The following is a 60948-nucleotide window of genomic DNA, read 5'->3' as shown; positions in this document are numbered from 1 at the left end:
TGTACACGGCCGAGCCGCGGATTTCGGGCCCGCGCTGTGACGTCACCGGGCTGGCGTCAGACTCCGCTGGTTGGCTGGGGCGCATGACGTCACGGGTAGGGGGCGGTGCCGGGCTCCGGAGGACTCCGGGATGCTCCGCGTTGGCTTGTAAAAAAAGAAAAAGGAAAAAAAAGTGGTGGGGGCGTACCGAGGAGTCCGCCCCGCCCCGCCCGCCGCAAGCCGCGCCGGCCGAGAGGGGCGGGCGGGGAGGCGGGGCGGGGCGGAGCCGGGCGCGGCGGCGCGCCGTCCAGGCCGCCGCCCACCCCGTACACACAGCATGTAAACAGTCCCCGCCGGGAGGAGCCCCGGGACCGGAGGGAGCCGCGCCGCCCGGCCCCGCCGCCTGCCCGAGAGCCCGCGGAGCCGCGCGCTGCCCGCCCGGGAGGAGGGCGCCCGAGGAGAGAGGAGGGCGGGCGGGCGGCGGAGGGAGCGGGAGGCGGGCGGCGCGCGAGGAGGCTGAGCGAGCGGCGGGCGCGGCGGGCCAGGATGGATTTCCAGCAGCTGGCTGACGTTGCGGAGAAATGGTGCTCCAACACGCCCTTCGAGCTCATCGCCACCGAAGAGACCGAGCGCAGGATGGATTTCTACGCCGACCCCGGCGTCTCCTTCTACGTGCTGTGTCCGGACAACGGCTGCGGGGACAATTTTGTGAGTGCCGGGGGGGAGGGACGGCTGCAGCTCGCGGGAGTGGACGCGCGGCCGCCTCCCTGCGCCCGAGCTCCCGCACGCCCGGGAGGCTGTGGGCGCGGGGTGGGGGCGTAACCCGCCCGGCTCGGCCGTGTCAGCGTTGGCGGGGGCGGGGGGCGGGGAGCGGCGGGCAGGGGCGCCCTTAGGACCGGGAAGCCGGGCTGGGGCGGGCTGTTTCGAGGACGCGACCCTGCGGCCCGCGCGCTGTGCTCGGCTGGGAGCTTCTGGCGAGGGTCCCCGCCGCTCGCCCGCCCGGGCCGGGGAGCACGGACCGTCCCGCAGGGCCCGGAGTCCCGAGCTTCCTACGGCCGGGCGTCCCGTCGGGGCGAGGAATCCCGTCCCCCTCCCGATGCGCAGACGCAACTCCTCCAGTCGTCCCCGCCCGGGAGATTCCCCCGCCCCCGTGCTATCCTCTGCGCCGCGGGTTTGGACACAAAGCCTCTGTCCACACTAGCGATGCCCCATCTCCAGGACCTTCTTTGCGGAATTACACCTCGGATCTTAGAAAACGCACACGCGCGTGCGCGGGCACACACACACACACGCACACACACACACGCTCGCGGGCACGCCTATCCCCCTCTCCTCCTGTGCGTCCATTGCTCCTCTGTGAGCTTCCAGCGAGGTGTGCGGGGCCCGAGCTGGTTCCGTCCGGCGGAGGCGGCGGCTGCGGCCCCGGCGAAGGCCCCCGGTTTTGCCAGACGGGAGGAATCCCCCCTCCCCCACCCCACTCGGGTCCTGTGCTAGCAGGGACCGGGACCTGGAACTGTGATGTCCAGATCTTCGACTTTGTATCCTGCGCCCACTTGGGATCTTGGCGCTGGCAGTTTAGGAAGGGGATGCGGCGGGCAGAGGAGTTGGGGTGGGAGGTGCGGGGAACGGGCGAGGATGGCGCTCCTTTAACGGTTTGTAAGGACGGGGAAAAAAATAATGGTCCCCAAATGTAAGATGGAGGCGGCCGTGGGCTCGGGTTACCGTGTGGTCGCCGGCTGGAGCCTAGAGCTGGCGCTGCTGCCGCCCCTGCGGACCGAGGTGGGGCGGCGCCGAGGCGCGGCCTGGCGCCGGCTCCTCAGGTGGGGTGAGACAAAGCGGGGCCCAGGCCCCGGCGGCCGCGCGCCCCTGCCACCCACGGGAAGTTCGCGAAGGAGTTAGAGAGACAGCGAGACCGCCTTCCTCGGCCCCCAGAGAGGTGAGGGCTTGTGTACGACATGACAGTAAGACACGCCCTTCCCACCACCGGCACCCAACCCCGCGGGACGAGAAGCCACCTGGGCCCCAAAAGTGCGACACTAGAAGAGAGATGGCCTTGGGTGACAGCCAGATTTGAGTTCCCTGCCTGTGTGACCGGTCAGATGCCTTTCCCCCAGCTCAGTGTACACATCAAAACAATGGGCATGATACCAGCACCCGGGTGATGATCCGACAGATGAAACACGTAACCATCTCCTAAGATCTGGGCTTCCCCAGAGTTCAGAGCTTGTCTCTTTTTTTTAAAGCCTCAGTTTTCTCGCCTGTAACATGAGGTTCATCGGAACACCTGCATCACCGTTACTTGTGAAGAACAAGTAAGCTATAAATATAGGCAAGAACACGGTTAACTGTAGTTAAAAAAAGTGTTACTTGTTATTGAGAAACATGGGAGATCATTCGAAAGGGATTTACTCCGTTGCGAACGTGTGAGAAAGCGCCAGGGATACGCTGGAAAGGGCACCAGTGACCAACTAGCTACCATGTTAGGGTTTGATTAGGAGTTCCTTCTAAGCCTAGTCTGCCAGTGGTCTCCCCCCCCTTACTGTGTGAGACAGAGCAAGAATCACTCAAGGTTCTGGATTTTATAGGGGAGAGTTCCACATGGCCTTCCTGCTGGAACTGCAGTAGACCTACCCAAAGAAATTACTCCAAAGAGAACCATCATCGCAAAACATTATGCATATCACACCTTTCTCAAGGCCACTCATAATATATTTTAAATGTTTTCTCACCTGTATGAGTAAAATGCTTGAACATCTTCATTTGCTTCTTCATAATTAAATGAAATAGATAAGAAAGAAGATAGGAGGAAAAAGTAATACCTTGGGTAGACTGGAACATTCTTTTTTTTTCTTTTTTGCGGGGTGGAGGAGAGAGAGAATACGTGATGTGCAAGTGGGGGAGGGGCAGAGGAGGAAGGAGAGAGAGAACCTCAAACCAGCTCCGTGCCCAGCACCGAGCCTGACTCCGGGCTCAGTCTCATGACTGTGAGATCATGACCTGAGCAGAAAAGAATTGGATGCTTAACTGACTGAGCCACCCAGGCACCTCAATACTGGAACATTCGTAAAGTTTCTGGAGGCCATAACAGACAGGGTGCCAACCACCAGATTTTTCTTAGCCCAGATCTCTCCTCACATTTGCCCCAGACCAGGTTGGTCAAGCTGCTGTTTGCCCCTAGTTAAAGGGACTGAGGCATGAAGTAAATGTCCTACCTCTGTCCTTTTCCTTTTCCCAGGAAAATCTGATAAGCATTAGAAGAAATTTGAGATAAATGGAACTCCTCTAATCCAAAAGATTAACATTAAGAATATTTACATAGCATTTCTCAATTTACAAGTGTTTTCACATGATTCATTCATTCGTTCATTCATCAAACATTTATCGAGGGCTCACTTTGCTCACCAGGCCAGGGCCTCCTAGAATAGGATGTCTGCCCTCACTTTCCTGGGGCCATTGTACCCATCTGAGAAGCAGTGTAGCACAGTGGTCAGGGGTGCAAAGGTCTCGGGTCAGGCTACTTGGGTTCGCACCCCAGCCCCCCATGTCTAACTGTGTGCATTGGGGAAAGTTATTTAATCCCTCTATGCCATGATTTCCACATCTGGAAATGAGGGATGATAACGTTAGTACCTTCCCAGTGCCTAAAATAGGGGTGGTGATATTAATACCTCTTTGGGCAGTCTCCACACAGCAATCACTCTGGATTTCAAATATAATCCAGGTCATGATCTATGACTCCCCACCTCACCTAAACTGACTTCCTATAACTTTCACGGTAAAAGTTGAGCCTTGCCCTGGCTTCAAGTGCCTACGTGATGTGTCTCCTGCCACCCCTCTGACCTCCTCTTGGACCACTCTTCCTCCTTGATGACTGTGTTCCTGCCACAATGGCTTTTCTGGTCCTCAGACATGCCAAGCTCATTTCTGCCTCAGGGCCTTTGCATTTGCTGTCCCCTCTGCCTAGAACATTCTGCCCCCACCTCTTTACGTGGGTAGCTCCTTTATGCTGTTCAGGCCTGAGAGACAACTTCCTGGCCACACGTTCCTTCACCTCACCCTCTTTTATTCAAATCGTAGCATTCATTAGTACTTGATACCCTCTTGTGTATTTTCTGCCCGCCCCCCATGAGGAGGGAGAAAATAAGCTTCAGAAGAGCAGTGGCATTTTCTGTCTTTAGCACTGTGTCCCAGAACTTGGAGCAGCGTCGGTTATGTGGCAGGTGCTCAGTCCACGTTCGTAAGAATGAATGAGTGAATGATATTGAAGAAGACAGGTGTTAAACTTCAAGAATGACAGCTTCAAAGAACAGTAACTGCCATGTGTGTAATTTACTATATAGCAGACCCAGTTCTGTGTACTTTGTGTGTGTGTACTTAGTTAATCTTGGTAATTTCACGAGGCCCTCGCTGTAATTTTCTCCATCTTGCAGATGGAGAAACTGATACCCAGCAAGGTGTACTAACTTTTCCACTGAATAATAACTAATAAATGGTAGAGCAACTTGAATCCACGGCCCTGTCCTGAAGACACAGCATCCCAGGAGTGACATTCAGACTGTGGGTTCAAGGGCAGCTTCCTACTGGGCCTCACAAAAAGTCTCTGACTTAGGTATTATCCCCATTTTATAGGCTGGGAAACCGAGGCTCCGTTTAAGGAATGTGTCCAGGACTATAGCACTAAGAAGCGACAGGCAGGACTGAAGCTCAAGTCCAGAGGCTTGTCATTTGCACCATGAGGCATGTCCCACAGGCAGGATCAAGCCAGGATCTCCAGAGGCCTTGGGAACAAGGACTTCCTTTTGTTCTCCCTCCACTTTGGCAGCTCCTGGGTCCCTTGTGCACTGTTCCCTCTTCTCAGCTCACAGGCCATTCTGTTCACACTGTCCCTTTCCAAACTGCTGCCCTGATTCAGGCTTCTCTCTGTGGACAGCACACAAGGTCAGATCCTGGGATAAAATGCAGCTGCCTTTGCCCTCTGTGTTGGGCCTTCAGGGACAGAGCCAACCCTGCCTGGCTCTACAGGTGTGACAGGGAGGGGGCCGAGAGCGTGGTGTGCTACCTTCTGCCAACCCAGAAGGACCTGAGGGCTTCGGCGGGTTCGAGGAGTGGGGTGTTGGCAGCCGCTCACATAGCAGCCGGACAGAGGGACGTGTGTGCACTCTCTCCTGGCCCTGGCAGCCCCAGCGGCTCTCCCCCCTTGTCCTAGGCCAGGAGCAAGAACTCTAAACAAAGCACAGCCCTGCCCCTCCCCGGTGCCTGGAGAACGGATGAGCTGCCTTATCGTCCTGGTTTTTTTTCTGCCAACCCATCAAAAACCTGTTTGGATTTAAAATCTTGTATAGTTTAATCTCTCCTCAGGATAAAAACAAAGACAGCGGTTGTCATTCTATTAAAGAAGAGAAGCTTTATTTATAGAAGGACCACGAGATGTAATTTTATACGTATGTCTATGCTTGTTATTTATATATATTCCTCCCCGATTTTTGTCCTGGGCCTGTCCGTCTCCTTACCTGTGTGACCAAAGAACAACCTTTTCACTTTGGAGCAAAAAAATATAACTTTTCTAAATGAGATTGCATCGTTTCATAAGGGGGGAAAAAAGCACCTTCATGTCTAAGTTAGACTCACCCTCCGTTTCCTCCTGTGTCAAATGGGGATAATCCTATGTGTATCACATTATTGTGAGGAGCCAATGAGGAAGGGTGGTAACCAACTGTAAAGCCTTCCACAGTGGCTGTGCATTATTCACATAGAGGGATTTTTTTTTCAGGGAAAAAGTATGCATGTCCTTAGTATATTCATGGAGCGGTAATCCTGAGGAGGGTAAAGTCACGCTCCCGTGAGTTTAAACAGATGGGAATAAGCACTGTGGACTCCTGCTAAATGAGAGGCAGTCTACGGGGGATCTGCTGTCATCTTTATGACTATCCTGTGAGGAGTGGTATTTTCTGTGACTTACAAAGGAGGGAGCTGAGGCTCAGGTTGAAGGCGTGCCCACTGCTGTTGACGTCTTGGCTTTGCCCCTTGCTCCCCATGTGACCACAGACACGTTGCTTAACCTCTCTGAGCCTCAGTTTCCTCCCCAGCGACACATCTCGGTGCTTGGCACACGGAGCAGGTCGTAGGCCTGGCCGCACACTCTTCTTACCCTGGGCAGAATCCTATCGGGGGCATGAGACAGCTTGTACCTCCTCTCTCCCACCATCTCTTTGATGGACAGCGTGGAGTTTTGGGTTAGGACGCCCCAACTCAGAATGGACTCCCTGGTCCTAATGATGGCGGAAAACCCACGCAGCAAGAGTGAGGCCCTTCGGCCCTCAAATGGCCCTTTGACTCAGATAACTGAGTCCAGGGAGGAGAAACAGGTGCGTTCTTTGCCCGCCCCCCCCCCCCCCGGGATCCCCCACTGTGCCGCAGCCCCAGGAAGCCACATGCCATGTCCCCAGGTGTTAGAACAATAGGAGCACAGGCTGTGCCCCAAAAGATACCTGTCGGATTGAATTGCCGAAGTGATCGGATACCATTTTTGGATGAGCTGGATATTCTCATCTACACTATAGAACACAGAAGGTGCTCGGACCCCTTTGTGCAGATGGCCTGGTTGTATTGTCTTACGCTGGGCAAGCTTTGATGATAACCTCTGGTCCAACTTAATGACAGAAAGAAGGGCCACGGATGGCTTGTTTTAAAATCAAAGTTCTCACCAGGGATTTCCACCTTTGCCCCTCTATCCCCAAATGTGATGAGTCAGAGTTCTGGTTCTCAAAGTGTGTTCTCAGAACCGGCAGTATGAGCTTCACCTGGGAACTTGCTGGAACTGCAGGTTCTTGGTGCCACCCCCCCCCGCCCCCACACTTGTGTTTTAATAAGTCGCGGGGTGCGGGTGGGGGGGGGGTGTCGTGATACTTGGCTGAAGCCACAGGACCACCGCTGGCCTCTCTTTTGGAAGCCTTCTCTTGGCATTCCTCCTATTCTTAACAGGCACCCTGGCTCTCACTACACGGTTAGAAAGTCAGTACATTCTGTATCCAGATTCATATCTGCCAGGGAGTTATATTGTTCAAAGCCACAGGTTCTCTGACCCCTGCTATGGTTTTTTTCATGGCCAAAGTGGCCGTTTGGTTCAATATCCAAGTTGAAGTCATTGTTGGTCACGCCCTGGGGTGCGGGATTCCGGGTCTCCAGCCATCCACTTGTCTTTGTTTAAGACTAGACCCCAGAATCTGTTTTCAGGAGCGTCTGCCCAGCCACCAGTCTCTCTGCTGTCTCCTGGTTTTAGAACGGGCCCTTCTCTTCTTCCTGGGAGATTACCATCGTTGCCTGATAGCTCTGAAGAGCACATCTATTTTATCTGGGGACACTGCCGTGGGACACTGATCACACAGGCCTGTAGTAAGCTACAGCGACAACTGTGTCCCATCCGCAACAGGTGGCCAGGTCCGTTGACCTGGCCCTGTTTGTCCTAATCTCACTTGGTTTTATATACTTTTCCTCCCGTCGTTTTCCCAACTACGGACTCATTTTTTAGTTCATCTTACCTTGTTTTTTATGGCTCTTTGAGAACTGGCTTGATTAAATGTGGAAGGAAACAGTTGCAATAAATACAACAATACTTTTTGTTACGAGATACCATGGATCTGAACCAATTAGCATTTAATAAACGATGTCCTCTGAGCACCCATGTACACGTGGGTCTATCCGATTTCAAACCCCGTCCAGCCTCACGTTATCGTATGGGCGGAGATTCGGTTAAAACTTGTTTAAGCCCCCAAAACCAGCATGACTGAGAATGCAGGGTGAATTAGACAGCCAAATGAAGTAAATGTAGGCCGCCTGGACAGAAGGCTCTTCCGGCAGGTGTTAGGTCTTCCTTCCCCAAAATATACTCATAAGTCAATAGCTCCAAAAGCGGAGTCATGAAAATTGTGGCACGGACACTCTCCTCACGAGGTTAGAAATGCCCTAGAAACACTCAGGGGCGCCTGGGTGGCTCAGTCAGTTAAGTGTCCGACTTCAGCTCAGGTCACGATCTCACAGTTCATGAGTTCGAGCCTCGCATGGGGCTCTGTGCTAGTAGCCCAGACAGCTTCAGATCCTCTGTCCCCATCTCTCCCTGCCCCTCCCCCATTCGTAAGCACATAAGCTCTCTCTCTCTCAAAAATAAATAAACGTTATATGTTAAAAAATGTCCTAGAGGGGCGCCTGGGTGGCGCAGTCGGTTAAGCGTCCGACTTCAGCCAGGTCACGATCTCGCGGTCCGTGAGTTCGAGCCCCGCGTCAGGCTCTGGGCTGATGGCTCAGAGCCTGGAGCCTGTTTCCGATTCTGTGTCTCCCTCTCTCTCTGCCCCTCCCCCATTCATGCTCTGTCTCTCTCTGTCCCAAAAATAAAAATAAACGTTGAAAAAAAAAAATTAAAAAAAAAAAAATGCCCTAGAAACACTTACAGAATCTGTCTGATTTCCAAGCAGTAGTGGATACGGTGCGATTCTGTTGCTTGAGTGATCCCACTTTCCTTAGTTTACTTTGTAATTTAAGGTCCAAATGTATTTTAGAAAATAGGTATACAAGGTTTTCATAGATACACTATTTCTGAATTAACAATAACCCAGGTTGCTTTGGGGAGTGTTCTCAGTGAGGTCACACCGGGTGTCTCATTTGCGCAGTGGGGGCCCTTAGACTTGGGGCACATGGAAAGCCCAGCCCTACCCCTGTCTCCCCATTCTCCTGCCGACACAGAAGGGGAAAGAGGACACTCCCAGCCACCATTTATTGAACGCCCACTGCATGCCAGCCAGGGACTTAAGAAACTTCTTACGTTTTTTTCTAATCTTCACCTAGATGTTAATCCCATCTTTAACTTGGATAGGAATTTTAAATATGCTGGAACTTTTAAAAATGTGAGTATGAAAATGGGTGCTGAGCAGAACTTACATTAAAGTAGGACTTTATTGTTCTTGCTGAATCCCTACTGATTAAGAATCAAGTGTGATAATGGCTATAAAAGCACTTTGTACTCATCTTTTCCTACAATGTAAGAAACTACCATTACATAAATGGCATTTCAGCTGCTCAGCAACTCTTAAGGGTCTCTCATTCATAGGGACTCATGTTTGAGTTAGAGAAGCCAGAAGTTGTCTTCGCTAGGTTGAGCCAGAAGCTCCTCGAGAAGTCTGCTGGAATTCAAGCAGCATGTGTCAGAAATGGACCTTTCCATCTATGAAACACAGATAATTGGAGTGGAAAGGGCACATTAGCGTCTAGTTAGTCTCTTGGATCTGAGCAGTTAAGTCTATAGGTCCAGTCCTTAGAAATGCGCCAATGAGAAGGAAGGAGGTAAAATGTTTCTTGAGTGATTGACATGGAACTCTCTGGGGTGATGCCCTAATCATTATATTAATGGAAGGGAGCCAGTGTGTGCTAGACGTGGACCATTTCTCCAAATGGATCTTGTCTCCTGCTGCCTCGTTTCTGCTTCTTGCTTTAACTTCTGGATGTCTTCCTCTCTCCCATGCCTCTGCACTGTCATTGATCGGGCCCCTCTAAACAGTGACTCTTGGTTAGACACCCTGATGTTACCCTAGTAGCCCAGTGCCTCTCCCCAGCTCAGATGTGCAGAGCAGGGGGGCTTCTGCCCCCAGATCTCTCAGCCTGTTTCTTGGGCTCATTCCAGATCCCTGAACATTTATGGGAGAGACTTATCTCGTCTTAAAGAGGTGCTAAAACAAGTGTCCTCACATGGGAAAACAAACAAACAAAACCAATATACCGTGTCTAGCCTTAAGAAAAAGTAAAACCTAAAACCAGGTCCTTGGTGCATGTTGACGTTGTGAAGCAATGCCGCCTTAATGCATCCTAAGAGAAGGTGAGCTTTCCGAAAGCCTTTGCTTCCCAGTGATGGAGTGGTGGCTTTTCTGTGTGTTCTTTTAATTTTTTTTTTTTTAATGTTTGTTTATTTTTGAGAGAGACAGAGACAGAGCGTGAGCAGGGGAGGGGCAGAGAGAGAGGGAGACACAGAATTCGAAGCAGGCTCCAGGCTCCGAGCTGTCAGCACAGAGCCTGACGCGGGGCTCGAACTCACGAACCATGAGATCGTGCCCTGAGCCGGAGCGGGACGCTCAACTGACTGAGCCACCCAGGCGCCCCTGTGTGTGTTCTTTTTAAGTCATTTTGTTTCATTCTGTTTTGTTGTTGTTGATTTTAAATTCATTTCATTTTGAAGTAAATTTACCATCACCCCCGCTCTGCAGGCTGCTCTGGGTGAAGAATGTTTCATTGCAAGTCAATGGTTACAGATTATGCTTAATTAATCCTTCAGCCACAGCTGAAGGCAAAGCCAAGGATCCTGCAAACCCTTGGTTTCTCCTCCCTGCTGCTTTAAAACCCTCCTTACCCAGCCCGAGAAGGGCTATGGAAATGGTTGGGTGGGGCAGGGGTGGGGGAGCGGATATGGATCCCACTGCTTTTTTTTGCTTCGCCCCAGCGGATCTGATGGCGAATTGAGCAGGTGAGACTATGGACTGAAAGCATGGAGGTTTCCCGTAGGGTAGGCACTTTCTCGTCCCCTTCAATGCGAGCAAATCGAGAACGAATGTGGGAATTTTACCCTGGAACAGAGGCCTTCCAATTTATGGAATGCAAAAAAAAAAAAAAATCTTTTTGGCTGTCTGTATTTCACACCGAGTGTAATAATGACTGTGTGTCTTTGTTCTCTCCTCTCCCTCGCCTGTGGGCGCGCAGCACGTGTGGAGTGAGAGCGAGGACTGCCTGCCCTTCTTGCAGCTAGCACAAGACTACATCTCCTCCTGCGGCAAGAAGACGCTCCACGAAGTCTTGGAAAAAGTCTTCAAGTCTTTCAGACCTGTAGGTGCCTGCTTGGCCTCCAGAGCCGGCTTCTTTTCTGCAGTGATTGTGCTGGGAATCACACGGGTGGTGGGGAAAGTGGGCAAGGCCTGGGGGTGACTAATTGTTTTTCTCTTGTCTGCTTTGTGGCTTAAAGATAGCAGCTCGGGGAGGGAGGGTGAGGGCGGAGAGGGAGGGGGGAACGGGATGTGACACAGCTGTTGGTTGCAGGAATGATGGTTATTTCTAGCATCACTTGAGTGAAGAGTCTCTGATAGGGTGGGAAGCAGACAGAGCCTCTATGAGACTTCTGAGTATTCCTGCTCTTGTCCAGTAGACTTAAGGTCACAATTTGTGGAAGCTATGGAGGTTCTCGTCCGTGGTGGGGGTATTTGCTCTGGATTTTTTTTTTTTTCCAGTTCTTTTAAAATAGTGTCTACTCCTCGGCTGCAGTTTTCAAGCTTGCCCTTCGGTTCCCTGAACGTAGCAGGCCCGATCGCATGGCTGCGTCATAGACCACGTCTGACATTCCAGCATCTCAAGGCTTGTGAGTCGGTTTGGCCATCTTTGGTCAACTGGCTGTCACCCTTGGTATCTGGTTTCCTCGTGTTGGATTCTCTCTGTGTGCTGGTTATCGTATTTGAAAACTTGTATATAGGAATACATTGAGGCCTGGGGCGCCTGGGTGGCTCAGTCGGTTGAGCGTCCGCCTTCCGCTCAGGTCGTGATCTCACGGTCCGTGGGTTCGAGCCCCGCGTCGGGCTCTGTGCGGACCGCTCAGAGCCTGGAGCCTGCTTCGGATTCTGTGTCTCCCTCTCTCTCTGCCCCTCCCCTGCTCATGCTCTGTCTCTGTCTCTGAACAATAAATAAATGTTAGGGGAAAAAAAAAAAAAAGGAACACATTGAGGCCTGAGGTGATGGCACCTTCCTCCAGAGAGGATTTTGATCTGTTTCTGCCAGGGCTTGGGGGTCCTATCACATGAGACCACCTTCAAGCAATGTGAGATTTGTAGTTCTTGGAACTCTCCAGGTGATGAAAGGCCAGCAACTCTGGTTGTTTCTAGTTCTAGTAGACCGCGGTAACAAAATACCGGAACCTGGGTGGCTTGTAGACAACAGACATGTATTTCTCACAGGTGTGGAGGCCTGGAAGTCCAAGGTCAAGGTGCCAGCAGACTTGGTGTCTGGTAAGGGCCCACTTCCTAGACAGACAGCTGCTTTTGGCTGTAACCTCACACGGTGGAAGGAGAGGGAGATCTCTCTAGGGCCTATTTATCAGGGCACTGATCCCATTCACGAGGGCTCCGCACTCATGACCTCGTCACCTCCCAAAGTTCCCACCTCCTAATCTGTCACCTCAAGGGTTAGGATTTCAACACCTGACCTTTGCAGGGACACAGGCATTCTGACCATAACAGGTCTTTGAGACCTCAGCTTAAAGTGGGGATGGTTCGTCATAGCCTGCTCCTTTGGAAGACCCAGGGTTTGACTTCGGCCTCCCTAGCTGTTATAGCAGGCCAGGAATGCAGTAAAGTTGCTAGCTGTTTCTTACAGATCCACAGATGCTCTCGGGACAAAAGCAGCTTTTATGTTTGTCTCTCTAGGTTCTAATTCTTCCGTGTATTTAAGAAGGCATTTTTCGTCTTTATTCCAGCTTTTTTCTCTGAGGAAGAGTTGGGCCCCAACCACTCATCCACCATTACAAGAACTAGAATTTCAGTGGCTTCGGTCACTGTGTCTGATTTGTACCATTTGCCCAGGCAGTCCATTTTTTGGTTCTTCATTTTCTAAGCCTGTTTGGCTCGCTCAGGATAGACGCGTGACTGAAAAGTACTGATGTAGCCCTCAGTCATGCAGTATATATTTACTGAGTACCTGACTGCTCTGTTCCTAACACTCGACTCAAACAGATGAAAATCTTATCCTTATATTCTAGCAGCGGTGGGGGGAAAGATAAAGAAGTCCAGCACATAACGTATTAGTGAGAAGTGCCAAGGAGAAAAAGTAGGTAAGTCAGGGAAAGGAGGTCAGAAGTGTCAGAGGTACTCGGATTTTTTTTTTTTTTTTTTTTTTAAATCAGGGGAGCAGGGGAGGCTTTGCAAAGACGTTCACATTTGAGTAAAACTTGAAGTGTGAACAGGAGGAAATCCAGAGGAAAGCTTTCCAGGTAGACAGAACAGCAAGCACGAAGGCCGGGAGGCCGTGGTGGATGGGGTGAATATCAGTGTTCGGGGGACAAGGAGAGGGGGAGGTGGTGTGGCCCACGTGGGAAGGGTGGGGAGGAGTCGGAGAGGAGCCTGAGGAATGTCAGGGGTTTGCAGGTCACAGAGGGTTCGGGTTTTACTCCAGTGTCGTGGGGAGCCATTGGAGGAGTTTGAGCGCAAGAGGGACCCGACTTTGCATTTTGAAAAGCCCCCTCTGCCCCTCTGACCAGCTGAGAATAGGCTGCAAGGGGCCGGTGGGAACAGGGGGGACGGGCGAGGAGGCCATTGCTGTCGTGCGGTGACAGGATGAGGGGTTGGACCCGGGTGATCACAGCAAAGGCGGAATGAAGGGCCCAGACTCTAGAGCTAGTGACCTTGAAAGTAGACCCGATGGGACTTGCTGGCGGAACAGAAGTGGGTGTGGGAAAAAGAGAGGGCCAGGGTGACCCACAGGTCCTTGCCCGCGCAGGGAAGGGAGCGGCGCTGTCATTTACTGAGATTGGGGAGGATGCAGAAGGGAAGGCTGGGGGGCCATGCGACCAGGAGCTCAATTTGGGGCATAGCAGTATTTGAACATGCCTGTTCGGCATCTAAGCAGAGGTATCAACGTAGGCAAAATTTTTGTAAAACTTGACCCCCCTCCCCCCCCCCCCGCCCCAAGTCTTAACCAGAAAACAACAACAACAACAACAACATCTATTAGCAAATGATACTCACTTTGCGGCTAGTTTCCTCACAGGGGTTCCATTCATTAGCCTTCCACCTGCTTTTCTTTCTGTGCGTGTTCTCTTTGATGGCGAGCACAATACGGGCAGAATTGGCCTAACTGTTCGAGAAGGTGGTCTCTCCCGCCAGGACTTGTTTTGCTGTTTTTCTCTACCAAGAAGCCAGGGCTGGATTTTGGCAACCAGGCAGCCACATGTAAACGGGGTGGGGGGCGGTGGGGGGGATCGCAGTCCAGAAAAATCCAGACGCATAGCTGAAGACAACTGGATTGTTTGAACATTTTCTTTCAGAGTTAGCTGCTGCTTGTCACAGAGACACGCAGACTTGATCTGCCGTCACCGTTGGATCTGCAGGGTTCCTTTCTAGAGCACAGCCTACATCTTAGGCAGGGATGTGCTCCCAAGGAGAGGAGGCCTGGACTAGTAGGGCACCGGCTGGTGGGGAGGTTTCTGTGTGGGTCTCTTTGACCCTGGGGAGAGGCGGGTGGGAGGCACCTTGTCAGGGTTAGTGAAGGTGAAGAGCACGCGGTTGCCTTTCCCTCAGCCCCGACGTGCCCCAAGTTCGATGAGTCCAGGACTGTTCCAGACCACAACGAAGGACTGTGGACTTCAGTGGGAAAGTTCCACCCTCTCCTCCTCCACTCAAGAGTGCGGTTCCTCCCACTGCTGCTATATATCTGTCAGCTTTACGTAAGGGACCTTTGCGTTTAGAAGTAAGACACAGGAAAAGGCCTCATTGCTCATGGAAGTACTGGTCGAAGTAACACGTACCCAGAGGCCACAGGGTCGTCAAGTAGGTAAACTTCCACGTCATCTCCCTGAAAACAGGTGGTAATCTGATCAACTCCTGCAGCCGCTTTCTGTTTGTAGTCGGGAAAACCACGGGGGAGTCTTTCCGCCTTCATCTTAGAACAGCCTCATCCGTGGCTTTGAGTCGTTTCCCCTTGGCCAACCTATCACCAGCCCCTGCCCTGTCGTCTCTCGGGAAAGACGAGCACCAAGAGATGAGCAGCCTTCTGCCGCCCTTTGGGGCTTTACTTGAGCACAGTCTGTTTGACTGTCCGTGGACACCCCTGAACGCACGGTCCAAAGGAGCGGGGTCATCTGGTCCTTCCTCAGCCGTCCTGCCCAAAAGGCTAAACGTGCCCCTTGGCACCCTGGACCTTCCTGCCTAACAACTTTGTAGACTCTGCTTGTCCCCCTCCCCCTCTCTTTTTTGCCTCCCCCGCCCCCCACACTGAAGGAGGCAATATCATAATGAAAGTTTCCCCCACCCCCACAGCGAAGAAACCTGTTGTTGATAGCCAAACTATGGAGAGAGCCCGAATGTCCGTCGACTAATGAATGGATAAAGAAGATGTGGTTTATATGTATGTACACACACACACACACATTGGACTATTACTCAGCCATCAACGAGAATGAAGTCTCGCCATTTGCAACCACGTGGATGGAACTGGAATGTTTTTATGCTAAGTGAAAAAGAGAAAGACAAATACTGTAAGATTTCACTCATGTGGAATTTAAGAAACAGATGGACATACAGGAAGGGGGAAGAAAAAGAAGAGAGGGAAACAAACCACAAGAGACTTTTTTTTCAATGTTTTATTTTTGAGAGGGAGAGAGAGAGAAACAGAGCACGAGCAGGGAAGGGGCAGAGAGAGAGGGAGACACAGAGTCCGAAGCAGGCTCCAGGCTCTGAGCGGTCAGCACAGAGCCCGATGTGGGGCTTGAACTCACGGACCGCGAGATTGAGACCTGAGCTGAAGTCGGACGCTCAACCAACTGAGCCACCCAGGCGCCCCTAAACCACAAGAGACTCTTAATGATAGAGAACAAATGGGCTGATGGAGGGAGGTGGGTGGGAGATGGGCTAGATGGGTGGTGGGTACTAAGGAGGGCACTTGTGACGAGCTCTGGGTGTTGTATGTGATGAATCGCTGAATTCTACTCCTGAAACCAATATTGCAGTGTATGCTACTAACTAGAATTTAAATTTTAAAACAACGAGAGAAGGGGTGCCTGGCTGGCTCAGTCGGTTCGGTGTCCAACTTCAGCTCAGGTCATGATCTTACAGTTTGTGAGTTCGATTCCCACATCGGGCTTTGCGCTGACAATAGGGAGCCTGCTTGGGGTTCGCTGTCCCTCCTCTACTTGCACTGTCTCTCTCAGAGTGAATAAATAAACTTAAAATGGGGGGGGGGGGGGAAGAAAAGAACCTGTTGTCGGACTTGAAAAGCAAAAAAGTGTTTCTCTCTATCTCACTCGTCCTCTTTTTTCCCACATTTCTTCACCACATTTTCAACAAAGCGTGTTGATTGTTTGCTGTTTGCCAAAGCACTGCTTTCGAGAGCAAGGGGCAGGACATAGTGCCCGGTTCTTGCCCTCAAGGAGCTTTCTGATGGGAGAGGCAGCCCCGAAAACGTGCAGAGAAATCCATGTTACAAGGCAGAACATTTCTTTTGGTCCGGCCACCCTCCCAGATACCGTATAGAATGAGCAGTGGAATCTCATTGATTCTGCTGAAGAATCTGCTGTTCTTACATTGCTTTGCTGTTCTCTGGGGAAGTATTTCCTGGGAGGACATTAGTTAGGCTGTTTGTGGTCTCTTTACCCAGTTATGTGGACTCAGGATACTACATGTTGAGGAACCCAGGCTTTGTGGGCAGGCTGCCTGTATTCACATCCCAGCTCTGGCACTTCGTGGCTGTGTGACATTAGCCAAGTTACTTGACCTCTCAGTGTCTCCATTTGTAAAATTAGGAAACAACTGATGATAGCTACCTTAGGCATCTGTAAAGATTAAATGATGCAATTCTCACTGGGAACTGGGTCCGACACATCACGCGTGATAAGCACGGAATAAATGCTGGCGGTGATACGGCCCGGCTGAGCACACGCGGCGAAATACTGTTGAGAAGGGAGTAGGACTCCGTGAGACCTTCTGTGGGACTCTTAGATTTTGGGTGGAGAGAGAAAACAGGTGCTAAGTGATTTCAACACATTGCTTAACAGAAGCATCCAGCTAAGGTAAGGGATTTTTTTAAGAAGTGCTGTTGGGGTATTCTAGTCAGAAGTTTACCCACATAAACATAATGAGTTTACCACAAAAAAACATAACGAGAGACGATGTTGTATGTTTTTTTTCCAAACCTGTATTGCCTGTAGTGTGTGAGGAGGGCTGGGAATTCCAGGTATGAGTGGGCTCACTGAGGAATCAAGTGCCAGGCGGTGACTTCCTTGGAAGTTGAGACCTGAAGACGTGGCGGGATCCAGATGGGCTCGGAGCGAGGGAGAGCTGGCCGAGAAGGAGGGCCCATTGTGGCCTTTCGGCTCAGAGTCTCAGAGATGCCCCGTGGGTGGGGGAAGGTGGCTCGGCTCAGCCCTGCCTTGGCTCCCTGTCTGGCTCCCATGCCGTCATGGCCTCCAGCAGGTCACTGGACCTCAGTGTCCCCCTCTTTAAAATGGGCGTCGTACATGTTTTGAGGTCTTGTGGATCCATGGGGAGCTTCAAAATCAGACTAAGAGCACAGAGGACCGTCAAAGCCCTTCCACACTGTTGAGGTCCGTCTCAGTTTCTGGTCCGTTGGGTAGATCCAGGCTGGATGCAAGGGCAGCGTCCCTCCCAGAGGGACACGCGTTCGGCTCCCCTTCGGGGGCCTCCTAGCTTGGACCCAGTGTTTTTTCCCTTCCTGGCTGAACGACATATCCAAATGGTACGTATGTGCAGATGACCGTGCCGAGCGGGCCGTCATTGCCGTCTGGGGAGCAGGCAGGTTTATCCCTGTCGTGCAACCCGTCACGGCTTCGGAGACACCCATCAATAGCCTTGATAAATGTGAATTGGAGAATCGTCGGAGTCTTAACACGTTTCTTGTTTAAGTGGCCCTCGGTTGACGGTTGCTGGTCATCACCTGATTGAGCTAGATAATAAAATAGCGGTTATAGATCTAAATAACGGTGATCGCGCCATTTATTTTTTTCCTCGGTGTTTTCGTAGCTTTTATTTAGTGCCAGCCGACAGGCTTCCCCTGGTTAAAAAACAGTTCACAAGAGAAGAGCTTATGGTTTCCAATTTAGCTGCAAAATCAAACCTTATCTTTGCCCTTTCAATTTCGCTCAAAGCTGTATTTTATTTTATTTTATTTTATCCTGGACCATTACTCCTCCTTCTCTTCTAGCACTGTGGACATTAGGGTCATGGGGCATCTGTTGTTATGACAACTTTGTGTGCTGTTTGGCTGATGTTGCTTTGATAGCCCTACCTGGAGTTATAGCCTGTGGTTCCCCATGTTTTCTTGCTGTCTTTGACCCTGGTCCCCCGCTCTGGGGTTACTGTTCTGACTCCATGTTTTTTTCTGTCAAGAAGCAGACACTTCTAGCAGAAAAATCCCCCTCGTTCTAGCTTGCTGGCCCAAGAAAGATTAATATTTTCAGTTTGCCACTAAGAGCTGAGGAGCCGGGAATTAAACCCCACGGGAAGACCTTTTGTGACCCAGAAAAAGTCCAATTCTTGCTTCTCCTATAGTCTGGTTAAGAGCCAGGGAGAAGAGAAAGAATCCACCCCCCAGTAGGTCGGAAAGTCTGGTAAGAGAAGACTATGCACTCCTGTGGGTTTCACTAAAAGACATTGAATGTTGATAATTTAAGTTTATCATAGCTTTTGTTTTTTGCTCAGGTATGAGCTTTCAAACCCGTGTATTTTTTTAGGAAATATCATGGCCCCTGAAAGTGAGAAAGTACCTACCAGTCTTGCCCGTTTGGGTCTTCTATCCACCTTGTCACCTGCCCCTTTTTTTCTCCTAGTATCAAGAACACAGACTGACCGGGGTGCCTGGGTGGCTCAGTCGGTTAAGCGTCCGACTTCAGCTCAGGTCACGATCTCGCGGTCCGTGAGTTCGAGCCTCGCGTCGGGCTCTGGGCTGACCGCTCAGAGCCTGGAGCCTGTTTCAGATTCTGTGTCTCCCTCTCTCTCTGCCCCTCCCCCATTCATGCTCTGTCTCTCTCTGTCTCAAAAATAAATAAACGTTACAAAAAAAAAAATTAAAAAAAAAAAAAAAAGAACACAGACTGACCAGGATCTCATTGTAGGTTTCTTGGTACCAGTGGCATCATTGATCATTGAGATAAATAGTGACAAATTCCCCAAAGCTTTAGAGTAATGCTTAATGCTCAGAGTGTGGTTTTTGGACCGGTCGTATCCCTATCACCTGGGAGCTTGTTAGAAATACAGAATCCCAGATTTCACCTGAGACCAGCTGAGTCAGAATCTACATTCTAAGGGCATCTCTTGGTGAATCGTATACACAGTAAAGCGCTTCAAGGCGTCCTCTGGAAAGAGCTCACAGGGACCTCTGAAGCCACAAGACACTTACTGAAAGCTGCCTCGCTAATTGGCTGTGCTCTCCAAGGCATAGACATCCGTCTCCCTTTCTTCCATAAAGACACTGTAGGCCACTATGCTAAGTGAGGGCCACCTTTGGAGACAGCAGATGCTAAGTGCCAGCTAAATGTGTCCTCAACTAATTTACGTAACTTTCTAAAAGACCTGGAGTTAGTCCTACAGATAACTGATCCTCTTCTGGGTCTAAAGAACTTGAATTCTTAAGGGTTGGCATTTCTACCTTTCAAGTACAACCCTGTGTGGGTGGGTGGGCCCCAGAGTTTTTGTTTTTTTTTTTTAATTTTTTTTAATGTTCATTTGTTTTTGAGACGGAGAGTGGGGGAGGGGCCGAGAGTGAGGGAGACACAGAATCCGAAGCAGGCTCCCGGCTCTGAGCTGCCAGCACAGAGCCCGACGTGGGGCTCGAACCCACCAACCGTGAGATCATGACCTGAGCCAAAGTCAGATGCCTAACCGACTGAGCCACCCAGGCGCCCCTGGGCCCCAGAGGTTTTTATGTAAGATCATATGTTGCCCAAAGGAAGCTTTGTGCACAGCAAAACTCTAGAAATGCCAACACCACTGTCCAGAGTGAGCATAAAGATTTTTTTTCCCAGTCCGTTGAAAAAATTCCGCTCAACAGACTTAATGATTATACCTATCAGAAGTAGTTGAAACATACCAGATAGGATTTCTGGGTCTGTCTCCTTTTCTTAAGAAGAACAAGCAGATACAGTATAAGCAAGGAGCCCAGGATTCTTACCAGTCTGTCTGTATTCCTGTCTCTGACATGTCTTCCTGACTTAAAAATTTGGATCCAGAAGTTAAATGTAGATGTACCTGCTGTAGATGGGAGTAGAGGCAGAGGTGGGAATGCTAGGTTATTGCATGTCTGTATGGTATTCTTTGCAGTCCCAGGCAAATTATAGTTCTGGTGCTTTTTCTGCTCTGCTCTGTGTGTTTCCCAATCGTACGTACTCATAAGTGTAGACATTACCATTGCACATCGAATGCTTTAAAAGGTGTATTACTCAGTAGAAAACATTGAGGCCTCCAGCTGAAGGAACAGCATCGCCAGCTGGAAGGGAACCTCCTGGGTACCTGGTGGTCAGGTTGTAGTCTGCAGTCTGATGGCCTGGGTTTGAATTCTGGCTCTGACACTAACTGGGTAACTCCGTGCCTTGAGTGACTCAACCTCTCTAGGTCTTATCTGTAATAGGGTGATAATCATAGGGTCTAGGGCTATTCCGAGGAACCAATGGAATTAATATTTGTAAAGCTGCTTAACTCCCATGCCTAGAAGATAGTAACATGACCAGTATTGACTATTATTATTATTACATCTGAAGTGTGATCAGATTGGTGGGTTGGATGGAAGGCTGTGACTCTAAGTCTGAGAATCAGACGAAGAGGCTAACAGAATTGAGTTTCTTCCTTCCTTCTCTTTATACTTCTTAGAGTACTGATTACCAGTGAGGTGACCCAGAAGCGAGCACAGCCGAGGGGCAAGGGAGGAGCGGGGGCTGGAGGCCGTCCAGATGCAGCCGGCACTCCCCCTTGAATAACTGAACTGCTGTGCTTTATTATTATTTTTTTAAAGTGTGTTTGTGTGTGTGTTTAGAGAAAGCACATGCGTGGTGCGTGCGTGTGAGCAGGGGAGGGGGAGAGAGAGAGAGAGAGAGGGAGACGGAGACTCCCAAGCAGGCTCTGCGCTGTCAGCGCAGAGTCCCACGCGGGGCTCCATCTCACGAACCGTGAGATCATGACCTGAGCCGAAATCAAGAGTCAGATGCTTAGCCGACTGAGCCACCCAGGCGACCTGCACTGCTGTGCCTCACAACGAGAAGCCACTGAATAATTCACACGGGGCTCTACGGTTTGCTGACCGTGGCCACACTCACTTTCTCGTTTAATCTCCAGAGTTTCTCTGGATGCAGTGCAGGTGTCATGGTTCCCACTTTCCAGAGAAGCACGCCGAGGCTCAACCAGGGTGGTGGCGTGGCAGAGGTCCCCAGGTAGAGCCGTACCTTCTGGATGCCAGGTCCAGTGCCTTTTTCACACGGCCTCTCGTGAATCTGCAGACGCTGCACTAAAGTTGCCTGGGAAGTCGGGAAGGTCCGCTGAGAACTGCTTCTGTTCTTTCTCCCTCCTCTCAGGGCAGGGGGTGAGCAGTTCTAGATGTAGCATGCACGTATTTCCCACGGAAGGGAAGGGCCTCACGTGTGGCTGATGCTCTAGACCTAAAACTATGTCCTTTGGATTCACCTAAAGGTAAGATAGGGAGCTAGGAAGAGGAGAGAGGGGAAGGCTTGTGGTAATGGTTTCATGGCTCACTGGGACCTCTTCTACAAACCACTCTAAGCTGAGGAGAAGAAGGGTGTTGAGGGCTACCTATGGTTTGGGTCTTTTTGAATTACCTACGCGTGTCGTGAGAAAGAATAATGGTGGGCACGTGTCTTCAGGACAAGATGGCAAACGTGTAGATGCATACCTCCATCACACCCTCTTTACCCATGGCCGCCATTGCTAATGGACCACCATCTTTCCCACTGAGCCCCTTGGAATCCTCAACCCAGGGCTCCAGGCAGCCACTACCAGTCAGATTCTTTAAGTGAGAGAGAACTCCTTGGCCACTCCTCTTTTAAGGGCGTATCCCTTCGGGGCAGTGAGGAGTCACATTTATTGCCGAATTAACGCATCTGCAGTTGGCATTTTGGCGATGCTGGGGTTCTCCGTAGGGGCAACAATACTTCTGTTTTACCAGTGACCTACATTATCACCACTCATTTGATGCTTTCACATTTTGCCGTGTCACCAAGCATCTCTTCAAATAAAAATTGAACATCAAAATACTCGTCATCTGTGTCCATTGTGGCCATCTTTTCCCTCTCTTTAGGGGAAAAGATGATCCTTTGCTCACTCTCCTAAGATGTGAGAGGGAGACAGCAGTGGGAGAAAGGGGCTTCTTGCTTCCCCCAAGCATACGCGAGATCGCTCCACACTGTCCAGGCCAGCGGGGATGCACTCCTCCTGCCTCACCCCTCCAAGCCAACAGTGGCTCTTTGAGACATCCGCAGCACTCTGGGCTCTGAGGGGAAAGCGTGTGGCTGCAGCTGGCCATGCCTGCCTCACCAGGCCACATGTATAACATGACCCAGGGCCTGGCAGATGATCTGGTCCTGAGTGTGTTCGTAGGGTTCTGTGAGACCGGCGAGGGTTGCCGTTGGAGAACTTCAGGGTAAAGGCATCCTTTTTTTTTTTTTTTTTTTTTTTGGGACAGAGAGAGACAGAGCATGAACGGGGGAGGGGCAGAGAGAGAGGGAGACACAGAATCAGAAACAGGCTCCAGGCTCTGAGCCATCAGCCCAGAGCCTGATGTGGGGCTCGAACTCCCGGACTGCGAGATCGTGACCTGGCTGAAGTCGGACGCTTAACTGACTGCGCCACCCAGGCGCCCCTAAAAGCATCCTTTTGATTGAGATTCTGCTTGTCCTTGACTCGTTTAAGCATTTGGGGAGAGGCTGGGAAGACAGGGGAAGGGAGCACGGGTTGCAGGGCACTGGGGGGTCATGCAAAGTAAACAGAATGATCTAACTTATTCGAGTGGCTTAAGGCAGTTAGTTTGGCTCATAGGGCCATTCAGTGAAGTTGCCTGAAAGTATTCAGCCAAGAGGGCCACCACGTGAGAAAGTCAGGGCAGTCGCATGCAGTGACCGTAAGTCTCACCGAGAAGCTGTGGGATTGGAAGCACCGTGATCACGGTCGGGGCCCAGGAGGACCCAAGGCCATGGCTTCTTGCCGGCACCAGAGTTTTTCGTTCATACTGATCAGACCCGGCAAATGGCACTCAAGCTTCTAACCGAAGACCAGTCAGTGCTTTAAGAAAACGTTTACTGTGTATTTATTGTGAATTTCCCTGATGGTAATTACAGAGCCTCTGGAAAATACAAAAAGATAAAAAGGAAATAAAAACGTACCCATTACCTCATTGTCTAAAAACAACACTTCTGAAATGTGGATGTATTTTGTCAAAGTCTTTTTTTCTAGGCATTTGTGTATAAATTTGAAGAAAATCTGTATTGCACTGAAAATGCAATTTTTATCATGTCTTTTTACACTTAGGAGCATATTCTTGTATCGTTAAGTTACCCAGAATACTCTTTCAAGTGGGTATATGAGATCCCATCTTACAGATCCACTGTGATTTGTTAAATATTTTGTTAAATAGATTTTGTTATTTTGCTACATCTTTTAGTGGTTTTCACGTTTTTCTGTGTGTGACAAATGCTGGCAGCACCTGTTTTTAGGTTGGAAAATAGAGGGGGATAGATTTTGGTCGTCTTGATGGAACCGTCAGCACTGTCCGTTGTACTTCTGCTGACATCTGACATCCCAGATGTGTGTGTGTGTGTGCACAGACACTCTATTATTGTACATGGGGGTGTGGTGCGATGCTTTGATACTTAAAAGTAGAGAAATCTCCAGGCTCCCCAAGAAAACTTAGCCTTTTGGGCACCAGCCCGTTAAAGCTTTGACATTTCCACCCAATACGGTTATAAAAATAATCGTGGGCACAGTTCACACCAGAGGGGAATCCATCGGTGCTGTGCTAAGTCCTGTCAGGTGCTGTTGAATTGGGATCAGACGTCTTTGATTACCTTCCCGCCCGCGGGCCACTTGGTACTCACGGCTGGTTCTCTTCTCTCTCCTGTAGTTACTGGGGCTTCCGGATGCAGACGATGATGCATTTGAAGAGTACAGTGCAGACGTGGAAGAGGAGGAGCCAGAGGCGGACCACCCCCAAATGGGGGTCAGTCAGCAGTAAACTTCCGAGGGCTCCCACCGAGGAGAGTAAACCCCCGGTACCTGAGGTGGGGTTGCGTGCTCCTGGGTTAGCATTTTGCGTTAGCACTTCGAAACAGGACGTCTGGCTCCCAGCATCCAAATTCAAACCAAGTACCTTTTTATTGACCACAAAATTTCTGGAATGAGCTTTGCTCAGAAGTGACCTGAAGTTTACTTCCGTTTCCGTGGGTTTCTATGGAGTTGTCTCGGTAGCCTTTGCCATTTTGAAGTTAGAGTCCATTTTGTGGCTGACCGTTCTCTCCTGAGTTTGTGTTGAAGAACTCACTTTCACTGACTCGAACGTAGAGAACTCGGAATGTATTAAGGATTATGTTTTGAGTCCTCACAGGTGACATTATTGAGGGGAAAAGCATGGCAGAGAAGAAATGCAGTCTGCACTTTTTACGTACTTTTTAAGTGTCCATGAGTGAAGGAATTTGCTTATAAGGCATGAGTTTTAATACCTAGTCATTAAACTGCACAAGTGCAAATACAAGGGCAGAAAAGGATAATCACTTAGCTTTGGATGAAGAGGGTAAGAGAGGCAAAGAAGCCTTTGCTTAAGTGTTCCGCCATCACTAAGTTACCTGGATAGATTGCAGCTGGTTCATGGTTAGGTGCAAACATGACTTGCATGTTCAATTATTTCAAAACATGCTAATTCCAAAGCCACTTTTAAAATCTAATAGCGGAAAATATAGATGGGGTGACATAAACTATTGATTTCTTTAAAATGTTTATAAACCGTCCCACATATGAAATGAAACATTTACGTTCTCTCTTTATAACCAGATGGCAACTTGTTAAATCATGAAAACATTCAGAATCCAAGTGCCACTTAAACTTTGAAGCCATAGATAGATTTAACGGGGAAATAAACCAGGATAATTTTTTTTTTTAATGTGATGGAATCCTTCTTTACTTTCTTAATTTGTCTTTTATTCTTTAAAAAAGAAAAGTCAAGAAAAGGATCCCACTGTATAATTTATTAAAAAAAACAAATGTCATCAGGTGCTTCGAGGAACCTAACTGCCGTGACTTTTTAAAGCGATAGGAACATGAGAATCTTTCAGTCGTGGGTTAGCTTGGTTCAAAGGGGGGAAGTTCTAATGATCAAACTACTAAGACAACTCACAGAAACAACTACTTAATAATTGGAAACACTGCTGTCAGTATTCAGCCAACAAATACGTTTCCAAGGGAAATCCTTTGGAACGCTAAGGTGGAGTTATGTAAAGTAATTCATTTTTTTGGACCTCTCTGCATCTCTCGTGCCGATAACTTAGGACGCAGAATGCCTCTTCCACAACCCTTAACTAAACGTAGCATCTGGGGTGGGAATTTTAACATGCACACACATGCCTGCGAGGTGGTCATAGTTTGGGATTAGAAATAAAAGCAGCAGCAGCGGAGAGCACAGAGCTTAGGGGAGTCTTGTGTATCTTCCAGGCATGTCAGTGTCAACCTGCTTAGCTAACATTTTCTGTTTAATTGATTGGTGCCGTGACGAGCACGGCTGCTTGTGGCAGAACCGCGCGCTGCGGTTTTAAGTCATCGGGTAAAACAATGTGGTGGTTTCCATCCGTGCTTTGGTACCCGCGTGTTTTTCCTTGCTTGGAAAAACCATATCGAAGGTTAGCCTCCAGTGGAATGATGTCCCTCTGAGTCGCCTGTTCACACGACACACCTTGGTGTTTCATCCAGCGGGGTGAGCGTATCCCGTGCTTTGCTCCCCGTGTTCCGACCGGCCCTGTACCCGAGCACGGGTGATTGTGTTCTGTAGATGCCACTCAAGTGTGGTGGCCTCTGTGTTGACACCGTGTTGACTCCACGGGCTGAAAGAGTAAGAATGACTTCTGCCACTGAAATGAAGAAGGTTGACGAGGGACACTGGAATTTTATACGGAGAGGCTCAAAATCTGAGTTTCCATATGTTCGAACATGGACGTTAATAGAAAAATGTATTTTATGAGAAAGCGTTTAGGCTTTGACCAAATGCGCTCTGGTATTATTATGTTAATGTCTCTGTTTATAAAAAACGGCCCCGAGGTCAGCTCAGCCGGTCACTGGGCTGAGGAGAAATCTCGTCTTTGTTCTGCCCCCGGGGTTGAGGATGCCATTGCTGCATGTTACTTATTTCCAAGGCCAGACCACTGAAGGCATCAGCACATCGGACTCTTTCCTCTCCAACTTCCTTTCCTCTGATTGTGCACACCCGCGCCCGTGCACACGCTCACGCCCACCTGGCTGTGCGTTGTGTGTGCGGGTCGCGTGCGGTGTCAGAGCTCGCCTGGTGCAGAGCTCCACCCGGATGGGTCAGCGAGGCAGGCCGCCTGCGGTGGTTGTCACGGAAGAGGTTCCATAGTTAGACACATTCCTGACTTTCCCGAACATAGAACACTTACGAAGAGGCAGTGTGGTGCAGCGGAAGGAGCGCCGGCCCAGGAGTTAGGACAGAGACCTGGGTTCTAGTCCTGGCTCTGCCGGTGACCATGTGACCTTGGGCAAATCACCTAACTTGCCTGAAACAAGGGTGTTTTCCCTTCCTGCTTCCACCACGGTCGCCCCATAACTGCCTTATGACGTGTGTGTGTGTGGAGAGCAACCGTCAAGGAAAGCTTTAGGGAAATGAGAAAGAAATACATTTTGAATCACGCCTAGATGCTAACCTGAGGATCCTGGCCACAGGACCACCTTGGAGTATGTTTCTGTTGGTCTGTGAATGTTGAAACCCCCTCAAGCGTGATCCCGAGGGGCTGATGACTTCCTGTCCCTTACACGAGAGGATAAAGTAAGGCTTCTGAAGATCTAGAAACACACTTGTCCCGGATAGGCAGGCTTCGTCATTGGAAGGCATAGCTTTTCCTTGTGCCCTGATAGACGGTGGCTTCGGAAGTGGAATAAGTTCCCTGAAGAGTAGCTGGAAGAGAGTGGAAGAGGAATACTTTTGCTTTTTTGCCGTGTCATCCAGTAGAAAGAAAAGCGCGAGAGAGAATGTGTGTGAGTGCGTGTAGATGTGCGAATGGTGGTGGCACATGTGTGGGGGGGTGGCGATGGGTGGCTTGTTGGTCATTGTGGGCCAGCTGTGAAGTCAGGCCTCTGGCGACGTGAAAAAACCTTGATCCTGGGTTTGAGAGACATTTTCCGTATGGCAACCGGTCCCTGTCTCTGCCTGATGGTCCTACTGAGCGCACTTCGGGGAACCGGAGAATGAGTTAGGGAGCCAGGGAGGGAGGTGGGACCCCACGCGATGCCTGCCAGCACCCCGGATTCAAGTACACGGAGACGTCCCCTCAAGTCTCCCAGGCTCATAGCAGCACGTAGGACTTTTTTTTTTTTTTATGTGACTAGAACATGAAAAGTCTTTGATTTAGGAATTCTCCTTGTGTCCTGGTTGCCAGAACCAGGTTTCGTGTCCTTCAGTGAACAATCTCTCTCCTCTCGTAGCTACTGTCATTTTTCACATACAAACGGAAACCTTTCCTCCAGCACAACTACGTCTCTAACTGTTGTGTCTGTCTCCTAAGAGCACAAAGCGGATGGACCTGGGGGGGGCTGTGCTTGCAGAGCATCGTCGGAACTCATATTTTAGAAATCTACCTTGCACGTGAAAATTCACAGGTTGGGAAACCGGTATGAACACATCTGATTTCCCACGGTTCGAGAGGCACATGGGAGCAGGCGGGACTTAATCTGGGGCGGGAGGAGATGAGAGAGGGTGAATGGGAGAGTTAGGGAGTCCGATTCTTAAAAGAAAAAGCCCGAAGGCAGTTATCACGTGAGGTATAGGAAAACTGTCTTCATGGCATTCACGCTAGGAGCCCGCTTTCCTCAAAGGGATGGCCTGAATGTTGAGAGGCGAGGCCTGTGTCGGGGGTGGCTTTGTGGCTTTACAGATGCCCCCCCCCCCCCCCCCCCCCGCCAAGGAGCCCGCGGGCGCGTCCTGCAAATATGGTGGAGTTTTCCTCAATAAGCCAGCCGTCAGCCAGAGAAGCCTGTCTTCCCAAAGTGCCAACGGATCTGGGGGCTCTCATCACCTGGCAGGCGGAACGTGAACCAGACTGGATCTTGCCCTCAGCGTGGAGGCGGCCGGGGGCTGGAGGGCAGAGCCCGCCCACTGACTCCAAGGTGCTTGAGGGTGGTAGAAAGAACACAATGAAATCTCAAGGGGCTCACAGATCCCTCTTCCCTGTAATGAGTGTTAACCCCGAAGAGGGGCCCCTGCCTATTGCTTCAGATGACCAGAGAAGCCTGAGAGTTTTTTGTTTGGTTTTGTGGTTTTTTAAAAAAATTTTTTTTTTTTCAACGTTTATTTATTTTTGGGACAGAGAGAGACAGAGCATGAACGGGGGAGGGGCAGAGAGAGAGGGAGACACAGAATCGGAAACAGGCTCCAGGCTCTGAGCCATCAGCCCAGAGCCCCACGCGGGGCTCGAACTCACGGACCGCGAGATCGTGACCTGGCTGAAGTCGGACGCTTAACCGACTGCGCCACCCAGGCGCCCCTGGTTTTGTGTTTTTAATTAAAAACTCATCCTCTTCCACAAAGAGCCAATTAGTTATCTTGGTTTTGTGACACCAGGTATGACACGAAAGGCTGAAGTTGCTTAGATTGTCTACAGCATATCTAAAACTTGCCAGAATGCCGGAGCCTCTGGTGTCCATGGCAACGTCGTGTCCATGGCAAAATATCTATAGCTCGTGTTCCCCGGACAAATTGTTAAATAATATGTTGTCGTCGATATTTTTATTTAAATGCGTATTATAAAAATAGAGGGCCCGTGAGCGTTACATGTTAGAAGCCTCATGTAAAGCACTGTGTGGCCGAATGGGCACAAGCCGTTGAGAGCGTGTGCCGGGCCACACGAAAATAAACATTTAATTTACTGAGAACTGGATTCAAATTCTTCGGTACTGCAGAGAAGGCGGATAGTCTGTTCTTTGTAAAACTGCCTTTCCCTGGTTTTTTCTTTTGTTTCGTTTTTGTTGCTGAAGAGTCATTCTTTAAGTACCTTCTGAGAGCCAGATGGATAAAGACACAGAGCAGTACCGTGCACCCCTGTCGGCTTTTTAGAGGAGAAAGCAAATCGTCCACCCTGGGGAAAATCCGACACTATCTGTGGGCCAGTCTTAATTGGTGTGTGAGAGCAGAGTTGAGTCATCTACTTGAGAAGCAAAATCAAGGAACAGTTTTGGGTTTCTTTTTCCTTAGGCAGAAACGTTTCATGCAAGGTGTGTATGCTTTCTTTGCCTTTATATTTCCTTTCCGCGGAATCTCTTGTACATTACAAAACTGTGAAGTGGGTTGCCAAAAAATTGTTGCCCTTTGTTTTAGATGCCTCCGGCAGTGTAAATCCTAAACCGATCCCTGTCTGCATCTGCACCTGCCTCTCTCCCCTGCGAGAGAGGATCTCATCCACCCATGTAATTACCATACGCTTGCTATTAAAGAGCCTTCCAAACTATGGTGGTGTTTGCCTCTTTTTTACTCCCTCCACAATGTTTGGTCTGAGAGGACACCTCATGTGACACAAACAAAGGGACAAAGAATGAGGACCGTCAGCTAGCTTGTGGTTGCCAGTGTCAGGGCTGGGTGGGAGATGGCCGGCGGGGGGCGGGGGGAAGAGAGGGAGAAGGCAGTTACGTGAACCACTGACATGATTCAAATGCTGTGGAATTTTGTGACATTAATATATCTGTGCTGATGTCGTGGCTGGTGTTTAGTGCTTTCCCAGTCTTCCTTCAGACCTAGTACTTTAGGTGTGTATACGATGGGTATGACAACTCTATTTTCCCCCATCATAGTGAGGAATCCTTTGTGGCACCGGCTGGAAACCTGTGGTCACTCTGTGATGAATGACCCTGTTTCCCCACTACTCTCTTCCCAGTTATGACTATCTCGTAAGCAGTGACATTTAAAGGATCTGTCCGAAGTTCGTGGTGAAGTCCCATTCTTTGATTAAGAGCAGGTTTCTTTCCCCAAATGAATAGGTCTCCATAGATTGTTAAATGAGATTTGAGATTGCCTCAATAGACAACAGCGTAGAGGTTGGTGTGTGTGTCTTAGATAATTTCATTTGCAGTTCTTTGTGTTTGGCACGGCTGTTGTCAGATTGGACGTGAGTAGTGGGCTGTGTGCAGGCATTCCCAGTCTCACTCAGTCAACGATTCTTTCTTTCTTTCTTTCTTTCTTTCTTTCTTTCTTTCTTTCTTTCTTTCTTTCTTTCTTTCTTTCTTTTTTTTTAATTTATTTTGAGAGAGAGAGGGAGGGAGAGAGACAATTCCAAGCAGCCTCCTCACCATCTGCATGACGCCCGATGTAGGACTTGAACTCGTGGAACCGCGAGATCACGACCTGAGCCGAAACCAAGAATCAGACACTTAACGGACTGAACCACCCAGGCTCCCCCAGTCAACGATGCTGACCTCAGCACGGTGCTGGCATGATCTTCCCCAGCCAAAGCCTTTCTTCTGGGGGAATTTCTTTGTGACTGTTATTTGATCACTTTTCACAGATAAACTTTTAAAAAAAAAAAAATGTTCATTCTTTTTGAGAAAGAGAGAGAGTGCGGGGGAGGGGCAGAGAGAGAGAGGGAGACAGAGGGTCTGAAGCAGGCTCTGCCCTGAGAGCAGAGAGCCCACCCGATGCGGGGCTTGAACTCATGAACCGAGAGATCATGATCTGAGCTGAAGTTGGACGCTTAACCGACGGAGCCACCCAGGTGCCCCCACAGGCAAACTTGTTAAAATGTAGCTCGACTCCTTTATCTAATTGCAGAGACCAGTGTTAGAAAGACCCACATTTCCCCCTTTGTGGTGAATCGTTCTGAAATCCATTGGCTGGGGGTAAAGGTTCTAGCCCGGGCTCCCCCCTGACCAGCGATGTGGCCGTGTCACCTCTCCCCGCCCCCCATCTTTGTCTCCTCATCTGTAAAAATAAGACTGTGGACTCATTTCTAAGTTCCTTCCAGGCACTAGCATTGTGGGGATGTGTCTCGTCTTGGCTAGTGGGGCTAGGGAGGGCGGGAAGCAACGTTTATAATGAAACTGTTGTCTCATGAAACCAGGACTGGGTGGTGACATTGGCAGAACTGTGTTTCTCTGATTTTGAGCCCATCTTCCTAGAATCCCTTCTAGGGGCCAAAATAGTGGGTGCACGTCAGCCCAGATGCTCATGTCCCAGGGTACTTTCTCCTGCCTTCCTACACTTCTCTTTGCGATCAATCCTGTGGAATAAAGAGCCACAACAAAAGAGGAAGATTTGGGGTATTTTGCTTTGGACTGTAACTCGCAGTCTCATTTCCTTTAGAAACGAATCTCGCTTCCATAGGAAAGTCAGGTCCGGCGGGACGCTTTTTTTTTTTTTTTTCCCAGTGTTCATTGTGGACATGAATGGGTTGAAGTCAAACAAAGTAAACCGAACTAAACCCACCACCCAGTATCTGGACCCTGTGCCGGGGTTTGGACCACGTACGGGCTTGACGCCTGTATGCGGGGGGGGGGGGGGGGGGGGGGGGGCGGTGTGGCACAGCGTTTTGCCTGGTGCCCTGAATCGGGGTGAGCGAACGTTCTTTCCCTTTGGCAGGCCTGGCCATCTGTTACTTTGGAAACCCCAGAAACGCATCCTGAGATAAGCTGGCACTGTACTTTTCCTCTTAGATCCGTAGTAGAAAAGTAACTCTGAAACGCTCTATCTCTGACCTGCCTTTTTTCCCTTTTGGAGCAGAAAACATTGACATTTATGAAAATCTGGGCCAGCCATAGTTAGGCAGCCTAAGAATGAGGTAGGCATTTCCTATTAAGTAACGTTGAAAGGAGCAGAGACATTTCCTCCTCCTTATTTTCTAGGAAGATACGGCAACACCACAGATGGAGAAACCGGCTGTAGAACGAAGCTGGTCCTTTGGGATGCTTTTTAATTGGAAGCCTCTAGAGGTCAGCACTGCATAAAAAAGGGCTTTCTAGTTCTGGGTCAAGCCGGCGCCCGGGTCTTGGTGGAGCGTTTGGGAGAGAAGGGCCAGCAGACCCCCGGCACGAGGAGAGAGGTGAAGAGCCGGGCTGTGTGTGGGAGAGCAAGGCAAAGGGTCCTTTCCCTTATACAAAGCCCTAACATTTGTCCTGGGTTGTTTTTCTCCCCCCCCCCCCCCCCCCCACTTCTCATCCATCTTTCCCTACAGCTCCCACACCCTGGTGGGCACACACTGTCAGCTCAATAAACACGACTTATTGACCGATCGATGAAGCGTGGCATTTAGCTCATTCGGAGAAGGGCTGGGGAGACGCCAAAGAGGAGATGGACGGCACAGTGCACTTTGCTTTGAGCGAGGGGAGGGGCCCCTGTGGGCCCCGGCGGCCCAGAGCCTTTCTCGTTATTAGGCGGCAGGCTTTGCTCAGCCCTGCAACTTGCAGTCAAACTTCAGGGTGCCATGGGCAGTGCTGGGACCACAGGTTTCCACTTGGAACCCCATCAGGCTCCCTGATGCTCCCAGATCAGGAGTGGGTGGGGAAGGCTTTTAGGACCCTTAGATCTGACCAGAACGGAAGTGGTTGGGAGCCCCCCAAAACGGGTTGACACTCCTGGGGCGGGGAGGGGAGACTCCAGGGCACGAGATGCAGTTGGAATATTCTTGGGCTGGAATATTCTCAGGCTTCACAGCCCGCCGCAGGCCAAATCCAAACCCGGAGGCAGCGTTGGGAGCTCCCCGTAGCTCCCCGTGGTGCCTCGGAGTTTCTTTTTAGCCCAAGAAGGACCAGAAAAGCCCTTTCTCTCTTCTCTCTCTCTTGTTCAGGATTTTTCGTGTTCCTGTCTCCTGAGTTAGGCCTAACCTAGCCCACAAATGGTGTTGACAGCTGTCCTTTGCTGGGTGATTTCACTGGGCCTGGGACCCACTGACGGAAAAGGGATATTAGTGGAAAGGACAACTAACATGCCGCACACACAACAGAAGCCCAGACTCCCCGGAAAAACGTCTTACCGGTCAGCGACTTAACGGCAGTCTCACTGCTACCATTAGGTTTCAGAATCATCCTGGTGAGTGCGGACAAGGCCCAAGGTTCCCTGCTCCCCAGTGTTGGTTGTATTCCGTGCAACTGACTCTTCGGGCGTCTTGTCGTGAAGCCGGCAGTGCTGAGTGAATAAATCCAAGCTGTGTATGGCATTACATACAAAACTCTATTTTAACAAACTTTTATAAAGCTCCTTCTGAGTACCAGATTAAGTAGCAAGCACAAAGCCCCTTTTAACTCCTCGTATCCTTCCAGCATAAGGTAGATGTCATTTGGTAGCCCCCTTTGACAGATAAGGAAACTGAGGCACACAGAAGTTAAGCAAATTTCACAGAATCACACAGCTAGTAAGTTCTGGAGCTGGGATTCGAACCAAGGCAGTTTGCCTTCAGAGCCCTTTTAACTGCTCTGCTCTGAATAGGGTCATCGGGGTTGGTCTTAACGTTTAATGAAACCTCTGGCTCTTTGCTCAGCACTGCGGAGGCCCTGCCCGTAAGCTTCACGCAGAGAACGCTAAACACTATTAGTCTGCTTGGTTGCTGTGCACAGCATGGACTAAAGGGAACGTTACTTTAAGTCTTTGCCTTGCCCAGGACCAGGTTGGCCATGCCCGGTGGATTAGGGTGCTAACTGAGACATTTTTTTTTTTCTAGTATCCATGTGGTGGCAAAGATTTAAAAGTGATTGGAAGAATTGGAACAACAGGCTTGTTGAAATAATTTAGTAAATTGGTAAGACAAGAGGATCTCTAGGCAGGTGTGCGGCTGTGGGGACAACCAGTACGCTGTCCTTTCTGTTCCCTTCTTTCTAGGTCTCGCCCCCTGAATGGCCCTTTCCGGGGCTGTTACAGATTCTTCTAATAACAGAAGAGGCTATTACAGACACCTGGTCATGAAGAGGCTTTTACCCAAGCTTGCCCTGAAGTAGCCAGGCGCGTAATTCGCTCTGTGGTCAGGCCAGGACCTGAGAGCAGGGAGAAAGCTCTCCTTGTCCGCTTACCCCTCATACCAGTCACCACCACACACTGGAGACTTCTGTCTCCATGTATCTCCCTGGGTCGTCCCAACACGCTTCCAGCCCCCCCGCCCTCCAGCCCTTGCCTTCCGCCTCTGTGCCAAGACAGCAGCGTGCACCCCGTCAATGCCCCCAGCAATGCTGCTTGTCTTAGCACGGCTTTGTGCAGACTGCCTGGAAATCGAAGGACGCGTTGCAAAGACAAAGTCAAGTTTGATTTGGAGCTCGTGTTCTTGTTTGGATGACCTCCACCGTTGTTTCCTCTGCAAATGCAGGGGACAAAAGAGCCGGCCAGGTCATAGCCCGTAAGAAATGTTGGCGTCCCAACCCGGCCTTCCTGGGTTCTGAGATCTCGGGTGGCCTCACGCAGATTCCCCCGTGATTGGGACCTTGTGGTCTTGGCACGCCGGCGTGGGCTCGTAGGCTCGTGGCTGCAGGGAGAGTGTGCGGCACCCCGGGAGCAGCGCTTTCCCGTTTTCCAAACGATGTGCAGCTGAAGGGAAGAAAAGCAGAAAAGGTGAGTCAAAAACACTCCTGTGAAAATGGCAGTTCTCCAGGGATCACTAGGCTGCGCAGGTTTGGAAAGAGAAGGGCACAGTGTTACATTGTAACGAAGACAAAGTTGGTTTTCTGGATCCGGCTCCTGCTTCCCACAGGGCCTTGGTCTTTTAAATCTGTAGTTTCTTCTGCTTAGATGTGTGAAGGGCCACTTGGAGCCTTAGGCTGCAAGGGCAGTGAAAATGCAAACCGTTGTGGAGGATCAACTTTAACCTGGGTCTGGGGAGTGTCAGGGCTTAACAGTTTCTGACTGCAATATTCCTTGTCATCAGAAATAGAAATCTCATAGCTCGAGAGGACTTCAGCTACAGTCTCACCCCAAATCTCACTCTGCGATAGGATTTCAAGTCGCATGCACCCTTGAGGGCTGTGTCAGGGTCTGCCTCTCCCCCGACCGCACCCCTCCGTTCTCTCCTCCCCAACCTTGCCTGACATCGAGCACTCTGTACGTTACAGTTTATCTGCATTTAAAACGGGGATATAATTACGTCCTTTACTAGACAACGCTATGTTTTCAGAAGCAGGTGCTTTGTATTTGCGAGTGGCCTTAGCTTCCAAAGGGTACTCAGAGGAAAGTCCCAGTATGCAAAACAACTGTTGGGTAACCCAGGCCACTTGTGAGCTGGCTTGCACGGTGTCACTAAAACCCGTGCTTTGGCGGAGGAGTTGGGTCATACTTCGTGATAGAGCTGGACTGTCCTGATCTCTTTTGATTCCCCCTTCCTTCGAAGACTATTTCTGACTCTTGCCAGCTCCCAAACGGCTCCTATAACTGGTTACAAGAAGGGCTAAGTGGGATGATAGGACTGATTTGGGGTGAAGCTCTTTTTTTTTTTTAATTTTTTTAAGTTTATTTATTTATTTTGAGAGAGACTGAGCCAACATGAGTAGGGGAGGGGCAGAGAGAGAGAGAGACAGAGAGAGTTAATCTCAAGCAGGCTCTGCACCATCAGCACAGAGCCTGACACAGGGCTCGAACTCACGAAAAGTGAGATCAGGACCTGAGCCGAAACTGAGAGTCAGACACTTAGCCAACTGAGCCACCCAAGCACCCCTGGGGTGAAGCTCTTGCCGGGCTGGAAACATAATCTGGTGCCCTCCTCATGAGAGAGGTGGGTGGGAAGCATCTCCCCATGCAGCTCGCGAGCTTTTGGAAAAGATCTCTCATCCGGAAGCAGGCCAAAAATGTCATCTAACTCCGTGCTCATGAACTCATCAAACCCACCCACATGGTGTGTTCTCTTCAGAACTGGGGCCAGCCGTCTGCGTCATGCGTGAGAGAGTATTCCCCAAAGTGCACTTCAAACCTTGCTCTGACCCCGCAACTGTTCAGCTCTGGAAGAGTGCCGACAAAATTGGCCACGCGCTCTGGAAAATCTCATTTGGAAGCTCGTGTTGGTGAGTCTGGATGGGATTTTGACCCAATGGACGCGGGATAGGGTATTCTACTTGCCGCTTGGAGTCTACCCCCCCCACCCCCCAGGGACGGCCCTGCCTGCTGCTGAGGGAGAGGGCTACAGATGTGGAGCGGGGCGCAGCGGCTGCTGGGAAACACAATGACCTCGGTCTCTTGGTCTGTCATTAAGACAATGGCACTTTTGTGCATCCTCTAGAAATAGAACTTTTCATCTGGCACCACAGCGTGCTACATTCTGGAGCAGTGATGTCACAAGAAGGCAGAGACTAGGGGATTCATCCTCCTAGGCAGGGTGACTGACACTGTTTCCCGATCTCCGCACATTTACTGATGTCACCCATTTCCCCCAAACCACAGCGGCCTCGGGGGGTGGAGAGAATCACAACGAAAGGCAGATTCTCATGTCTGTGGCTCTGAAACTTACTCTGGGGATTCCCAGCCCTTCTCTCTCCCGTTCCTCCCAAATAGCCCAGGCTGTTGCTTGAGATGTCTCTTGTATGTTTCACAGGCTCGCCTTCACTGGTACCCGGTGTTCTCCTTTCTGGCTTTAACTCACGGCCGTTTCTGCTAATGCTGCACAGCTCCAAAGCGTAGCTGGGCTGGGACAGGCTCAGTCACTGTCCACCAAAGGTACCCTCCTTGTGCCACTGCCTGCCAGTGTGGGCCCCGCGGCCACCGGTCCAAGGCGTTGAGGCCCTGGCCGTGTGGTCCAGGTTGCTGGCAACCATGCAGGTGCTGCCCTGGTGACAGCCTGCTCTCAGTTTGTATTTATCTGTTAATCCAGCCACTCACCAGAGGAGTCTGAGTCCCGAAAGTTCAATGTGCTTCTGCATGACGGGCTCAGAAAAAGCTTTTATCCAGCCTTTCCCAAGGTCACCCTCCAACGTTAGTGAGCCTGGCATGTCAGGCCCACGGAGGCTCATCAGCCCCTCCTGGAACAGGCTCTTGAAAGGTCTACCTGTCCTCGACCTGGTCAATCTGTCCAGAAATGGCAGAAGCTGGAACTCGCCATCCTCCTGTATTAGGGTGGGTAGGTGCCTCGGGTGACCCCCACCATGCTGAGTGGGGGGGCAGGGTTTAGCCAGGACTGGAAGGCTCAAGGTCCCGTGATTTGAAGTATCCTGTGCCACACAGGAAGTACTTTAGTAAAGACATGAGTCAGGTGACTCCACACTGTAAAAGCTATTATGCATAGAGTTGACCATTAAAAAGTGATTTCTTGGGGCGCCTGGGTGGCTCAGTCAGTTACGTGTCTGTCTTCTGCTCAGGTCATGATCTCCTGGTCCATGAGTTCAAGCCCCCTCGTTGGGCTGTGTGCTGACAGCTCAGAGCCTGGAGCCTGCTTCAGATTCTGTGTCTCCCTCTCTCTCTCCCCCTCCCCCGCTCACGCTCTGTCTCTCTCTCTCTCTCTCTCAAAATGAGAAATACACATTTTTTTAAAAAAAGTGATTTCTAGATCCTCAGACTAACAAAAGCCTAGGCCACCAATCAGGCTTTTAAGTGGGGAGCCTGTGAAACGGGCAGGTTCTTGGACTGGTGCCCCCAGGGCCTGGTGAACACGGGCAGCTGTGTGCTTACAGATATTCCAGGCGGTGCTGCCTCAGGTGGTCCACACTCGGAGAAACCCTGCGGTTGAGCTGGCCTCCAGGCTAGGAATCATTCACTGTGTTGGGAGGGAGCCAAAGACTCACCAGGCAGTCCCTGTGTGCCAGGCGCTGGGCAAAATGCCTTCATGGTCCTAACGCATCTTTTTCCACAAAGAGAAAATCCTTATAGAGATGCCACAGTTTTGTCTCCATTAAAATCTCATGACTTGGAGAAAAAAAAAAAAAAAAAAGCCACTCCTCTAAGCTCACGTGGTGGCAGAACCGGGAATAAAAGCCAGTTTTGTCTAATTGCAAAGCCTTAGTCTCTTGTCACAAGACGTCACGCTGATCTTGCGGCATTTGGGGAACAATAATGGGCAGAGGCCAAGTTGTATTTGTCGGCGGTGCTTTTTTACGGCTAAAAACTATTAACACCACCCTCAGTACACGGCAAAGAAATGAGAAGATCGTAAAGAGACCGGAAGCCTAAAGAACCGAGGACCCCCTGAAATTCACGACACTCTCCACAATATAAATGTACCATCCAGCGGGCCAACTGAAGACGACATTTCCCACCAGATTATAAGCTACATACGGGTAGAGGTGCTCTCTCTTCCGCTCTCCACGTATCCCCTGTGCTTAGCACAGTCCTGGCATGGGGTAGGCGGTCACGAAACCTTTGTGGAATGAATGAGTGAATGAATGAATGAGGTATGGGGAGAAGAAAGAAATGTTCCTCTTTCTCTCAGGAACGTGGAGAGACTGCTTTGCTCTGAGATTGACCTGCTGTCGCTCACTCATGCATGGAAGCACACAGACCCTGAGACACAACCTTCAGGGACCTGCCTTTATCCCTACAACTCAGAGAAACTGTGTCCAAGAGTTGGTAATGTTGTTGGTTAAGTCTCCAAGACTTTTGCGTTTTACCAGGGGATGGGAACAGCAGCGGGTGGATGTCCCAGGTCGCTGTGCCCGCGATCTCATGATCCCTGAGTGACCGTCAAGGACGTGCCAGCAGGAGATAGGAAAGTCATAAAGCCAGATGCAGCCCTAGACGCATCCTGGGACACATCCTTTCCCTGGTGGGAAAGACACATCCTTTCCCTGGTGGGAAAGCAAGAAATGTGCCGTGGCCCTTCCTGCCTTCTGCGCGATAGCTGACCTAGGATAGAGGCTGCCCGAGACACAAGACACCCACTTTCTGGTGCTCTCCAAGGCTGCCTGCGTCTACACCATCTCGGAGAAGACTCAGAAACTGCCCCATCCCAGCAGGACAGCCCAGGAGCAGAAAAATGCCCTAGGTGCCTTCTGGGCATGGTGAGAAATCAGTATGACATTTGCTCTATCAAACTGTCTTGATCGTCACCTTCAAGAAGATGGAATCTTTTGGTGCCTCTTTTCCAGCCTCCATGGTATGAAACTCCAAATCAATCAGAAGAAAAAATCTGGAAAGAACATAATGCCTTAATCAGCTTGGGCTGCTATAATAGAACACCACAGACTGAGTGGCTTATAAAAAAACAGCAATTTATTTCTTACAGTTCTGGACGTCCAAGATCAAGGCACCAGCAGATTCAGTGTCTAATGAGGATCTTCCTCTTGGTTCATGTGTCCTCACATGGCAGGATGGGTTGAGGGAGCTTTCTGGAGCCCCTTCTGTAAGGGCACGGATCCCATTCACGAGGGCACTGCTCCCGTGACCTCATCACCTTCCAAAAGTCTTACCTCCAAATACCATCACGTTGGAGATTAGGTTTCTACGTATGAGTCTTGGGGGAACACGTTCAGTTTATAGCATAAAGTCACCTAGGTTTCTGCATCTAGAATAATGTCCATGGGCCCCCCCCCCATCACCTGTGCTCAGTCACAGGAACTCTCGGGCTTCTTTTTCCCAATTCTCTCTTTAAAAAAAAATCTTCCGAAATACTCACCACCACCCCCCCACCCCCCGTCAGGCCCCAGAATTTCATGATCACCAAGGAAGGAAGTGGGGTGGGTCCCTGAAGGCCTCACAGGCCCGGTCCACCAGTGCTGGGCCACCGATTCTGTGAAAGCTGTTGGCACAACTGGCCTTTGAGACCCAGTGTCCTCAGAACCCTGTTTTTGTCTTGCTTCCTCTTTTCTTTTCCGGTCACTTCATTCCAACTGGTTGTTCCTTTCCTACCCCTCTTCCACCTCCCTTCTCATTACTGCACTGACATATTTCCCATTACGGGCCCGCCTTTCTCCCTGGTGACCTTCGAGCAGGCTTTGACTCCCAGGTGTGGTAACCAAACGATAGCCTTGACCCTTCTGCTTCGGACCCCACAGAAGACCGAGTGGCGTTTCCCTGCTATTTCCAAAGATAGGAACTGGGATTTTTGACTTGAGAGAGCTGCATGAGGGCTCTGACACCTTCTCGAAGCCGGGCCACTAGGGGGTAGAACTGAGTTCTGATTGGGACCGGTTCCCCCTGCACTATCTTCCAGTCGTGTCTGTGTTGACCTCAGGGAGCACCAAGTCGTGCTAATTAGCGTGTTCACAAAAGACACGACTGGAATCACTGTTCAAGAGGATCGGTGAGCCTGGAGTGATTCGAGAGTCGGGTTCATTTACCTGCCAGTCAAACAAAACCTCCAAGCTGCCTGGTTTCCCCGTAACACTAACCGCAGCCGCCTTCAGGAGGGGTCCGCCCCAGTGCTGGTTGGTGACGGCCCCAGGCTACGGGGTTCTCTGCCCAGCAGCGGCCCCTCTGCCCAGATTATCTTTCCCTACCGCGCCTGCAGCTGGTCCTGCGCAGAACGCATAGACGTGGTGTGGATGCCGCTAAGACTGCTAGTCAGGAAGCCCTTGCAAAGGACTTCTATTTTTAGAGAAGGCATTCCTCTGGCGCTCAGGCGCTCTCCGGCCTGCTGAGAAGTCGGCTGCCCTTCCCAAAGGGCAAGGCTGCAAACCTCCTCTGCCGCAGAAAGGCGTTGTTCTGCCACAAACAATGGTAGGGTGGCCCTGGCACGATGTCAGATGAGTTGATGGCAGCTGGTTATGCGTTCCCTCTCTGCGTTGACAGCTGAGCCCCGCCAGATCCAGAGCAGTCTTGGATTTGGGTTTTGGAGGATGAACCACACCGAAAGCCAGGGATGGTCTAGCTCCAGTTGGCTTAACTAAGGAAATGGCCATAAGCCATAGGTTGTTATTTAGTTCTGGCTGCCTGTGTCTTCAGGGGCAATGTAATTGCTAAATGCGGCCGAACGGGCAGCCAGGGCCGGCGCAGGGCAAGAGTCACGGTGGGCAGCCGGGTGGCCGTCCTGGAGGGAACTGCGGTAGACGGCCGGGCTGTTTCAGGTAAAAGCAGAAAGGGCCACAGCTCTGCAAGTGAGCGCTATCCGTGTCCTTATGCAGCCTCACGTTTTCATTCATCGGTTCACCTGGACCGTACCTGGGATGCAGAGTAACCGGCCTTGTGGTTGAGAATGGGCGCTTTTGAGAAATACAATCACGCTCCAGTCCAGCCCGGCCACTTACTCGTGCTGGGACTTGAAGCCAGTTAACTTAATTTCCCCAGTCCTCAGGTTTTCCATTAGTAATTTGGGATAGATAACCCAATAGAAAAACAAACCAAGAAAACAGAGAGGCGACCCACTGAGGAACAAATGCAAATGGCCAATAAATACATGAAAACGTATTCAAGCCCTGGTTGTCGGGAAACTGTAAATTAAGACGGGACCTCATTCTTGGAAATTCTTAGAAAGATCGATAATGTCCAGCATTGGCACGGAGGCCACGCCCCTGTTGGTGGGAAAGTGAATTGGTTCAACCACCTTAAAGGATCATTTGTCAGTCTCTTACCGTATGTTTTCTGTGCAAGTCCTTTGACTTCACAGTCCCGCTGCTAGGAACCTATCCTGAAGAAATAATTGTGCATATGGATATGGGTGTTCATTATGGTATTGCTTGGAGTATTCTTTTTTTTTTCAAAAAGGAATGGAGATGATCTGTTTCTCAGCAGAGAGGTAATAAGTCCCAGGCGGGTGACTGCAGGTGGCCCTATAGTTTCTGATACCAACAATTGGAACATAATGTGGCGGGAGAGGGGTGACAACAGCAGGAGGGAGGAAGGAAGATGTTCACGCTTTACTCTTTTTACTTAAATCTATGCTTTTGCATCTTTTCTGTCCCAGTTCACCTCTCTGCACCGCATTCCTGCCGAGTTCCGTGGCTCAAGTTATGCAGATTGTTGTGGTAATCCCCAGATCGATTTCCTAGGTGTTCAAACATGGTTTGGGGCTGATCTAGCTGCGTTTCAGGGATGAGACAAACTCAGGGTCTCCATGCTCCTCCGCCATCTTAACTCCCCTCCAAAGAACTGTCGTTTCTCATCTTCAACAGTATGCCCCGTAAGGTCATCCCTGTTCCATATCGAGCTGTCAGGGCAACACTGAGATGTGAAGGCTGCAGCCGCAGCAGAGCTTAGAGGGAGAGTGTGAAATCAGAAGTTCGGATCTGGGCACCGGAAATCTCAGATGCCCCTTAGACATCCCAGTGGCGATGTTAGAGGAGTCTGATGTGGGGGTTGGGAATCGCATTTGATGAGGAGTCCCCTAGGGTTTGTGGGTGGTGTGGAGAGAAGTTCCATCAAAAAGAGAGGGTGGGTACCCAGAGCCAACCATAGTGGGCACCCAAGCCCTGGATTCCAGTGCCTTTGGCACGAATTGACTTCCGCTATGCATTTAAACACTCGTAGTGTCTTAATCAATCCTTCCCACCTATTGGCATCATTGGCACCTTATAAAAGTCTCCCTCCATCTTATTGTTAGCACTGCTTCCTGCTTTTCCTTTGAACCTACAGCCCTGTCTGGCTGAACTCTTTTGGTGGTTTCTGGAGTTCCCAGCTTTGCCTTCACTCGACATCCCATCTTTAGCTCCCCAAACTCCAAGCTTCGTAGCTGATTCAGGGAAGCCCTTCCTGCTCTTCCCACTGAGTACCTCTGCCCACTGCTCTCCCCCGCTGTCTTCAAGACCCAGCCTAGGCAGAGCCCAGACCGCTTGCTCACTCAGACGTCAACAATTGCACACTTCTGTGTGTGTGTGTGTTTTTGCAGTTTCTCACGTAAATCCCCAAAGACAGCCATTAACATCATCATTTCTATTATTATCCAGGCCACGTTGACAGATGAGAAAATGGAGGTTTCAAGGGCAGGCGGGGAATAACCTGCCAAATCCACCCAGATGGGAAGTGTCTTAACATTCTATTGCCGCGTGACAAATTGCTACAAACTCAGCACCTTAAAACAGCGCACATGGATTGTTTCACGGCCCCCGTGCTTCAGGATCCTGGGGGTAGCTTAGCCGGGCGCTCTGCTTCTGAGTCTGTCACGGGCTGCCGGCAGAGTGTCAGCCAGGGATGGGGTTTCATCCGAAAGCTCAACGGGGCAAGGATCCGCTTCCAAGGTTCTCAGTGGTTGTTGACAGAATTCAGTTCCTTTGAGCTGTTGGTCTGAGGGCCTCACATCCTTGCCAACTGTTGAACCGGAGGCCACTCTCTGCAGCTTGCTGTGGGGGCCCAGATTTCAGTCTGGGTGATGAACCAACCCCTGACTGACAGAATGTCCTTCTGTGGTGACAGCTGGGAGAGACGGCCGCTTGCTTCATCCATGTGTGAGCTGAGAGAGCAATGGAGTCTGCTGGCAAGGCAGAGCCCATCATCTCTTCTAACCTAATCTCAGAAGTGCCATCCTGTCACCTTTGCTATATTCTGTTGGCTAGAAGGAAGTTGCCAGGCCAGCCCACGCTCAGGGGGAGGGACCATACTAGGAGGGGGATCACTGGGGGACATCGGAGTCAGGCTGCCACAGGAAGTAACAGCTGAGGTGTTAACTCAGTTATGTGAGCCTCCCGTCTTTGAGATCTTCTTTCTCTGCACGCCTGGATCCTCATGGTTGTTCCCTGCTACAGTCTGAACAGAAAGATAACAGTAACATCACTTTCCCTGTGTGACTCCACCAGTTGAAAACTCTTAGCCAGTGATATTAAGTAGCCTGATTTTAATAAGCAAGAAATGGGAGTTTCAAAATCCAAAACAAAGTGTTATTTATTTTAATGTTTTTAATGTTTATTTATTTTTGAGAGAGAAAGAGAGGCAGAGTATGACTGGGGAGGAGCAGAGAGAGAAGGAGACACAGAATCGGAAGCAGGCTCCAGGCTCTGAACTGTCAGCACAGAGCCCGACGCGGGGCTCGAACTCACAAACAGCGAGATCACGACCTGAGCCGAAGTCGGACGCTCACCCTACTGAGCCACCCAGGCGCCCCAACAAAGGATTATTTAAAGCTGAGTAGCTTAAGTGATGCAGAGGACAGCACACGGTACCATGTTATAAAGGCAGCTGATACAACTGTTGGCCCTTTCCAAACCAGTCTTGAACCCGCAGACCACTGGTAAAGAATCTCCGTATGCCCAACCCAGCAAATTGGCCTTTTATTGAATGCCGCCACTCCAGAGAGAGAGGTGGGTCAGCGGAGCAGGAGAAAGAAAGCCAGGCATGACATTATCACCTCAGCCTTCTCTGTCAGCCGTCTTCCTCCAGGCCACTCGGGTGGACACAGATTTCAGTCTGGGTGATGAACCAACCCCTGACTGACAGAATGTCCTTCTGTGGTGACAGCTGGGAGAGATGGTTAGTGTCTGCCCTCTCGGCCCATGTCCCCCACCAAAACTCCCCCCCTGAAAACTTCTGACAGGGACAGTTGCCAGCACGGTGGCTTCTTGGCAACCTGTATGACAATCTGACATCCCTCTGCTCCCACGTCTGTTTTTCAGACCACTGCTGGGTTGGGCTCTCCCCTTACTGCCCCCACTAACCAGAATGGTCACTCGGTTTCCAAGATTCCCATTCATCTCATCATCTGGGACCTTCTGTCTCTAGCTTGACCCCGATGGGTATGTTTAATTAGTAACTATTTATTAAGAACTCACCATAGGGACATCTGGCTGGCTTAGTCAGTACAGCATGTAACTCTTGATCTCAGAGTTGTGAGTTCAAGCCCCACATTGGGTGTAGAGATAAAGAAAGAAAAGAAAAGAAAGAAAGAAAGAAAGAAAGAAAGAGAGAGAGAGAGAGAGAGAGAGAGGGAGGGAGGGAGGGAGGGAAGGAAGGAAGGAAGGAAGGAAGGAAGGAAGAAAGAAAGAAAGAAAGAAAGAAAGAAAGAAAGAAAGAAAGAAAGAAAGAAAGAGAAAGAAAGAAGAAAGAAAGAAGAAAGAAAGAAAGAAAAGGAAGGAAGGAAGGAAGGAAGGAAGGAAGGAAGGAAGGAAGGAAGGAAGGAAAAGAAAGAGGGAGGAAAAAGAATTCACTATAGGTAGATGTTCTTCCAGGCACTGAAAAAGATATTCCTTGTATGTGGACATACATACACAGATACCTATGACGTAGAGGTTAAGGGCACAGCTTAGAAGTCAGATAAATCCTGTGGCTCCTGGCTGGCTCAGTCGGTAAAGCACGTGACTCTCAATCTCGGGGTCATGATTTCAAGCCCCACACTGGGTATAGAGATTACTTAAAAATAAAATAATTTTTTTTTTAAATAAAAGCTTTAAAGGGGTTCCTGGGTGGCTCAGTCGGTTAAGCGTCCGACTTTGGCTCAGGTCATGATCTCATGGTTCGCGGGTTCAAGCCCCGTGTCGGGCTCTGTGCTGACAGCTCGGAGCCTGGAGCCTGCTTCAGATTCTGTGTCTCCCTCTCTCTCTGCCCTTCCCCTATTCGTGCTCTGTCTCTCAAAAACAAATATATGTAAAAAAAAAAAATTTTTTTTTTTTAAATAAAAGCTTTAAAAAAAAGAAGTCAGATAGATCCTGCTGTTTAGTGGCAGTCGACTCTACTTGGCAAGTTCCTTAAACTTTCTGAGCCCCAGTTTCCTCTTCTGTAACGTGGAGATCAGTAGTCCTACCTTGTAGGACTGTTGTGAGAATTAAGTGAAATCATACTTGTGCAGCACTTAGGACTATGCCTACCACACACGAAGCACTTAACAGTACTTCTCCGTGATCAGCACAGGACAGACCCTTAGCAGCAATTTCCCGTCCCCACCAGACTGTAGGCTCCATGGAGGCTGGGACCACATCTCTCGCCTTTGCAGCTGCGGCCTCAGTACCTGGCACAATGCCTGGCACACGGTAAGGGCTCCCTAGACCTTTGTGGAAAGGGCTTATAAATAAATAAATAATACTGCCGTGAAAGACAAAATATTTACCTAGTTCCGCTTTCCAGGGAGCGCGGAGGTCTCTGAATATCATCTAATTCAAAGTCCACCTTGGGTGGTAAGTGGCAAGTTCGGCCACCTAGTTAAACAGTTGACCAGGGTCTAATGGCGTAGGCTGGGACTCAGGATTCAGACTCTCAGCTCACTGCGTCCAGCATACCCAGTATGCTGACATCATCTTCCCAGCCTGACTGATGTGGCAAATAGGGAAAAGCCCCTCCGATAGGGACTTTCTAATTTGTGGTGACCATGACTCATTTTGGAAGAAACCATTCAGTTATCCCAGGCGTGGTGCTGAGCAAGTGGCAGAGGGAAAGCCAGCTGCCTTGTTCTTGTTGGTCCAAGAGTGTGATCCGAAGGTCTCTGCAGACTTCATCCGGTACCCCCGTGGGTCATTTTCCTGCATGGTGAGGCTATCCGCTCAAGCGTGACCAGCGGCTATTCTTGAAGATCAAGAACAAATCTCAGTGTCAGGTGATCTGGCTTCTAGTCCAGCTTCACTAGCTGGGTGACCTTGGACACGTTTACTTAATGTCCCTGTGTTTTCATTTTCTCCTCTGAAAGGGAGGGAAAGTAGCACCTGGTAAGGATTTGATGATACGATGTGTGACAGAAGGTACCCAGCACAGTTGCTAGAGCAAGCTTGTGAAATGGGATCCGAATGCGGGGCCGGCATTCATCATCCCCTGTGGTGACAGGCCCAGGAAATCTCCTGGTCCCCTGAATCTCCCTCGTAGCTGGCCTGATTCCCTCTGGCACACGGGGCCAGGTGGTGATTTTCAAGATTGATTTCAGAACAGAACTCGTTTGTATCATTTTGTCTAAGTTCCATCCAAAACTTGACATGGGATTGGAACCAAAGTGTATGAAGCCAGTGGAGTCTGCACTCATCAGAGCAGAGCCGGGGACCTGTGACCTGCCCCTCGACCTTCTGAGGTGGCCTCCCACGTATCCCCCTGGGCCCCAGGGCTTCCCGGAACTTGGTTTGAAAACGACCCAACTAAAGTATTTTACATGGCCTCTGTCAGAGTAATAGTCGTATCAACACGTTATTATAACGCATTATTACTATTTATTGCTGACATTTACAGCACTGGTTCTCAGACTTCAGCCTGCGTCAGAATCGCCTGGACCTCTTGTTAAAACACAGGTTATTGGGCCCCACACCCAGAGTTTCTGATTCCATTGTTTTGGGTAGGGACTGAGAGAGAATTTGCACTTCTTTTTTTTTTTTTTTTTTTTTTTTAACGTTTATTTATTTTTGAGACAGAGAGAGAGCATGAACAGGGGAGGGGCAGAGAGAGAGGGAGACACAGAATCCGAAACAGGCTCTGGGCTCTGAGCGGTCAGCACAGAGCCCGACGCGGGGCTCGAACTCACGGACCGCGAGATCATGACCTGAGCCGAAGTCGGCCGCTTAACCGACTGAGCCACCCAGGCGCCCTGAGAATTTGCACTTCTAACTAATCCGTAGGGCTGCTGCTGCTGCTGGCGTCTGGGAACCCTGTGACAGCTGCCGATTTCACGTGTGCTTTCCGTGTGACGGGCACTGTGCTGGCCTCTTCACCTGGGTCGTTTTATTTCATGCTCACAAGTGCGCTTTGAGGGAGGGATTGTGCTATTTATAACCCTTATTTACAGATGAGGAAACAAAGGCTGAGAGAGTCAGATAACTTGCTCAAGGTCTTACAGCTACTGAGTGGAAGATTCCAGTCCAGTCCCCACGCTGCACCATAACGTTCAAATGAAAACGTTTTGGAAGGAGGGGATGGGCACACTTATTGCCCTATACTTACTTTCATTCACTGACCCAGGGCAAACAAGTGAATGAAATGAACTGGCTCTGAGAGAGAGGGTTCCAGCCCGGTTGAGGTTTAACGGAGAGCAGGAAAACCAGACACGACAGCAATGCTTGAAGAACTGTGCTTACTGAGGTGTGCCCATTTGGAACACCTAGGAAGCCACACGACTTCTCAGATACCCTGGAGACATTTGCCCAAGAAGGGGCGGTCCTTGTGACAAAGGATAGAAAACAAAATGGCACTTCATTGATTTATTACTTCGTTCATTTGCAAAAACTTACTGAACGAACCTACCGAATATGCTGGGTGCTGTTTGGTGCTGGGGATACAATGGGAAGTAAACATAGGCATGGTCCGTGATTCTCAGACCCTACAGTACACTCAACATTATTAAGTCTAGTAACAATTTTGCCCGAGTCTTGATATCTTGAAATTCAGCTTTGGCCACAGGATTCTTTTGTGCCCCAGCCGGCTGGTTTTGGCTCTTCCAAATCGTATTATCTTATAGTATCCGAGCTGTCTGTTGACCTAGTGAATTTCCATTCTGACTCATGCAGTTCAACCCCGTCTGACATCATCGTCTCAAAAGTCTGTCTTCTCAATAGATCTTTTTCAAATTCTTGATTACGGACAGGATTTGGCTGGTCTTTGGTGACTGGTAGCTTTCAAATATGACTAATAGGTAGATGGTGTTTAATTGGTCTGTTCTTGTGTTCTGACTCATTACTGCTAATTACCCAGTGTGTTGGATATGCCAGGTGGATGCCTAATGACTGGTCTAATGACGAGCTGGAACACCATATTCAGATCCAAGATATCATGGTCCCGGGAGGCAGGTTCATGTGGTTCTTCATTCTGCCACCTACCACCTTTCCTGTTAGAGTGGGTTTGAGGCGGCCACGTCAGATTCTAGAGATCATATAGCACTGTTCGATTGCAAGGAAATGTCCCCTGCATCCTGGGCCTCGCCTGCTATGTGTGAAAACTTATTTGGATGAACACTCTGTGTTACTTGTTCCGATTTGGATTTGCTCACTCCAGCAAGGTTATGACCTATAAAAAAAAAAAGTATTAATTTAGTAGTCTTGACAGCTAGCACGTCAAGTTTCAAAGAATCCTGTGAAAGAAAGAAAATTAAAAGGGAAGAAAGGAAGGCTAGGAAAGAAAGTCTAGTGAGAGATCTGTGACTGATGTGAAATACGGAGTTTTTACCATGAGCTCAAGGAACCCTCCAGGCTGCCTCCCAGAGACCCAATTTCTGGCTCTCTAATCTGTAGATGGGTTTGCATTAAAAACAAAGCTCAACTTAAGCTTCAAAGTAAGAAGTCAGTATTCAGGGCAGACAGAGAGACTGTTTGTTGTGAACAAGCGGCAGTGATCAGTCATCTCCGAGAGTTGTCCCAGAGAAAGAGTTTGAAACCCAGACTATAATGATAGCTGGCACGTGGGACCTGTGGAATGAAGTCAGTGCTTCCAAAAAAGGAAACAATGAAAAACAATACAAAGAAGCAGCAGCCTACACATTAATGTTCATGAACGTACGTTAACATTGACATTAACTTTGGGTTAATGTCAAATTTTACTAACCAATCCCAACAGACCCACTCGTGATTATTCTTACTGGGGCGTTTTCAGTGGAAAAGTATCCAGTCGGTAAAAAGCTTCAGTAGTTGTGTTACGAAGGACACTATTTTCATTTTGACACAAAATTAGCCTGGGCTCTTGTGCCCACCTAGATACCCTCATGCTGCCTACTCTGCCCTTGATTTGGGCAGAGTGCCCCTCCAGCATGACATTCAGCCTAGGTCCTATCCTTGTCTAGCCAGGGCCACAGCAGAATAGGGGACAGGGGAAGACGAGGGTGAGGAGTTGGGTATCACTGAGTGTTTAAGAGCTCAGGCTCTAGAGCCAGAAAAACATAGGTTTCGATCTCAAATCTGCCTCTTACTATGTGGCCCCGGGCCTCAGGTTCCTGATAAGTCTTGATAATAATGTTGACTCATTACAGAGATTCAGTGAGATAGTATACACTCAGGGTTTGGTGCATTGCATGGCGCATGATATATAATCAGCAAATGATCCCTGTGGTTACTGGAGTCTTGGTCTTAGTATTTGTATGGGTGGTTTAAAAGAATAAAGTAGGTGGGTCAAGAGCAGTTCTCAGATGAATTTGTACCAGCTATGAAGTTGGTCCAAATTAGTCTCTAAATCCATTATACAGTGCCTTCTAAAGAACATTCTACAAAAATTAAAAAGCCCTATATCTGGGATGCCCAGTATAGTTTAGCCATTGGCGCATGAGCTACTGAGCACGTGAAATCTGACTAGAGAGAGTAGATTTTCAAATGTAATTAACTTAAACGTAAGTAGCCATAGGTGATCTGTGACTACCACGTTGGTCAGCAGAACTTCATAAGATTAAAGTTGCCAAATCTGCACGAGAAAGGGCAGACAGACATTGTGAGGGAAAAGTTAAATGTGAGTGGAAGGAAGCGTAGAGCTCAGAGGATTGGAAACATCAGAAAGAATCAAATGTTTAATGAGTGATGGACATGATTCTGATTACAGCCCCTTAGCACAAACACCAGTAAAATATGAAACATCTGTAAACATTAGAAGTCAAACAGTCCAGTTTCAAGAGCTGTTTGACAAATTCCATTTCCACTGAAATGCAAGAGATTGAACTTTGACTTGGAATTTAGAGTCGCAAAACGTGCACCACTTGGTCAACAGCCCTGATGAATAAATGAGGCAGCATCAGACCTAATCGTGAATCCCATCAGGCAGAGAGGAGTTTCCTGAATGCCCTTCTCACGGTGCACGTTGAACTTGGACAGGTGAGAATCATTTTGGGGGAAAGATAATAGAGGAAGCAATGTTTACGTGATCACCGCTGAATTGGCAACGAGCTCGCTCTTTGGCAGCCTAATGGAAAAGCCCAGATGGGGAGAAAATAAAGTTGGCATGTTTTCTGTTCCTACCGGCACAACCCAAGATACAGGTATAAATGGTGTTTGTTCAGTAATAACTCAAATGTGTCACTGATATTGTGACAGAATGTCTAGGGTCTACAATAAGTTTCAATATTAAAAGAATTATAATCCAGAGGGTCAGGGGTCTAAGATGAAAAAAAAGGCTCAAACAGCACTGGTTTTATTTACAGAGCAAGGCATATTTACACAGAGATCCCGCACAGTTGGGGTAAAAGTGGCTTTACCTTGGGAATGAAGAGACACGGTGCCTTCCTGGATACCATGTATGGATGAGACCTGGTTTCCGCTGGTTACCAGTTGGGGGCCCTTCAGCCAGTTATTTACATACTCTGTGCCCCACAGTTTCCACAGGTATAAAAATGGGGTTGGGACTGACTGCCTCATAAGATTCTTACAAGGGTCAAGTAGAAAACAATTTGGAAAACTGTAATGCACTTTGCAGACGGGAAGTGTTACCATTGCCACTGTTGTTTTGACTTTCTCAGTAATGCTCCGAGAGAGGGAACAGCACAGCTGACCGTTTTACAGATGAAGGGACGAAGCTGAGAGGGCGGGGTTCCATGACTTGCCCAAGGTCATGGGCTGCCAGCACTGTGATGGCGGTACGAAACATCGGGTGTTAGCCAATGGACACAGAAGGTTCCTATTTCTTTTGAATCCTTTGCTTTAAGAAATGCTTAAACTCATGGGGTTGTGGGACTGGAACAGCCAGACTGCCTTTGGGTCCAGACAAGAGGGCCCCGTGTGTTAGTTAGAAGGGCCTGCAAACTGGACCAGATCCAGCCTGTTTGGGTAAGTAACGTTTTATTAGAACACAGTTGCGCTCATTCATTTACGAATTGTCTGCGGCTGCTTTTGTATTATAGTGGTGCAGTTGAGCAATGGCAGTAGTGACCACAGCCAAAACTATTTACTCTCTGGCCCAGGACCCACGAAGTGTACCCACTCCTGGGTTCAAGGGCCCCAGTATCGCCAACCACACACAAATAAGTGTATCGAAGAGCACACGGGCACTCTCTCCCTGGGGATCTGATCAGCACTTGGCAGAGTGTGACCCATGCCCCCAAACAGCCACTGTCGTTACCCAGACCTCCACGTCCGCATCGTGTCCACAAAAGAGACCACCTCTGGATGCCGATAGGGTTTAGGGCTTCCACTGTTCCTGACTCTGGTGGGTACAGATGGCTTTGGGGTACGAGGAGGATTTGAGGTGCACTTAGACTTCTGTTACTTGGATCAGAAAGGACACATCGATTAATTTGTCAAACCCTTCCTCTCGGCCAGCATAACGGGACTGGATTGTTGCATAACCAAGTATCGGTTCCCAATGGAGTCAGGCATCTTTGCTTCTCTTTGAGTTTCGATTCCTGGTTCTGGTTCTAGGGGTGCTCAGAGATTGGCGTGGTATTTACAACAGATGCACACGGTAACTGGGGAACGGTTTGCAGTATTAGCGCATATTACATTTAAAAATTTTTTTATGTGGATCTCAAGATGAGATTCTTCAACTGGCAGCTTGACGGATGTTGGACACTAGAACCACGAGTGGTTTTATTTTTCGAAAATGATTTTATCTAAATCATTTAAAAAATTTTTTAATGTTTATTTATTTTTGAGAGAGACAGAGACAGAATGCGAGTGGGTTAGGGGCAGAGAGAGAGGGAGACACAGAAGCTGAAGCAGGCTCCAGGCTCTGAGCTGTCAGCACAGAGCCCGACGCGGGGCTCGAACTCACGAGCTGTGAGATCGTGACCTGAGCTGAGGTCAGACTCTCAACCGACTGAGCCACCCAGGCGCCCCCTAAATAATTTTGATTTAAACTTTTGGCATTCGCATACTGTGTGTTGTGTTTTGCCTTTCAATTTTAAGGAAAAATTTCTAATTTTTAGAAGACATCTTTGGGAACATGAACATTGAAAATGGTTAATTTTTTCACCTTTATTTTAATTTGCATTATTTGATGAAAATATATGCAGATTTCATATACTCTGAATGCTCTTTTGACTTATTTTTATAGTCCTTTGAGCATTAATGTCAATGAAATAAGATCTGGGTTTCTTATTTATGATGGTAGTCACTCTTCTTTGGTTTTGGCAATAGCAGAAATGATATGCCTATCTTTGATTTTTTTTTTTCCTTTAAGACAACAGATGGGAAAGCGACTGAATGGAATCATTAATATGGTTATTTTTCCCCATCCCCCAACCTCCTGAAAGGAATTCTCAGTTACATGCATTACCTGTTACCTCAATATTTCTGGGAATCTATTTCTTAGGGGGGGAGAAAAGTTCTCTTCAGGATTAGGGCTACACAATCCCATGTGACTGCTTTCTGGAGGGTTCGGGTCTCTTTCTCCAGTGACTAATTACTAGGAGGCTGCTTCTCAGAGGTTCCTGCAGCTGCCAGCACCAAGTTCCTTGAAGCCCCATCTGCGGTTGTCTTGCCCAGGAGGAGCAGGAAGGGGCTGCTGGGCTGGCCTGGAAACTAGAAACGAGGGTCCCTTAGCCCCTTTTGGCCCATAGACGGCCGCTTCTCCAGGGGTGCCTCGGGACCAGCCAGCCACTCAGGGAGCCAACCAAAAGCCTACTTCTCCTGTGGTGGGGAGAGACATACTTCCAAATCCACCCACGGCTCTCCTGGAAGACTGGCACACGCCCTTGTTGAGTATCCAAGTGGCTCCAAGGCCAGCGCTCAACTCTGGCACCCCGGCACTTGGGGGAGCTTCTCCCACACTCCGGAGGAAATACATATTCGTTCATGCATTAGCTCACTCACTCACTGAGCAAATGTTGACTGCTTGCCCACTGTGCCAGCCGCTGTGGTGGGCATGAGGCACACTGTGAACGTGGTCTTCTTGTGGTATAGTAAGAAATATATCTGGCCTTTGTCTCTGGTTCCTAGTGCCGAGCTTCCAAAACCCCTGGAACTTCGTCAGGGGACTGTCTGTTGTTTTTCGTGATGAGCTCCTTTCCGTCACCCTTGAGTTTATGCCAGGGAGGTGACATAGGGCGGGCGGGGTTCCTCGGTCGCCTCAGAAAGACCCAAAGTTTGGAAGGTTCGAGGTTTCAGCCCCGTCCGCCATCGTGGGGTGGGAGGACGGGTCGCTGGAGAGTGAACTCCACAAAAACTCTTGAGATGGGTGAGAGAGAGTCAGAGCAAGGGTGTGATTATGGGACTTGAGCCCCTGGATGTCATCTGAAATGGCTGGATATCTCACTTTGCAGTCCCACAAACCAACAGGCTCCCTTTTTTGTTTAAGTTCATTGAAATTGGGGTTTTCTGCACTTATAAACACGAGCCTTGATTCATAGAGCAGACGGGCAGAAAATCTACTTCACAGTGACGTGACAAATGCCATTATAATAGAAGAAGGGAGGCATGGGTGAGTGGCTGTGCGGCAGATGCTGTTGGTGCCCTGCCTATCTCCTTGGCCTACCGTGGACATCTCCTGTGGCTTCGGGGGCCCTTTCCATACTGTCATCAGCTTCCTCCTCAGTACCCGAGCGTGTCTGTCTGCCTGGAGGAATGTGCTTGGCCCCAGCACGGGACAGACTGAGTAACAATATCTTAAATGAGAGAGTTGATTTCTTCTTCACGGAATAGCAGCCTGGTCCGGTGAAGTTGTCAGGGCTTCGAGCTCCTTCCATATTTTCTTCTCATCATTCCTAGGGTGCTGACCTGGTCCTACGGGGCCCCAGCTGTGCCTATGTCCACGTGTCTGTTGTTTTGCTTGTTGATTCACTGCCGAGTGACCCCTTGTTCCCTCCTATGACCGCTTTTTAGTGCCACCCGTAGGCACCTGGTGACCTGGTGGCTCTCGCAGAGAACTTGGGAAAGGCGGAAGACATCTTGGCTGCCATCTTGCCACTTCCATAAATCAACACACTCCAATCCCTCCCACCTTCCAGGTCCTTCCATCATCCCCTGCCTCCTCTAAATCTCAGTGTGGAGTGGAGAGCAGGGCAGGGCATGCCTTCAGGACCCGTCAGTGGCCTCCTGCTTCTTCAATCTGCTCTCCTTCTCCCACTGGGAAAACTCCAGTTTGGGTGAGAGAATGGGGATGAGGATAGCTGTGTCCCTTCATCAGGTTTTTCTTCCAAATGTATTTTTTCACACTCTGGGTTTTCCTTGCTGTCCCTGAGACTTAAGCTTTTGAAATCAAAGGCAAAGAACTGACTTCTTAACGTATTTCTCAGCTTTTAGCACCGTCTCCTCATCTCTGAGGCAACTTGGGTGTCAGGCTGACTGATGGGGAAAGGACACAGTGTAGAAGGACAGAGGGAGGGGAAACACATCAGAGAACACATCAGTCTAGCACCTGAGCACCAGGAAAACCACAAGGCTGTGACTGAATAGGACACCGTAGCTTCCTGCTACCAAGACTTGGAAACCTGGCTCGCACACTCGTGTCTGGTACATTTTTTTGTCCTGGAAGCCCGAATAACCCCTGAGAATATTTTAATTTTGCGAAGAAAATCATGCATATTTCCCTAACGAGGCTGCTAGGTTGTGGCCCAATTTCAAAGTAACAGCAAATACCGTGGCTATGCCCTCAAATCCAATATTCATCGGAAATATGCCAGGCTCTGATCTGCCACTGACGTATAAGTCAAATATGTTTCCATGGCAGCCACCCGTCCCTGTGACCAGCCAAGAGTCTATCCCTGACCAAAAAAAAAAAAAACAAAAAAAACAAAAAAAAACATTGTTGTGTCTCTAGGAATGAGACCCAAGCTGGTGATTGCCAGCTCTACCCCACAGCGCCAGCCTTTGCAAGGCTATGAACCAAGTTTCCCACTTTCAGGTCTTTCTGGTCTACCCGCCAAGCCTCACTTGCAGGGTATGAAGCTAAATGTAACTCCTGTGGCAGATGGTCAGGTCACCTTTCAGTAAAATAAGGGAAAATGGCAGCCAAGGACCTGCATGCCATTTCTGGCACAAACATATTGCAGGTTGCAAATCCCTGCTCTACCTGCGTAAAAATGCCGTCAATGGACTACAGACAGAGATGTCTTTCTTTTTTCTTTTTTTCTTTTTTTTAACGTTCATTTATTTTTGAGAGAGAGACAGAGTGTACGTGGGAGACGGGCAGAGAGAGAGGGAGACACAGAATCCGAAGCAGGCTCCAGGCTCCGAGCTGTCAGCACAGAGCCCGATGCGGGGCTCGGACTCACAAACCGTGAGATCACGACCCGAGCCGGAGTCGGACGCCCAACGGACGGAGCCATCCAGGGGCCCCAGAGGTGTCTCTCTTAAAGTGTGTTCTGTGCAACGTGTCAGACACTATAGGAAAATGGGATTGTATGATCAGATCTATTTAGCACGACAGCTTCTGATGAAGTTGAAGAGTCTGTTGAAGATGAAAGATGGTGGTGCAATGTGTGATGTTGACCCACTCACGTGGCCCTTGTGGACTTTCTGACACAGATAGCTCCTGGGACCGTGGCTGGGCGGGACACACTTTGAGAACTGCTGTGACAGCGCACACGTCTCTTGTTACAGGATATTGCCCTGTGGTCCTGACCATTGTGGCTTGGGGTTAGAAGAAAATATTATTTTGTAGACGCTAAGTGACTAAGAAGCAGCAATTTGGAGTTACTATCAAAGCAGCATCTCATCATTCCTGTAAATGTCCAGATACCAAGAAATCAATGGCTGGATCATTGCCACTGCCCATTCCAGGGCCGGGCTTGTCTGGCTTTGTTTCTACGTGTCCAAGGTCCAAGTTGTTTCTCTTATTTATACTTTCTTTTCTGAGACACAAGCACGGTCTCGAATAACCCTGAAACACAGCAAGGATCACACAAAGCATCTCAAGAGTCTTTTCGGGTGATGAGTCCGTGGCCTATTTCTTATGAAATTCATTCATCCAAGTACTGGTTAGCACCTCCTATGTATTAGGCCCTACAGAACGTGCAAGGTTGACTAAGGTAAAGCCTCTATTCTTAAATATCTCCTGTGCCAGCCTCTTATGTTCTAGAAAAATGTTACAGTAATGCATTTATAGATAAAGGAACCCATCTGGAGATGAAGTAAATAGCTGGTTCCAGTTTTGGTGCTGTGAGATGAGAGGCTGTTCCAAGGCAGCAGAATAAGGAAGGAAGATCATTACTTCACTTCCACTTAATTTTAGTGAACTTCTTGGAAGAGGTGGTGTTTTGACAGATCTGAAAGAAGAGCATTGGACCGATCTCAAGACGAGTCGTTCAATAAATGTATGAGGATCCAGGCTTGGAAAGTCAGTATTGTGAACGAAAGGAGGCCACCTCCACTGACAGCTCAGAAGCAGTAACGCTGGGTATTCTAAATGTCTTTGTTCACTGTCGAAGAAAGCTTTTCTATGTTTCCTAATTCCCACCGTTGTGAACTGCCAAGCCAGTGTTTCATTATAATCTTGGCTCTTAAACAGTACAGTTCATCCAAAGACGACAGGGTCTTGTGAACAGAAATTCGGCCTTGGACCAAGGTTGTAATAGATCGTACGCTTCATTATACAGGTGAGGAAAAGGGACCAGCTGCTGCATGACAGATTTGCCGTGGAGCAAGAGGGCAGACCCCATGCGGTGTTTCAGAAATGGTGAACTTTGACTGACCCACGAGATTACTTACTTTTGGAGGAAGTGGTGTGGAAGGAAGACCGTAAATGGAAAATTGGGGAGGAGGGGGGAATGTTCCCTCCATCCACTACTCCCTCAAGCATCATTTGAGCCCCCCAGGGAAATGTTAGCATGGTATGATGCTTAACAAATTTTAAAGGAGAAAATAAAATGATTTTTCTATTCAAGCCCAATTAAGATCTACATGAAGACCTGGATAATTTCTCCTCTCACCCAAAATGAACAAAAGGCCAATTAGTAATGTTAGGATGTGACCTCACTGTGGTTAAAAATATTTATGTTGTGGGACGCCTGGGTGGCTCATTTGGTTAAACGCCTGACTTCGGCTCAGGGGATGATCTCACGGTTTGTGGGTTCGAGCCCCGCACTGGGCTCCGTGCTGACAGCTCAGAGCCTGGAGCCTGCTTCAGATTCTGTGTCTCCCTCTCTCTCTGCCCCTCACCCGCTCACGCTCTGCCTCTCTCTGTCTTTCAAGAATAAATAAACATGGAAAAATTGGGGCACCTGGGTGGTTCAGTCAGTTAAGCGGCCGACTTCAGCTCAGGTCACAATCTCACGGTCCATGAGTTCGAGCCCCGCGTAGGGCTCTGGGCTGATGGCTCAGAGCCCGGATCCTGCTTCCGATTCTGTGTCTCCCTCTCTCTGTCCCTCCCCCGTTCATGCTCTGTCTCTCTCTGTCTCAAAAATAAATAAACGTTAAAAAAAATTAAAAAAAACATGGAAAAATAATTTTAAAAAATATTTGCGTTGCTTGAATGTAAAATGGCGGGTAACCCATTCAGGACTAGTGTGGGCAATAGGAAATAATAAACAGAAGAGAGAAAAGGAAATAAAAATGCAGTGGCAATAATAGGCTTGGATTAACACCAGTATTTTCAAAGATGCCTGCACAGCTTCAGATTCAATAGAAGTCCTTTTGCCAAGGACTCTGACACATTCCATCCATGAGCAGGCTGGCTGCCGTTTCCTAAGGAATGTCCCTAAGATCAGCCCTTTCCCTCTCGTCCTCTGTGCCAGAGCCCATCTTGTTCTCCCAACGCTGTAACCATCATTGCGTGGCCGTGAAGCTCAGTCCGGCTGCTGTGTATGCTGCCTCTGAGTTATAATCCACCTTATCTGATTTTCCCACATGCACCCCGTCGTTCATTTTTTTCCCTCCATCTGTAACTGAGGAAATAACAGATAATTGGTTAGATGGCTAATTGAGCCTCAACCAGGCACTTCAGACTTGTCCTGGTTTGTTTGGTGCCCTGCGGAGGCAGATGGGATCCAACTCTTTAGTTTATTTCAGCGGCTTGGAATCCTTGCAGTTGGCTCCAAGGGAGAGGTGGTGCCTAGTGTTGGACGTTTCCTGGCCAGGGGACAGGGTGTAGGTGGCTGTGCCCCTCCGTGGTTCTGTGGACAGTTTGGAGGCCCTTCTAAGAGAGAAAGGTTCACAGCAAAAGCTGGAGAAGCTGTTCTTGTACAGTGATCTATGATATTGGGGTGAGATTGTAAGGCGGAGGGTGAAGGCAGGGTGCCCAAACAAAGCTGCTAAGCTGTGTCGCCACTGTACCATGTGATGATCTGTTGCAGAACCGGGAAAGGGCCACTTTCCCCACTGCTGCAGAAAATTCAGCCCCTGTCTGGCCCCATGAGACCTGGCAGCTTCGAGAACAGGAGGCTGTGATAAACGACCAGAGGCTGGCCGAGAACCTGGTGTGGATTTATGAGTGGGCCATTCTCTGCTACCCAGGGAGAGTAAACTAAAACGTTAAAAAGAATAAGCCAGCCCCCTTGAGCTAGAAGCTGCCGGTGCCCACCCATACCTGTGTGTGCTGCTCCTCCCGTGGGCACCGGGCATCTCCCCGCCACCTTGCACTGTAGGGACCGTGTAACTAGTCCTGGCCAGAGACTAGTGGAGGGATGGAAGCCACTCTGAGGAAATCACTGGCTTCTTCAATCTTTCTGTGAGATCCTCGACCCCCTCTCTCTTCACTGAGCTGCTGGCTGAATGTAGAGGACCCAGTAGAGGATTCTAGAACCCTAGGTGATAACAGGGCCACAAGATGGAAGGAGCCTGGGGCGCTGAATGATGGCATGGAGCAGTCTCTCATACCACACCACACCCCCCTCTTTCCTGGACTATGAAGTGAGTGAAAATTTAAACTTTTTTGTGTGTGTTAAACCACTGAGATTTGGAGCTCGCCTGTTATAGTGACTACCACACTGGCTAATACTGAACTGACGGTGAAAAGTCATGACGTGGAGAGAGGGGCCAAGGCTACTTACTGGTACCTTCTCAAGTGTTTTTCAGTGACGTTTCCAGATGCGCAGATAAGAGTGCATGCATGTCCCCAGGTCCTGGGGCTCATGACCCAGCTGGTTTGCTTTAAGTTTCCGTTCCCTCTTAGTCTTCTGAATGGAAAATTTGTCTTCCTTTCTAGAATATATTCATGTTTATCTTCATGTAAAAATAATATTTGCTGAGATTTAGCCCTCAAGTTGAATTGACTTTTAACCTAGCATCCCAAGTAGCAGCCCTGTTACAGTTTGTCTCCAAAGATCCCTTCCATTGCCTCCCCCCCTGCACCCGCCCCCGACCTCTCTGCCCTGGTTGTTGGTGAAAAGCAAAGCTATGTCAGGAAACCCCTTGCAGGGTTTCAGTGAGTTAACACCCTTCAGATTTCAGATGCCTGACTTAATTCTTTAAAAACAAAAATGAAAGCAAATTTGGTCTCATTTGGTGTTAATGCTGAGGCTGTTCAAAATGTTTTCACCACTTGGCTTCACAAAAAAGACAGAGCTGAAAAAAAAAAAAAAAGTAGGGGCGCCTGGGTGGCTCAGTCAGTTAAGTGGCCGACTTCGGCTCAGGTCATGATCTCACGATCTGTGAGTTCGAGCCCTGCGTCGGGCTCTGTGCTGACAGCTCGGAGCCTGGAGCCTGTTTCAGATTCTTGTCTCCCTCTCTCTGACCCTCCCCCGTGCATGCTCTGTCTCTCTCTGTCTCAAAAATAAATAAACGTTAAAAAAAAAAAAATTTAAAAAAAAAAAGGTAAAGAAGTAAAAGAAGACTGGAGACGTTTCCTGAGGCCATGTCCCTCTCTGAGGTGGGAGAGGCAAGATGTAGAGACAGCTAATGTTTTTGCTCCTGCCTCAGTGGGTTTTCCTCCCTCCTCTGATTGGGGTCACACGGCCCAGATGATGACAAGCCAGAAATGTAGCCTGGGTCCTGGAGCGTCACCTAGTCAACACTTGATTTTCAAAAAGGAATCCATCAAGATTACCTTAGATCAGGGGAAGTCACCTGAGTCCACTCCTGGGCACACTGAAAACCCCCCAAATCTCTTTGTCTTTTCTCAGGGTCCTTATTTGCTTATCTTCAGTGAGTTATGTGGGGGAATCACTGAGAAATTCACTGCCAGCGGCAGAGGTAGGAGCATCAAAAGAGTCTTGGTTGGACCGGCTTCTCCCTACGTCATGGACTTAATTTTATCCTATGGTCCTCAACATAGACTTAACCACCATTTTGTCAATACAGGACTGTGAAAAAAGCTGCTGAAACACAAAGAACAGAAAACAGGAACTTGAAGAGATATTTATATTTCAATATTCATAGCAGCATCATTCATAGGACCGAAAGGTAAGAAGCGTCCATGCCCATTGTTGGCTCCATGGATGAACAAAGTGTGATACACACACAAACAGTGGAACTACCCACCCCTTTAAAAAGGAGGAAATTCTGGGGCACCTGGGTGGCTCAGTCGGTT

The 60948-nt window shown here is 49.4% G+C and overlaps 1 protein-coding gene and 3 long non-coding RNA genes across 4 annotated transcripts; 2 read left to right on the top strand and 2 right to left on the bottom strand.

The window, feature by feature from the left end:
* The first annotated feature begins 282 nt into the window (after positions 1–282).
* Positions 283–29440, top strand: MTURN (maturin, neural progenitor differentiation regulator homolog). The gene is made up of 3 exons (XM_086693463.1): positions 283–687; positions 10717–10839; positions 23845–29440. The coding sequence occupies exons 1-3, from the start codon at positions 526–528 to the stop codon at positions 23953–23955; spliced, it is 396 nt and encodes a 131-aa protein (XP_086549589.1). The 5' UTR covers positions 283–525; the 3' UTR covers positions 23956–29440.
* On the bottom strand, positions 28482–34047 carry LOC147583156 (uncharacterized). Its single transcript, XR_015245890.1, has 2 exons — positions 32951–34047; positions 28482–30330 (listed from the first exon to the last, which is right to left on the bottom strand). It is a non-coding gene; the product is annotated as an uncharacterized LOC147583156 (long non-coding RNA).
* Positions 31497–33150, top strand: LOC147583157 (uncharacterized). The gene is made up of 2 exons (XR_015245886.1): positions 31497–31910; positions 32765–33150. It is a non-coding gene; the product is annotated as an uncharacterized LOC147583157 (long non-coding RNA).
* Positions 34048–34207: 160 nt separating the features above from the next.
* Positions 34208–40553, bottom strand: LOC147583155 (uncharacterized). Its single transcript, XR_015245885.1, has 4 exons — positions 40152–40553; positions 39096–39212; positions 38923–39001; positions 34208–34488 (listed from the first exon to the last, which is right to left on the bottom strand). It is a non-coding gene; the product is annotated as an uncharacterized LOC147583155 (long non-coding RNA).
* Between the last annotated feature and the right edge of the window lie 20395 nt (positions 40554–60948).

The sequence above is a fragment of the Puma concolor genome, chromosome A2 (genome assembly GCF_028749965.1).
Source record: "Puma concolor isolate L17-30 chromosome A2, mPumCon1.1.hap2, whole genome shotgun sequence".
In the NCBI taxonomy this organism is placed as follows: Eukaryota; Metazoa; Chordata; class Mammalia; order Carnivora; family Felidae; genus Puma; species Puma concolor.
Note: the sequence above shows the minus strand (reverse complement) of the source record. Positions and strands in the feature narration are given on the sequence as shown.

Excerpts from the sequence above, each read along its gene's own strand:
- MTURN (XM_086693463.1), top strand. The coding sequence starts at position 526 with ATGGATTTCCAGCAGCTGGCTGACGTTGCGGAGAAATGGTGCTCCAAC. Across the intron at positions 688-10,716 it reads ACGGCTGCGGGGACAATTTT|CACGTGTGGAGTGAGAGCGA; the intron begins GTGAGTGCCGGG and ends GTGGGCGCGCAG. Across the intron at positions 10,840-23,844 it reads TCTTCAAGTCTTTCAGACCT|TTACTGGGGCTTCCGGATGC; the intron begins GTAGGTGCCTGC and ends TCTCTCCTGTAG.